Source organism: Canis aureus, chromosome 16 (assembly GCF_053574225.1).
Source record: "Canis aureus isolate CA01 chromosome 16, VMU_Caureus_v.1.0, whole genome shotgun sequence".
NCBI lineage: Eukaryota > Metazoa > Chordata > Mammalia > Carnivora > Canidae > Canis > Canis aureus.
In genome coordinates, this window is record NC_135626.1 from 43,673,118 (window position 1) to 43,745,206 (window position 72,089).

Consider the following 72,089-nt stretch of genomic DNA (forward strand, 5'->3'; position numbering starts at 1 on the left):
AAAACCCAGAATGCTGATAGTATCAAATGCTATGAGGATGTGAAGCAACAGGAACTCTCATGCTTTGCTGGTAAAAGTAGAAAAACAGTTCAGACACTTTGAAAACACTTCAGAGATTTCTTACAAAACAATCATGCTCTTACCATATGATCCAACAATCCCACTTCCTGGTATTTACCCAAAGGAGTTGAAAACTTATGTGCACAAAAACCTTTTACATGGATGTCTGTAGTAGCTTTATTCATAGTTGCCCAAACTTGGAAGCAATAAATGCATTCTTCAATAGGTGAGCGAATACATCAACAGTGATACATTCAGAGAATAGAATATTATTCAGTGCTAAAAGCAAATGAGCTATGAAGCCATGAAAAGATACGGAAAAACTTTAAATACATAAGTGAATGGAGCCAATCTGAGAAGGCTGCATGCTGTATGATTTTAACTGTAGGATGCTCTGGAAAAGACAAAACTGTAGAGAGAACAAGAAAACCCATGGTTGGGGCACCTGGGTGGCTCAGTGATTGAGCATCTGCCTTTGGCTCAGGTTGTGATTGCAGGGTCCTGGGATCAAGCTCCACATCAGGCTCCCGGCAGGGAGCCTGTTTTTCCCTCTGCCTGTGTCTCTGCCTCTCTCTCTGGGTCTCTCATGAATGAATAAATAAAATCTTGAAATTAAAGAAAATAAAACCATGGTTGCTGGGGTGAGAGTGGAGGGAGGAATGAAAAGACAGAGCACAAGGAATTTCTAGAGCAGTGAAAATACTCTGTATAGTATTATAATGATGGATAGATGTTATTTTTCCCAAACCCATAAAACGTACACCACCACGAGTGACCCCTAAGTTAAACTACAGACTTTGGGTAATTGTAATGTGTCAAGTGTAGGTTTGTCCTTGGTGAAAAAAAATGTCCTATTTTGGTAAGTGATGTTCATAATGGGGAAGGCTGTGTGGGGGCAAAGGATATTTGTAATCTTTGTGTCTTTCTCTCTGTTTTGTCGTAAATCTAAAACTCCCTAAAAAATCAAGTCTTTGAAAAAAAATAATAGCATTAGTAATTCTTATCTTAGATCTACCAAGATAACAATTATTTGAGGTCACTAGCACAGTACATATTTATACATAAATATATAAATTAACTGCCTCACTCGCTGCCAGCCTAAAAATCTGTTTGAAAAACAATAGTCAGGGAATTATGCTAGAAGGATTCCAAACTGTGGATTACAAATGTTTTTCCTAGTTGGATATCCTTTTAAAAAGACAAGTGATAAAACTTCTATTTTCAGACAGGTTCCAAGGGGTAGTTCTGAGATGACTCCTGAGTTGGTTTATGTTAAAATTGACTGTTTTAAACAATCCTTCCTTTATAGAGAAAGCAAGTAATAAATATAGTCCCAGGGGCTTCTTCTTCTTTTTTTTTTTTCTGTTTACTTAATGCACAATCTTTTTTTTTATTAAACATTTTAAATCCCCAAAATGGACAATCCAACAATTGTATTTTCTCCTTAAATAATATAATTAGAAGATAGATTTGAACCAAAGATTATCATAACACTTTCTTTTTCTTCAAGCTGATATTGGCACTTATGCATTAATACATTTTCACAGAAATACAGAGCTCCTCTATGTCTGAGTTTTCATCAGATAAAAAATTTCCTGAATTCATCTTTTCTTTAATCAATTCATGAGATCTGATATCTTTTTTTAAAGATCTACTTATTTATTTTGGGGAGAGCAAGAGAGAGAGAGTGAGAGAGAGAATGAGAGAGAGAGAGGAGGGACAAAGAGAGAGGAAGAGAAATCTTCACACAGACTCTGGGCTCAGCATGGAGCCCAACGCGGGGCTAACTGAGATCATGACCTGAGCCGAAACCAAGAGTCAGACCCTCAACTGACTGAGCCACCCAGGAGCCCCAAGACGTCTGATATCTTAACTACTAAGTATCCTCAAGAAAAACAATGGATGGAGTATAAAAGGTGTTTCTTTTTTTTAATAAATTTATTTTTTATTGGTGTTCAATTTGCCAACATATAGAATAACACCCAGTGCTCATCCCGTCAAGTGCCCCCCTAAGGTGTTTCAATCACCAAAGGACTTTCAGAAAACTTCATCATCTATAACAGCTTGTTTCTCTGAATGTGTCTATTTTATTCTGATTTACCAGTTATCCTTATCACATATATCTCCTCTCCTCTGGTGATATCCTCTTCCAAATGAGTTAATACCATATGTAGCAAAATTACACAAAAATGTCGAGAAAAATAATTCCTATTACATACCCACAAAGCAAGCATATTACATATGTTATATAAGCCTTACAAAAAAAGGAAAAAAGAGAAATAAGAAAAAGAAAAAGAAAGAAAGAAAGAAAGAAAGAAGAAGAAAAAAAGAAGGAAAGAAAGAAAGAAAGAAAGAAAGAAAGAAAGAAAGAAAGAGAAAGAAAGAAAGAAAGAAAAAATCTTTTTGCATGGTAAGTTGTATATACACTGTTAACTTTTAAGGAAATTGAAGCAAAGTTTTAAGAGATTAAGTGATTTTCCCAAAAAATATTCAACAAAAGAGTGATGAAACCAGAATTTGAATCTATGTTTGCTGACCTACAAAGACTAAACTTTTCAATAATCTTAAATGGTCTTCCACATTTGTAAAATAAGTATAATATTTCCCTTGGATAGTTGTTGAGATAATTAATTAAGATGTTTACGGAGTGCCTGGAAGATGGTAGCCATGATTCAACAAATGCTATGTCAGTGACCTGGAAGTGGGGTGAGGCTGTATGTAAGAAATACCTAAAAATGTAGAAATCACTTTCAGATTGGGTAAGAGGCGACAGCTGGAAGAATAGGGAAGAGCATAGTAGGAAAATACAAAAAAAACAAACTTCTGTTATTTTAGAAAATTCTAAGATCAACATAAACAGATCATTGGCAAAAATATGGGCATTCAAGATACTGCTGGTGAACACTCAGAAGGAAATTAGAAGAGCAATAGAGAAAACCTATCTCTTTCTAGACAATAACTACCCCATCACAGGAATAATTTTAGTAGAAATACATGTGTTAAATCATTGCTATTCAGGTTCAGAAGGCAATGAGGACAAAATTTTTGGAAACTGGAGGGAAGAAGACCCCTGTTATCTGGTAACAGAAGACTTAGCTGGATTTTGTCCTGAGATGAGGTAGAAAGCAAGATTTGCAAAGAATGAATTTGTATATTTATCTGAGGAAATTTCCAAGCAAAGCGTTGAAGGTGCAACCTGATTTCTTCTTGCTGCTTATAGTAAAATATGAGAGGAAAGAAAAAAGTTGAAAAAAGAACCATAAAGCCCAAAGGAATCAGAACTTACTGGCTTGGGAAATTCTTAGCTTATCCAGATTTCAGAATATGTTAAAATTAAGAGATTCATGGCCAGCATAGTGCTCTGGAAAGAAAGCCAAGGATGTGGCTGGATGACGTTCTGTTGGTGCCTGGCAGGGACCAAAAGGTCAGAATGTTCAATCACATAGAAGGCTCTTAGAAGATATTAGGTGTACGAATGATGAATTTCATCAGACAGCTCAGTAGAGGCCAGGAATAGAGATATGTTTATCCAGGGAAGATTTGTGAAGGAGCCTCATGTGTAATGAAGTAAATTCCCCAGACACAAATGGGAGACCCACAAGGCTTTTAGAATGTTATATCAATGGAAACACCATAAGTTTGGACTCAAAAGCACAATGACAAGTTAAAATAAAGGAAGGCTATCTTATCCCCCAAATCCTACAGTCAGGAAACAGGCTGATGAAACCACTTACCTCTTAGAAGATATTAGGTGTACGAATGATGAATTTCATCCTACCACTATCCTTCAAGAAACAGGAGGGACAAGTCTGAGGGCAGAGCCACAGGTCCAGAGGATAGATACTCAATTCATGAGCCTTGAATTCTAATTTGCCCTGCTGAATTTGTGAAATTCCTTGGGACCTGTGATTATGTCTTTCCTTCTGTTTTATCCCTTTGGATCAGGGATTTCTATCACTATCAACTCTTGTCCTATACCAGTCTCACCAGTGTATCTTGGGAGCAGATGACTTATTTTTTACTTTCACAGGCCCAACAGATGGAGAGGGATTTTGCTCCATGATGGATTAGACCCAGAGCCTCATCTATGCCTAATTTAGATGATTTAGATGATGAGATTTGGGACTTTGGAGCTGATAAGACTTAGATGAGATTTGGGATTTGAGCTGATGCTCTAATGGGTTGACAGTTGGGGGGATCCTGTGGTGAGATGAATATATTGTGCGTGTGAAATGGACGTGAATCTTTGGGAACCAGGTGGCAAACTGTGCAGCTGAATAGGGCTTCCTGAGGATGCCATACCCTATTCTCTGGAACTGGCGAATATATTACCTTACAAGGAAAAGGAACTTTGCAGATGGGATTAAGTCAGGATCTTGAGACAGGATGATTATCCTAGATTATCCAGATGACCTGGATGTAAGAGGCAGGTTCTAGAGTCAGAGTAAGAGAAGGTGATATGGTGACAGAAGCAGATTGAAGTGATTTCCTTTGGCTATGGATCATGAACCAGGAAATGCAGGGGACTTCTAGAAGCTGGAAGAGTTAAGGAAACATATTCTCCCCTAGAGTCTCTAGAAGGAATGCAGCTTGCAGCTACCTTGATGTTAGCCTATAAAGCCCATTTAGGACTTCTGATCTCCAGAAACATAAGATTATCAAATTTATATTGTTTTGAGCCACTAAATTTTTGGTGATCTGTTACACCAGTAATGGAAAACTATTACAGTATCATAATAAAAACTATTAATATTGTGCCTTTTCATTTATATATTTAGCCATGGTGATAGATATCTTTCTTATATGCATTGTTCAAATCAATTCCTTAAACAGAAAATACTAAGCAAAGGAGGACATTTCATTACAAAGAAGTCTTCTCATTTTGCCTAATGCCTGATGTATCATGTTATAATGAAGAGAAATAAATATTAACTGGACCCAAATGGACTATTTTAAAGATTTAATATTTGCTATTTATAACGGGTTTTTACAGTATCTTGATCTGTATCAGTTCAAATGTCTAGACAATATTATTTTGCCTCCAGAAGTCCCTTTTCCCTTATAAATTGCAACCCTACCCTACAATTCGCAATCTATAATCTACGGTCTTCAGCTACTACAATAGCAGATTTTCTAACAATTTTTCTAGAGTGTGCGATAGAATTGAATTTCACTTGGAGATTTTTATTTGGCTTAACAAAATTGATAAAAATGTGCTGAAATAAATTTTTGAAAGAAATTTATATATATATATTTTTTGGTTGGTCTGAATCTGGGGACCATATGGCTTAATAGTTTGAGCATTCTTTTCCAAACTTTTTAGATTGCACATTCCTATCATTACATATTTTAAGCACAACCCACAGTATATGTAAATTTTCGTATTTATATACTATATAAGCTTACTATATTATTCATATTGTATATCCTATACAAAAACGATTTTTAAAGAACAAACAAAAATTGAAATGAACCTCTTTCAGATTTTCTGCTTATACCCCAGCAGGTCATTTTATATGTCCACAGAGATGTGCACAGCCAGTTTGGAAACTGCTGATGGCAAAGCTTGAGTGGTAGAGGCAACCCGACTTTGTTGGAGGACCAGCTCCTCTTCAGGCATTGTAATCTCTGACAAATTAAATTGGTTTGTTGAGTGAACTAATTCACTTAAGCACATCGGATAGGTAGCCTTTTTCCTGGAAATTAGAAAGAGCTTAACCAAAAATTGTGGTTATTATTAGTATATGATAGTATTATTATATTATATACCTTCTATATATTATTATATTATAGTATTATTATATTATAGTATTCTTATAGTGTTTATAATACTTGCTGAAATATCGTATCAGACTTTTTGCTTGTGTTTCTTCTGGGTTTCAGGTTTGCTTGGGGGAAAAAAAAGTGACTTTTTGATAAGCAAAGAGTTGTCCTTCTTGAGAAATGAACTTGTTTTTAACTTCCACAGTCTCTCTCTACCTACGGTGCTTATCTCAGTGGCATTGTGTTCTGATCGCTCTGCTTTGCACCAGCCTTTGAGCTTTTACTGGACTGGTTGGCCCTTGTCGATTTGGTAATGCATGTTTTATGTTTACATGTGTTCTGATATGACAGACTTCTGTAGAACAGAAAAACATTTTCTAGTCTATGTACCTTTAGTCCCATGCCTTATATTAGCTGGAAAATAAATGCTTTCTTAATCACAATTTTTATTATAAAGAGCATTCCTTAAGGTGATAGGATACCTTCGGTTCGGTGAGGGGCACAGCCTCTCATTTAGAGGAAACAGGCTTTATAGGGAAAAGGCAGTCTCATGTTTTCTTCTCCATGTCTCGCCTCCTAGGTTCTTCTCAGCAAGCAGGATGAATGAGTCTTGTACTTATTGATGAATATTACATTCCCTTATTTTTAATTAACCAACCCTTCTATAACAGTTTGCGATCTATTAAGTGCTTTTCTAATTGTGGAGAGAGTCCCGTAAGTTGGTTTAATTGCAGCAGAATGATTTCGTGGGAAGAGAAACGTTGGCTTTTTATACTTGAGTCTAAGAGATTTGTATTCCTTTGTGTTTTTAAACTACCATTTCCTCCTCTGACCCCCTCCCCATCCTGCACACACCCCTACTCAGGGCAGTCAGGTGTAAAATTAGAAGGGAAAGAAATAATGCAAGCATGGAAAATATGAGATAACATTTCTAAAAATAATTCTGGTAACAGAAGCAGTCCACTTTGAAACCAATAAGAGGGTGTTAAGTCCTCTCCAGACTGTATTTCTCAATCGTTCTTCATTGGTGCTGCCTTCCGCAGCAGGCTAGGACCTCACATTTCTCAATCGTTTTCCTGGGTCACTTACCTATGATTTTAGAAGATTGCCCAACGTTTGATGCCAAGTTTCTTTTTATAACCCAGAGAAGTGCGTGTTCCCACCACACTTCCTCCATCGCTTATTTCCTCCTCTTACTGTCTTGTTTACTTCTGCCCACTATGGGGGGCCAGCCTTTGGTTAAGTTGTGAAATTTGTAGAATGTTCTATAGGCTTCTCCAACACCTCTCTGCAGCAAGCTGATGAGATGTCTTGGAGAATTATTAAGCCCAGTCTCTTTACCTCCTAACAATTAAAACTAGGACAGGTTGGAGAGAAGTTATAAGAAAATATTTCAAACTACAATGAGGAAAACTTGCTTAAGAACAAAAGCTGTTGAAGAATAAGATGACTGACTTGGGATAGGATACAAAATCTTATATATATATAACATATATGTTATATATATATAAAACAAAAGTAATACATTCTCATAAGAAGTAAAATAAATCAATCAGAGATGTAGAAAGAAGGAAAAAAACATGAATTTACCTTTTTCGGTACCCTTAAGTCCTACTGTAAAGAATTTAGCATGTATTATCCCATCCTTTTTCTTTTTTTCCTTTTTAAGATTTTATTTATTTATTCATGAGAGACACAGAGAGGCAGAGACATAGGCAGAGGGAGAAGCAGGCTCCCTGTGGGGAACCTGATGTGGAACTCGATCCCAGGACCTTGGGATCAAGACCTGAGCCAAAAGCAGATGCTCAACCACTGAGCAACCCAGGTACTCCCATCCCATCCTTTTTCTATGTCCTTTTTCTTAGCTTTTTTGGGAAGAGTTCCTACGAATATGTCTTATTATGGCAGAGGGAGGGAGCTATTAAACATAGTTCACCACTCCAGTGCTTAAAACCTTCCAATGAATCTTCACATCATGCAGAGTAGAAGGTGAAATCCTGGATGAGTGACCTCCCCACCTCAGCTTTGACTTCCTCTCCTGCCACTCCTGATTTCCTCTGCACTAGCCACCCTGTTCCTGTTCCCCGAGCTCGTCCTTGAACACACAAGGCTCCCTCCAGCCATAGAGCCTCCTGGAAGTGTCTTTTCTCTGCCTGGATTACACTTTTCTCTGATACTCATGTAACTAATTCCTTCATGTTCTTTATGTTTTTGCTCAGATATCATTTTCTCAATAACTTAGTAGTCTTGCTACCATTGCTGCTCTGCTTATTTATAGAAAGGGATTCAGGCCTGGTTAGTACTTGGATTGGAGAAAGAGATTCAAGGAGATGAAAACCCTACATCACTACTGTAGCATTCTTCCGGAAACCTACTGCATGTTTGCTTTTAATTCAACAAATAGAAGTTATGCTTGTATAATTTCTGTTCTTTTTTTAAGATTTTATTTATTTATTCATAAGAGACACAGAGAGAGAGAGAGAGACAGAGACCCAGGCAGAAGGAGAAGCAGGCTCCATGTAGGAAGCCTGACGTGGGACTCGATCTCAGGACTCCAGGATCACATGCTGGGCTGAAGGTGGTGCTAAACCTCTGAGCCACCTGGGCTGCCCATAATTTCTGTTCTTAAGTCCTCTCTCACAGTATACCCTTTTAAAATTATTTTTAACCTTGAGATTTTATCACTGACTCTTTCACTTAAGAGATCTCTTCTTTCCCCTTTGTTACTGGGATTCTTAAGTTGTCATTTTTGCTACCCAGAAACCTCGAACTGTGTGTCCCTCTCTAGCCTGGCTCATTCAGGATTATGCCTTACTCTCCTCTCATGTCTTAGCAAAATCTATTTGGTTTTGTGGAAACTTCTCCTAAAAGGCACATTCACTGAGGGGAGGAGGGGAAGAAGCTGGAAAATCCATGTATTTCCTTAATAACCCAAAGGCGTGCATTTCAAATGGTGGGATCCAGACATTAAACATAAGCAGGTCTCTTGCTTTCTGTAAGATATGTCCTGTACCTAACCGCCAAGGATTAGAAATCTTCGGTCTTGGAGAATATTTCTGTTTTTCATGACAGTCCAGGGGAATTAAAAAGAATTTAGAATCTATCATGATAAAACAAATTTTATCACTTATAGTACATGCTGCATCTAGATAGGGAAGATCGACAAGAAAGATGGCTTTCCAGCCCTTGGCTCTTTTGGAGTACTGACTTTTTCATCCAGTTCCTGAAAGCAAGAAACTAGAGAGTAAAAAACAGTATGCGCTCCTGACAGCTGCAATGCCAAGATAACTGCCATTTCCCAGGAAGGGAAATGTCATAAGAACTGGGACACTGATTGGAATTAAATGAGATAATCTTGATATTGATGATATCTACTTAGAGTTACATATTGCTGAATTCCTTGTGTGTTCTCTCTGTTTTTAACTAATTGAGTTAGTACTTTTTCTTTGCCTTTGCTAGCTCAAAAATAAGGAGGGCAGAGTTTTCTTTGACTCCTAGCATCTTTTTCATTGTTCTTTCTGTTAATGTTTGTGTTGGCCTCCATCACACACCTATAAATGGACAAGTGAAATAAAAGATCTAATAATATTGGATTAATATCGGTGATATTGCTAAAGAGAAGCAGTATTATGGGTGGAGAGTAGTTAAAAATTATGCAATTTATAACTTTTTTTAAATTAAGCAATAACATTTAAGATTACTTTTCCAATAAAAACATAAAGCTAATAGCCTGATTTCCTATTATCAAATCCACTGTTTTTTTAAATGCATCTAAATGTTCCTGATGTGTTAGTTCAAAGTGAATATTCACTTGTTTCATTGTCACGGGATTCTCTAAACATTCTCTCACTATTTGTTTCACTAATATAATAAGTGTTGACGTCAATACTCTTTCCTTGCTTCCAACTTTATTCACTCCATGATGGTATCAAATAGTTTCCTGGATGAAAGAGAGTATCATAAATATTTTATTATGATACAATCATTATGTCAAATACTTCCTGATCTTCTCTTTGAACTGTTTATTTTTTGCTTTTAATGGGACATGGTTTGAATGACAGTTTTGGATGTTGACGTTATACATGTTATTTGGAATATTTGACATGTGAATTTAACCATACTTTGACTTTGACATACTTAACCACTATAGATATGTATGCATGGTTAGAAGTATATTACTTCTATTACAAAGCAAATATTTACTAGTATTAATAGTTGTGAATTTCACTTTTATTCTACATCTACCCTAAAGTCCACTGAGCTGACAATTATTTTAGAAGTACTATATGCAGAGGTCTGTGCTACCTAAAAAGATCCCGTCCTCCAGATGTTTATCATTCAGACATGCTATCTCATTCCAAGAAATTTTGGAGCAAAAAAGGCTTCCAATATCTTGGAATCTTCTTAATGAGTTGTTCAGTGTAATGAATATACTAGCTTTAACATTTTAAGTCAGTTTGCAATAATTTATAATGATTCAGGAAGAGACAACTTAAAATGCAAATGTTAAACACTAGTCAGCATTTATCCCAAATTAATTCTACCGTTAGACTCCAACGTGAAAGTCCAAGCAGCCAAAGTGGATTAAAAATGCTTGCACAAAAAAAAAAAAAATGCTTGCACAATATTCATCATACAGTTAGTAGCAAAACCTCCAAATTTATTTTGTAATCCCCCCTTTATTTTCAAATAACACAATAAGCAGAATTGAGAGCTTTGTTTGAAAGGGGGTACAGTCTTGGAATCATAGTAGTGGCTTATTCTACGGGAACCACAGTTCAAACAATGTCCACATGTCCAAGAAATAAATTGGATTTATGTATTTTATCTGGTTTTCACTTTATTGATATAAACTTTCAAATTTGATAATTTAATTAAATTAACCTATTGACAGAAACTCTGCTTGTTAGGAACTATATCTAAATTAGTGATGTCCTGTTTGACAGAAAACTGGGCTTTTTACTGTTTAAAAGCAGAATCTAAGTATTTCAAGGTTATGCTCCCAGGGATTCTGAGATATCAGTATTATGATATAGCTGTAAGTCAAAGATCCAAGCTCCAATCCACAAAGCTCCAGGGCCCCACAAAGCAACTTTAGAGGTTCTTTAAATAACAAGTGCTAAATCCTACTTTCATAATACTGGCAAGAATCGAAGTTCATGAAAAATAAATTGTAAATCTGGTGTTCTGGTCCACTAGCATTACTCTCTGCCTTTCCAGATTTATTCTCAGGCTTGCTTTCCATCAAGGGAGCTTCACTGTAGGAACTACAAAGCCTAGGATCTTTCTTCTGGCCTCTGGCTGTGCTCTTCCAGTGAGAGTTATCATCAGAGGCACAGAAAGTGGGCATGTAGCCTTCTGTCACTTTCTTGTGGGGCTGTCACTTTTCCACTATGACTTTTGCAGGGTGACTCCTCGTCAACATCTGCAACTCTCTCTGGGTTCTAGTAACCCAATTTTCTCCTTCTCTCTTCCAGGTTTAGAGGATTTATGTCTGGACTGGTGAGCCTCAGAAGGTAGTTCTGGGCACGGTGCCATCCCTTTATGATTCTGTTAATCCTGCCCTACCTCAGCAAATATTCCCTTCATTGAACTCTCTCCAATTAACCATTTGAATTAATTGTGTTTTCAGTTCCCTGCCAGAGCGCTGCTGATACGCGTGGTTTCATCTTCCTCCTTGCCATGAACCTATCAACAGGTCTCTCCACTCAGCACCACTCTTTCTCATCAGGAGTATGGTAACCACTGCCACCACAGACAAATATTAGTAGCTTACTACATGCCAGAGTGAATGCTCAACGCATGCTGGAAACCCTAGCAGGTATTTTATCTGTATCATTACCTCAATTGTAGACTCACAATAGTCCATGAAGTAGCTGCAATTATTTCTATTTTACAGATGAAGTTAAGGAACCTGGCTGAAATCTGTCAGCCACAAAGTTGTGAAGCAGACCAATGCAGGAACATTCGCTATGGAAACCCTACTTTCAACCACTTGAGTTTATTTCCTTTCTGTAGATAGCTGCCTAATTCGTTGGCATGAGTGCCCAAACAAGGAGATTTTTATCTTAAAAAACCTAAATGCTTCCTTTACTTTATCTGAGTCTGAGATACCTACCTTGAAAATCTAAACCTCAAAGACTATATATTATATCCAAAATACTAACACTGAAAGAAGCAGCATGTGTACCATGCATGAGATGTGTTGCCTATGGGTGGTTTGCAACTGGGAAGCACAGAGTGACCGGCATAAAGTCTGAAGATTTACATGCCGTTGGACAAATGGGATGCCTTAGGAAATGGGTATCTCTCACCTCAACACTGGTGGCAGCAAGAGGACTCAGACTAGGCAATGTAACTAACAGACCCCAAACTGGGTTAGGAGTTTAGTGGGAAGAGGGAGGACAGACCAAGAGAGGACCCACCAGCAGTAAATCTTCAGCATTTGCTAGCTGGGTTCTGAAGAGACACATCACCTGTTTCACATGCTTGACTAAGGCCTGGCTTTCTCCTTTAAGCTTCCATTTCATCTCCCCAAATACGATTCACAACAGTATTTTAAGCTTAATGAAATGCCAAAGCACCTCACCCCTCCCCCGCCCCCAGAGTAATGGTCCTGTGAGATTTGGATTATTATCTTCAAAAATAACTCTCTGCCTAAGAGTTTTAGAAGATACAATCAAAATAACCAATCCACTCCTTGGGTTATCTTACTATCCTCTTTTTAATGGGCACTGCACAATTCTCTAGTTTGAATGTAAACTTTCCTTATTCATTTTATTCTTTCAATTTCCATTTCTTTTTCTTTCTTTTTTTTTTTTTTCTTTTCCTAACTCACTTATCCTTTCCTTTGTAGGATTTTCTTTCTCTGAACTTCATCTATTATTACTTTTAGGAATCAGGGCCCCTACCAGTTGAACTCTTCACCTGGAATAAGAATAATCAGGCAGCGAGCACCTGGAAGGCAGGTACTCCAAGGTGAGTCATGCTATCTCCTCATTGTGTTCTGAGGCTTTCATGCCCTCCTCTCAGGAAACAATGTCTCTCATTCAATTTTAAAAGTCAACAGATTAGAATGGAGTCAGACAAAAGCAAAGCTGTGCAATTGTCCAGTTCTAACCAAGGTTTTATGATGAAGCCTTTGTACCCCTAGACAAGAGTGTATCTCATGTTTGAGAAACACACAGTGCCTGTACTAATACCATCTCCGACTGATGTAAACAGGCATCGTTCCCCAAAACAGCACTTTCCTTTAAAATAAATATTAGCCTGATATATGTAAGGATTTTTTTCTACCTTTACTATTTAGAACACAAAACAAAGAGTTGCCTCGATAGTCAGAAAACAGTGAAGCATCTGTTCTTACCAGTGAAACCATCTATTTTCCTCCTAGTGCATATAAAACAAAATTAAAGACTTTTTGATCCCTTTTCATTTCAACCTGATAAGGTTTAAGGCTTGGAAAGAAAAATGCCCAGGACAATTTTTAGGACACATTGTCACAAATGTTCAAATGAATAAAAACAAACCTCAGAGTACTGTGTTGAGGAAAGTCGAATGAGATTATAGACCAGAATGAGGGGAATCACAATCACGCCTTTAACGTCATGTTTTGTTGAAAATATGTTGATGGAATCCTGATGGAAGGAAAGAACTGGCAGCTAATGGAGAGGAGAGGAAAACTATTTGTCCTGAATAGTTCCAGGGGCCACCCCATTCTCACTTACCACCATGGGGGAAAATGCAGACTAATAGACACTCATCTAAGCTGCTTTAGCTGGAACTCGATGATGGAAATTTCATAGAAGTGTTCTTTTATGAATATTACCTGTCTTTTCATTTACAGAAGAGGCCAGACATTCTGCTAAATAGTCTCTCCCTGGAATTTTAGAGTTTGGATGCTTGTCCTGGAAGCAGGAAACATCAAGCCTGATTAAAGTGAAAAAAAAAAATCTGAACATATATTAACCAAATTTTGACTTTTATGTCTTACCCAGATAGTTCATTTTAATCCATCCCATTCAAAAGCTAAAGAATCCTAAAAGATTTTATTTTATTTATTGGCCTGAGGGGAGTCCAATTTTCATTGTCTATTTTAGATGACATGAGAAATAGTCCCAAGAAGTAAAATGTGTTTAAATTTATTTTTAAAAGGTACTTACACTTCCAGAATTACTTCCAAAAATGCATCAGGCTTCTTTCATTTAGCATTTTAAAAGATAGTATGATATTTTAATTTGTGATCTGTGACTACCAGAGCTTTTTAGAAAAACAAACACAAGTCATGCCAGCATTTTTATCAACACGGCTCTTCATTTCAACAATCATTGATTTTTCAAACTTTAAAATTTCCCAACACATCCATAAAATACACTCTCTCTGGCATGAATCATGTTATTACTGTGATTCAGGAAGTTCTTTGCAGGACTAGCTAATGACACCCAACTTATGAAATGATATGCTACCTTCAACAATTGGTGTTAGGAAAAGAGAACACGATAAGTTTGTCATATGTAAACAGTAGTCTCAAAACATAGGTGACCATTATTTGGAGAGAGTAATCATTCCAAGAACTATAAAGATGGATGAGAACTAAAACCTTTCTGTCCATCCTTGGACAATCATTTTCCTAAATCCTTGAGAAAATTAGATGTTGAATGCTAAGAGGAGATTAATGTTTTAAAGGAATACCTAACTTTGGATCCGAAAGTGATCTTAGAATTTTTTCACATGAGTCTGTAACTGTCCTGTACTTTTAAAAATTCAGCTACTAAAAGCTGGAGCGCCGGGGATCCCTGGGTGGCGCAGCGGTTTGGCGCCTGCCTTTGGCCCAGGGCGCAATCCTGGAGACCCGGGATCGAATCCCACGTTGGGCTCCCGGTGCATGGAGCCTGCTTCTCCCTCAGCCTGTGTCTCTGCTTCTCTCTCTCTCTCTCTCTGTGACTATCATAAATAAACAAAAATAAAAAAAAAAAGAAAATCTTTAAAAAAAATAAATAAAAAATAAAATAAAAGCTGGAGCACCTGGGTGGCTCAGTAGGTTAAGTATGCGCCTTTGGCTGAGGTCACACTCACAGGATCCTGGGATCAAGTCCCACATTGGGCTTCTATTCCTAGTTTGAGATCATAATTTAAAAAAATGTATTTTCTAAAAGAAAAAACAAAACAAAATAAACAAACAAAAAAGTAAACAAACAAAAATGTATTTTCTAATGCAAATCATCCACTTATTCTTGGGATAAACCCCAGTTGGTTTGATGTATACCTTTTTCTTTTCTTTTCTTTTCTTTTCTTTTCTTTTCTTTTCTTTTCTTTTCTTTTCTTTCTTTTCTTTTCTTTTCTTTTCTTTTCTTTTCTTTTCTTTTCTTTTCTTTTCCTTTTCTTTTTTAAGATTTTATTATTTATCCATGAGAGACACACAGAGAGAGAGGCAGAGACACAGGCAGAGAGAGAAGCAGGCTCCATGCAGGGAGCCTGACGTGGGACTCGATCCCAGGACTCCAGGATCACGCCCCGGGCTGAAGGCGGCACTAAACAGCTGAGCCACCTGGGCTGCCCAGATGTATACCTTTTTCATCTAATGTTACATTATAAGTTAATTTTTTTTAAATTTTGAATTTGTGTTTATGTATATGAATAACCTTTCTGCCAGATACATGTTTCTTTTCTCATTTTGCTTGTGTACTATTTAATGCAAAATAGTTTACATTTTATGATTATAAATCTATTAATATGATTCTTTTTGAGATTTGTTTTCAATGTAATGCTTATAATAAAGTCCTCAAATCCAGGGTTATGCATCCTAATATGTTATTTTTAAATACTTTGATGGTTTCATATTTCTTCTCAAGATTCACATCTGTGTTATGTATATTCGTTTTTAATAAGATATGATTATTGGATAGCCTCTCCATTCACATGAAAGTGCAAGCCATATGATTATTTATCCTTATATATCTGGGTGTATTAGTTACCTATTACTTTATAATAAATTACTTCAAAACTTAATGGCTCAAAACAATGATAAATCTTTGCTGTCCCAGAGTTTCTATTGGTCAAGAATTTGAGTGCAGCTAACCTGAGTGATTCTGGCTTGGAGTCTTTAAAGAGGTTTACAGAGGTTACAGTCAACATGTTACCAGAGCTATCATCATCTCCAGGCTTGAACTGAGGTTGGAAGATTTACTTCCAAGATGGTTCATACAAATTGCTTGTAAGTAGCTTCTGACTGTTTCAAGAAGCCTCAGTTCTTTGTAATATGGACTTTTCCTTTGGGGTTTCTTGTATACCCTCAGAACATAGTAGTTGACTTCTCCCAAAGCAGGTGATGCAAAAGGGAATAAGACAAAAGGCACACTGCCTTTCATCAAAAGCCAAGTATATTTATTTCTACAATATCCTATTGTAGGGTAGGTCAGCACTATTCAATGTTTGAAGGGAAGAATAAGGACATGAATGAATATCAGGAGACAAGAAGTATCTGGGGGCTATCTTGGAGGCTGGCTACAATGTTGGATCTATTAATGAACTACCCATTCTTTACCATTAAATCGAATATCCCTTTGGGTTCCAAATGTACAGTAGTTTCTTATTTATTTATTTTTTAAAAATATCTTATTTATTTATTCATGAGAAATACAGAGAGAGCAAGGCAGAGACACAGGTAGAGGGAGAAGCAGGCTCCACGCAGGGAGCCCGACGTGGGACTCGATCCGGGCTCTCCAGGATCACGCCCTGGGCTGAAGGCGGCGCTAAACCACTACGCCACTAAGGCTGCCCTGCAGTTTCTTATTTAATAGGATAATGCATCTCAATTTATTCCTCTGTTGTATTTTTTCAAATATTTATTTTCATAGGTGAATTTCAGAATTATTCTATCAATTTGAAAACAGATGAGGAGAATTTTTTATAAAGGCATAATTTATATATAATAAAATTCACATATCTTAAATAGATAGGGTTATTTAGTGGTATGACTGATGTATATTAAAATATAGAGAACTGTTTTCCAATCTATAATCAGAGTATGCCTTTCTATCTTTTTTCATTGTGTTCTGTCTTGTTCCTCAGTAGATATTTTTTCATTTGTTAAATTGAAATTTGTTACATTTATTCCTATTTTATACCTTGCTCCCATTGTGAGTGAGATTTTGTTCCCATTATTTTTCCAAATAATAATATTTATTATTATTCTGCAGAAAAGCTATGATAACTTTTAAAAAATGTGTTAGTGTTTATGATCGTTGAAGATTTGTGCCTCTTGGGTTTTCAAAATAGACAACTCTATCATTTGCAAATTATGATAATCTCATTACCAGTGTTTTATTTTTAACTTTTGAGTAAATGTTAAGTTCTAATAAATTGATTAGTACGTTAGGAACAGTATTAAATACAAATGTTTACCATCAGCAACTACCTTGAGTTGTTTAATTAAGAGGGGACGATAATAATAGCAAACACTTATAGAGCACTTACTTTCCCACCAGGCATTTCTGTAAGTACTTTGCATATGTTAACACATTATTCCTGAGCCTAGCTTTATGAGATGATCACTCCCACCCCTACAGTGGAGATTCCGAGAAATGCAGTAATTTACCAAGGGTATGGATAGCCGAAACAGGAATTCAACCTTCATAATCTCATTCCTTTCTTGATTCCCTTAGCTCCTAGCTATTTCACCTTTAAAGAGTCTATCTCTGAAATCTTTAGAAGGGCACACAATTCTGGAATTAGAACTGAGTAGATGTGGTGTAAAGAAGTGAGAACTTACCCCAGCTTCATTACAGAGTTGATCCTCATCTCTAAGACAGCATCTTAGATCAAAAACTAAAGCTGGAGAGGACCACTGAGGCCAACCAGTCCCACCCTCTGTAGGTTACAGAGGAGGGAAAACAAGAAATCTACAGAAAACTCCTCTTCTGATGTTACCCAGGTACCTAATAGAAGCTACCAACCTATTAAAAACCGAGTAAAAGAAGATGGAATTATATAATTCATGCCTTTCTGCTGACATGTCATTAGATACTCCTCCCTTCTATTCACAGTGATAAATGACCAACAGGAATAGGTTGCAGAAGGAGAAATGTTTGAATCAATGTTCCTTGGATTCTTAGACTGGGCAGCACTGATACTCTTTGATGTTAAAATGGTGGCATACTCCATTTGTGTGAAAAGTAGGGGTGTTTTTCAAAGTTTGTCAATGTTTATTGTATTGTAAGCAACAGATACAAATGGAAACAAAACAAAACAAACAAACAAAAACCAGATCAACAAACACAAAACCTTAAATGCATCTGAAAAAAGGGCCTGGATTCGTTTAGATTTTTCAAACAGAACTAAGCCTGGTATTCCAGTTTTCAGGGGGTTCGGTGTCGGTTGTTTTCCTTTTAAACATATTTTCAAAAATTTTTCCTCTTTTTAAAAAGTGTTGTTGTTATCCTTTTATTTTATTTAATATTTTTGAGGAGGGGGACTTTTACCAGTCCTACTGGCAAGAACATGTTGTTCTTTCATAGACACATGGAAATTCTTATTTTCACTAACTTACTTTTTCTTTCCATGGAAGACTCTTTGGAAACGTAGCATCTCATTTGGAATAGCAGCGAGTGGTGAAAATCCGTTTTTAGCATTTTGCCCATCATTTCTGCAAGGCCAATATTCTACTCTGGAAAGATGGCACTAGCTATGTCCTCAAAAAGCAGTCCATATTCCTTAAAATAGTTCTAGGTTACCAGTCTCAAGTTACTCTTTATTCTTACAAGATGGAAAGGGTTAATGATTTGTCTCTGTTTTCCTGGAGAGTCTTTCCAATTCCATTTCCAGGTGTCCATAACTGGCCCTTCACAAACAAAATACTGCAACAGCTACTGGTCTTCCATAATCTGTTTCTCTCTTTACTTGTAATTTGGATTATAAATTCAGTAAGAAATCTATCACTAATCTCATTAGCAACAAATGGAAAATGGTCAGATGACGCACAGTTTTGAGAGCTTCGGTGCATAAATTAGATCTAGTACGTCAATTGATTGGAATATTCTGACCTTTTCCCCTTTAAAAAAGTATATTAGGGAAAAATAGGTTTGGATGACATTCTATGTTTAAAATATTCTGCATTAACAATTTAGGCAACTTCTTTGGTAAAAAGAATGGAAAGTTGGCAGCGAACACCAATGCATATACTACAAACCATGGCAAAATATCCAAGGTCTATTTTACACATTGTCTACATATGGACATGCAGTATGTTACCGAGATGGTTTCACGAAATGCCCAACAGGAGAGGAAATGTATGTTTTTTTAAGTGACAAGTAATAAGTCATTCTCTGCATATATTATGAAAAAGAACCTTAGAAGCTGGATACTGTTGTTTTTGTGTGTGTAAAAGTCTGTTTGATCATATAGAACTGCGGTACATACTCATGCATTTTTTTTATTGTTGTTAAAAGTTTACTTCCAAATGAACAAAAGTAAACCACAGAATTGAAAATTAACGGGAAAATTAGAATTATGTAGGCAATTGATCCCGTCTTTCAAGTGTAAAAATCTTTTGAACCACATCGTATAGTCTTTTAAAAATACGCACATAGTGTCTGCATGTGTGTGTAGATTTTAGCTAACATCTTCATATTTTCAAAAGTAGGGACTTATCTTTGACTTGGAAAGAATCTGTTAAGCAACAAATACAATTAGACAATGCGTCGTCTTAAATCCGTTATAAATGCACAATTATAAATGCGCGTGTATTTAATCTATTTGAGACTTTGTTGGTATGTCAAACCCTTAATAATATTCACTTTGTTTCAATTACTTGTTAGGAGTCCTATATTTTCTGAAAAAGATAGCCCTTTGTTAATATTTAGTTGAAGATGTGATGAAGAGTCTCTCTATGGGCCAACTGCAGACCCTTCGTATAATGATCCCTTTTGCTAGACAGTGTGACACAGCAAAACAAATACTTCCAGTGTTACATATAAATGTATATTTCATTTTCCATTGAAGTTAATATGCATGTAGCTGTTATCCCTAGTCTGAAATAATCTGTAACACACCCTCATACAGAGTACTTACAGGAGTACAGAGTGCAAAAGAAATATGGAGACACATGAATGGAGGTACAGTGAAAATAATGCCCTTTTCCTATGCTTTGGAGGATGGCTGACAAACAAACAAAATGCTATCAGTGTCCCTAATTCTATAAACATAACTGGCAAGATGCAAGTGCTAACCTCAGAAGTGGCATCCAGTTTATAGGGGATGGGAATAGTGAAAAAGTTCTTAACTTCCTAACATAGCATCAATAAATTAGAAAAATCAAGTAAATCAAGTAGCAAATTCAATCTTCTACCTATACAAAATTTTATTTTATATTCCAAGATGCTTTTACATATGTTGGTTATTTTGTATCTGCTTTCTTAGATAGGTAATATGGGTATGATCAACATCCCAGGTATGAGGTAGTGTAAGGGATAGAGACATAAAGTAGAAAAATGTAACAATAGCAAGCTGACTATTCTAACAACCCTGTGGCATTGACAGGGCAGGTAATATTTCTGGTCTTAGGAGAAGAAAATGGAGGTGGTGTGTACATCCACGTTTCATGGCAATAGGTGGCCAGGCTACGATGTAGTCTTCTTGGGGCCAACTGAATTTCCATTCTTCCAGGGCTTACCCAAATTCCATTCCATGTTTTTCTAAAAGTGTGGAATTTATGTTAACCAGAGATAAATTGGTTTTTCCTCAGGATCTTTCAGAATCTCAATGTGCTTAAGAATCTCCAAGAGGGGCGCCTGGGTGGCTCAGTCAGTTAAGTGTCTGCCTTCAGCTGAGGTTATGATCTTAGGGTCCTGGGATGAAGCCCAGGCTCAGTGGGCAGTCTGCCTCTCCCTTTTCCACTGCTCTCCCCCCACCACCCCACCCATGCTTTATCTTTCTCTCCCAAATAAATAAATACAATATTTTTTTAAAAATTCTACAAAAGAAGTACTTATCATGAAATATTTTCAAAGTTTTGGGATCCTGAAATTTTTCCCTTTCCATTTTCACCTTCCTATTAAAATCTTCTGGAACCATTGTTTAGCAAAATATGGTTTGAGAAACATACATAGCACTCTACTTTTGTAAGTAAAAATAGAATATTTTTCCTTTAAAGTATTTGGTTAAGGTTTAGGAAAAGTAGTACCTGATGTGCTGAAAGCAAAGAATGATACCCCAATGGCACTGTTCCCACTTGTTCCTGGGCAGTGGTTCCCTGGGGAATCATGAGGGTCCTTTGGAGTTACCCAAGGCTTAGCAGACCAACTCTAAAGTCCAGAGAAACTCCTCTCTTGTCGAGATGATGATATGATGATGGTCGCATTTCTGTATTAGTTTCCTAGCACGGCCAAGACAAAGAACCATAAACATGGTGATTTAAAACAACAGCAGTTTATTCACTCAACTTCCAGCATCTAGAGGTCTGAAATCAAGGTGTAGGCAGTCCATGGCTCTAGAAAGGAATCCTCCTTGCCTTTTCCTAGCTTATGGTAGCTCCTGGGAATTCTTGGCATTCCTTCGTGTGTAGCTATATCCCTCCGTTCTCTGCCTATATCTTCACATGGTCTTCTTTCTCTCTGTATCCTCTCTTCTTCTTCTAAAAACATTAGTCACTGGATTGAGGACCAGTTCTAATCAAGTACAAGTCATCTGAACCTAATCACACCTGCCAAGACCCTGTTTTCAAACGAGGTTACATTCTGAAGTTCTGAGCAGACATACATCTCGAGGGGACACTGCTTAACCCATCACGCCTGCCAAAGCTTTTAATTGGAAGGAAAGTTTCATCTACTAAAAAATAAAGCTTAAAAATTTTAGGTTTGAAAAAAAAAGTAAAAAAAAAATAAATAAAAAATAAAAAAATTTTAGGTTTGGAAAGAGGAGCAGTAGTAACCTCTTACATTATCATGCAGCAGAATGAAAACAAAGATTCAAAGAACCAGATAAAGAAATAGAAGAGACATCATTGATTATAATTTGATCCCTATTTTGCATAAAAGTGCACAGAGAAATGTAAATGCATATGCTTTTTGTTTTTATATAGTTGGATTATTATAACATACATACCTCTATTTTTACCTTGAATTTCTCACTCAAATATTATGACAACTTTACCGTGACAATTGATATAAATCTACAAAATTTGCTTAGCTTCATTTTTAAATTTATTTATTTCAAAATGTTCTTAAGGTTTTTTTTGAGGGTAAAAGGAGCAGGGGGAGAGGGAGAGAGAGAATATTAAGCAGGCTCCAAGCCCACTGTGGGGTCCATTGTGGGGCTGGATCTCACCCCCCTTGACTTCATGACCTGAGCCAAAATTGAGAGTTAGACGCTTCACCAACTAAGTCAACACAGGTGTCCCAAAGTATTCTTAATTTAATAGAAGTGCCATGATCTTTATTTTTATGTAGCTATTATTCACCTCATTTTTACTAGTGTTGTATAGAAGCAATCTGTATCCAAGTGAGGGCTTGCAAAAAACGAAGGATGTCTCCCTTCTCTCTCACCTCCTTCCTGACCATTTGCTTCAGTCTCTCATCCTCTGTAGAAGCAACCACAGTGAAAGATTCTTTTTCTTTTTCTCTTTTTAAAAATATCTTGGTGATTATCCCATGACTTTAGGTGGTATACCTTTATTTCATGATTTTGTGGAATTTTAGCCAGCCAATGTTGGCTTCATTTAATAATCTCTTCTGAATGGCAAGATAAAGGTCATCTTAGTCCACTGGAGAAAAGCTGCTAATTCCAAACAAAATAAGCTGCATACATCACCATGTCAAATGAGACAAAATCCTTTTTTTTTTTTTTGAGACAAAATCCTCTTTGAAAGGTACATTTCTAATGTAGAAAGAAACAAATCAACCTTACTTTTAACCACCCAAGCAGTTAAAAGGAAGGATAAGCTGTGAATTATACATTAAATGTTGTTGATAAACTTTCTAGATGGGTTTATGCACAGGACTCGTGTGAATGAGAGGAAACAGAATCAAGCTTTTAAAAAACACGATACAAGTGCCATTCTCAGATTGTGTTTGGCTTCCAGAACCTGGATAACAATTACACTGTGGCAGACTATAAGTGCTATGAATCTCAACTCTATTTCAAGTTTAAACTTTCAGCCAAACATGGCAAAGCATAAATGTAATTGCTTTCCAAGCCTTAAACCTTATCGGGTTGAAATGAGAAAGGGGACAAAAAGTCTTTAATTTTGTTTTATATACACTAGGAGGAAAATAGAAATCTTTCATCTGAAATCATTCTGACATTTTGACAATGTATAAAGTGAGGTCTTCAGATGCATGATTGGAGTCCTTTTCAGTAAATTGAAGGTTTACACATGTTCAAATGGCCGAGAGTCTCAGCAATTCTCTTGGTCACTTGGATTTTCATTGTACTCTGATGACCAGAAACCAAGCTTTCCACTATGCTTAAAGAACTTAGGCAGCTGAATTTCCTTGAAATTTCTAGATGTCTTTTCTTTTTCTTTTCTTTTCTTTTCTTTTCTTTTTTTCTTTTTTCTTTTCTTTTCTTTTCTTTCTTTTTTCTTTTCTTTTCTTTCTTTTCTTTTCCTTTCCTTTTCTTTTCTTTTTTTCTTTTCTTTTTTCTTTTCTTTTCTTTTTCTTTTTTTCTTTTCTTTTCTTTTTTCTTTTTTAACACCAACTACAACAGAAGCTTTTCACAGCCATTCTAACCTCTTTATTTGGATCTGCCTGGGGGAGAAGCTTTACATCTTGAGAATGTCTAGTCTGGGTTTGAGCAAGAAGGAAGAAAAAGATAAATCAGAACAGGATGCTACCCATTACTTAGGTGAAGAAGACTCTCAGATTTAAAAAATAACAACAGCAATAACAACTTAATATTGCAGACCATGGGGCATCTGGGTGGCTCAGTGGTTGAGCATCTGCCTCTAGCTCAGGTCCTGGGATCGAGTCCTGCATTGGGCTCCTCACAGGGAGCCCACTCCCCCTTCTGCCTATGTCTCTGCTTCTCTCTCTGTGTGTCTCTCATGAATAAATAAATAGCATCTTCAAAAAAAATTTGCAGAACACAATAGTTTAAAGCCAATATTTTAAATAAAGCTTTTTCATTATATTTATTTTCCTGCCCTACAACATTGTATAGCTGTTGTATAGCCATGTTTTTTGTTTTCATTTTGTTTCTTCCTATGATTTCTTCCTCTACTTTAATTGTTAAGAATTTCCATGTCAGGGAAAACCACCCAGGCCTTGGAAATAGGTGAGTAGTTTTCACTGATTTGCCATTGAATTTGGCTATATCACAACTTTGAACTTTGAATGTAAATGTTTCCTGTTCGCTGCAATGTAAATTATTTTTGTTTATTTGAGAATATACATTTCTGTGGGTCAAATTCTCATTGGAACTACTTGTAACATCTTACTGGATTCCTCATTAATTAATAAGTTGAATAAAATATTTGATATGTGTTTACTGAATGTAAGTCACAGTTCTGAGTTTTGGAAAACATTTGTACTTTGACAGTTGTCACTCATGGAGGCTCCGTATGTCTCGAAGATTAGAAGTTATTTTATAAGCAGTCCATTCCAAGACATATAAATCATACAAAATTGAACTTCTTACTCATAGTTGGGACTCAGAAATTCTAGTCCTTCAAGAAAATAGTAGTCTAACAGAGGTTATATTTGGAAGCCATGCAAATCTCAATTTCACGTCTCTAGGGAAAATGCAAAAGGGAAGGGAATGCCTTCCTAATGCACAGCTAGACTTAAATACCATCTATTTTTCTTTTTTTTTTTTAAGATTTTTTTCACCCATTCATTTGAGAGAGAAAGAAAAAAACACAAGTGGGGGGTGGGGAGAGGCAAAGGGAAAGGGAAAAACAGACTCCCTGCTGAGCAGGGAGCCTGATGCAAGGCTCTATCCCAGGACCCCAGGATCATGATCTGAGCCAAAGGCAGACACTTAAATGACTGAGCCACCCAGGTGCCCCTCTTCTATTTTTCTATGTCTGCTACAAGAGTAAGATATCTGCCCCGTATTCCAGAATGGGGACCCCTGCTAATATACTCAATACTAAGAATGTATGGAAGTTGCAAGAAACCACCACTGATTCCTCCTCACCATGGATCAATATGCATGCTGCCGAGAACACCAAGTCCCATCATACCTGCGAAAGGCATTGTGTCCTGGAATTTGCATTGAGACTTCCCACTGGGAATGGTGAGTTACTTTGTACCTCTAGATGAGAGGGAACTACTCAATCTCCACTGGGACCCCATTGTCCTGCCACAAGCTGGACCTATTGAAATGCACTATATCAGGAATAGAACATGCACCATTGAAAGAGAAGAGAAGGTAGAAGGGTTCTGGACTGAATATCTGGCTCCAAGTCCATCTCCTCACATCTGACATTGCTGCTTCCTGCAGCCAACATGCAACATGTATGGTATTTACAACCCAGTCAAGTTCCTAGAGTTGCCAACCACCCTCTCCTTGAGACTAGATGGGCATATTCTCTTTTCTTCTGCTAAGGTTGCTGCTGTCTTTATTCCTTCCATTGACTTGGTGGACATTATAGCACACATAGAAGCCATTACCAAATTCACCCAACAAGTCTTAAATAATAGTTGACAAAGTCTGTCCTTACTGAACTCTGAAATATCTCTAATGGGAAAAGTTGTCCTTCAAAGTAGAAGAGCCTTGGACATTATTGCTTCTCAAAAAGTTACCTGTGCCAGTATCCAATGGTGTATATTCATACCTGATAAGTTCACTACTGTATCATCTTTAGTAAATCACATGAGGTTGCGAGTGAATGCCCTGAGGGATCTGACCCCCAGCCTAGGGGGCTTAATAAATCAGTGGTTTGGATTATGGAGCTCTTGGAGGAAAAAAAAATTGGTACTTATTTTGAATCATTACGAGAATCATTCTCGTAAGCCGTGTTTTCTTTTGTATGTGTCTCTAATGTTACTGTGGCGTCTGCTGCAATGCAGCCAGACGGCCACCAAATGAGCCACCTCCATGCTGACAAAACTGCTTGCTGATTGCTCAGGGCACATTGTGGAAATGGGATGCTGCATAAGAGATTCTAGGAGCCAGTCACCAGGAGTGTTGAAGGAGGTCATGGAGAGGACATGACCACATGTGACCCAGGAGCTGGGCTTGGGCCACTGGAGGTTCCTCACCCCTCCCTGTCCTTGAAATGTACAATGTATATTCCACCCTCTGGGATGACAGTGGGAACCGGTTCCAAGGACACAGCCTTGAGAAAGATGGTATACATGATGGAGCCTCTTTAAGGCCTTTGTAGAAACACTGAAGATTATGGTGTTGGGTGTGGAGATCTACTCCTTTGGCAGCACCAGAGACAAGTCTCATAAGTTAACTCCCCTTTGCTTCTTGAACCCACCACCTGCCCACCTGGAGTGGCCTGTCTGTGTTTCCCATCTCTCCTGGCTCTCCGTGTGTGGGGCCAGTTTGTGAATCAACACTATGTCTTCTTGCCTCTTCCTCTTTCTTCTTCTCCTCTTCCTCCTCCTCCTCCTTCTCTGGGTTCAAGCCTGAGGAATGGTAGCCGGACAGTTTAGAATTCAAGAACCAGATCCAGGATCCCACGTTCTAGGCCCAACTCGCAAACTTAGAAGCTGTGAGCCTTTAAAAAAGCTGCTTCATCATCCTCTGCCTCAGTTTCCTCTTTGGTAAAAAGGGGATTGTCATCATCATCATAATCGTTGTCCTGTCAGGAGGATTTAATCAGCTGATAAACCTAAGTGCACTTTGATTGTGCACTTGATCTATTGAATTTTGAGGGGGAGCTATGGCTTAAGGCCCTTCTACTAATAAGAACAGATGGGAATATATTTTTTTAGAGATTTTTATTTATTTATTTGGCAGAGAGAAAGGGAGAGAAGCACAAGCTGAGGGAGTGGCAGGCAGAGGAAGAGGGAGAAGCTGATGTGGGGCTTGATCCCAAGACCCCAGGATCATGACCCAAGCCAAAGGCAGATGCTTCACCCACTGAGCCACACAGACACCCCTGGACAGGAATATATTTATTTAAATTACCTTCTAATGTTAAATCTCTGAATATCTGACTTTATGAGGCATCTTCCACATTCATCAATATTATTACTGACTCCAGAATAAAATTTTGGAAGATTTTCTCCTTATCTTTGGCTCTTCTTGAGTCTTGCACTCTGGCTTTGGTTCTTTAATTTATATTTAAAATAAAGTTTTAGTCATGTTAGTCCCTCTCATTTCAAATGTTCACTATTAACTTCTCTGGGAGTACTTTGCTATTTTTCCACTCTTTTCACTGTGCTCCCAGAAACCTTTGCACTTTCTTGACTCAAGCAGATATCACCTTTGTTACCATTGTTTTGCTGCATCCTCAATACATTTTATCCTTGTTTGCTAGGGTGGGGACTTTGGTTGCTCATCTTTTTGTCCTTGTGAGGCCTTAACAAAAATATCTGGCATGTTGCGTGTACTAAATACACGTTAGCAGATTGGATACATAGAGGAAAAAGTGGATAAAAGTGTTGTTGAATCAGTATGATTTCTGTTCTTTATCGCCTATGAAAATTCCAACCTGGGTTACCTGAGTGGCTCAGTGGTTTAGCACCACCTTCAGCCCAGGGCATGATCCTGGACACCTGGGATCAAGTCCCACATCCGGCTTCCTAAGTGGAGCCTGCTTCTCTCTCTGCCTATGTCTCTGCCTCTCTCTCTGTATTTTTTCATGAATGAATAAATAAGATCTGAAAGAAGAAAGAAAGAAAGAAAGAAAGAAAGAAAGAAAGAAAGAAAGAAAGAAAGAAAGAAAGAAAGAAAAAGAAAAGAAAAGGAAGTTCCACTCTTTCTATCCTCTCTTTGATGTCTTGTTAGAGTTTCACCTGGTGAATGAAGCCCTCCTTGATTATCCCAGACTTGGGAATATTTTTTTTTTCCCTAAAAATTGCTCCAGGATTAGAATCCTACTACTACTACTGCTGCTGCTACTACTACTACTACTACTACTACTACTACCACTACTACTTACTCCCCTTCTCCTCCTTCTTCCTCTCTTCATCTTTTATTATTGTTATTATAATTATTATTTAATAATTATCTTTTTTGAATTGCTACAAAGTCTTGGGGTAAGGACAATATAATACAATCTGGTATCACCTTCAGGTCCTCACACAGCATTAGATTCATGTTAGATGCCTAGTACATTCAAGATTAGTGAAGGCTGCTATGCTTTTCCCAAAAATTCACTGGGGGCAAGGAGCCCCCCTGAAACTGAGAAGGCAAGAACCCAAAGACCCTCCAGGGAGTCTGTGGTTGAATGAACCTGTTTGGGCTTCAGAACAGACAAATGAGCGGCTGGCCAGCTCTACTCCCATTCTGAGTTTCCAAGTTGTATGCAACAAGGACTATAAATAACTAAATTCTTAGAAAAGACAGAGGAAGAGGGACAGGAAAACACTGCCGAAGCAGGGGAAGCAGGGACATACAGGCGCTGAGAGCAGCTCAAAACAGAGCCTTGAGACATAACGCAGGTGCCTTGAAACAAGTGACTGTGGATGGAAACAGATGTGTACCAAGCCTCGCTGAGTAAGAAAGAGAAAGTGCCCTTGGGCTGTAGTAACTCTTGTTTTGCAGGATTGTCGCACTTTTGAAAAGCCTTTGAACAAGTATACCTAAATGGCGTAAAAACAAAATGACACCCAGGGATAAAGGTTGGGAAGCATCTGGCAGCAGCTTCAAGTTCTGCTAGCCGGGCCTCTTTTCCTTCCTTGGGTTTTGATTGTTTTGCTTTCAACCAAGGAATAAGAAAGAATAGCAGGCAAGTTTCCAGGGTTTGGAAAATTGTAGGACACCCCCATTACTATTAATTGCAATATACTTTCTACATTCCTTTTTTAAGAGAAGTGTTGGATTAGGAAATGTACAGGCTCATCAACCAAAGACAGAATGCTGGCTACTATTCGGACCTCACAGGAGATTTTTGGAAAAAAAAAACCTGGAATGGTGAATGGAAAAAGGACAATCTAAGAGCAAGGCCCACCATTGAAAAGCAATCCGCAGGCACGTTTGATTCTGAAATCCCATCTCAGGTCTTTAAACTTGGAAAAAAATGTGTTTTCTTTAACTCTTGGACTGTGTCAATCATTTGTAAGACATCAGAAATTAATTAACCTTTATATTTTCAAATTTTTCTGAAATTATGAGAAGAGAACTGAATAAAATAACAACAGTCCTGATATCTGGCAGAGGATAAAACGTGGCTTTAAGAACCTTAAGATCCTTTTAAAAAAAATGCCGACATTAAAACAAAAGCTAGATGAGGGTCGAGACACGATCTCTCAGAGATAAACAATTTCATGGATTTGATTGCTCTACTGTTCATCATTTTCTGGAGTTGTGCTTATAATGTAATGATACCATGATAGCGTAAAACCATGTCAGCTTTGCAACAAGATATGATTTTAAGTTAAAAATGAAATTGTTTCATGTTTTGGTTCTTCATTTGGCACAAATGGTACCTAAATTCAAAGGACTGATTTCATGTTTCAGTATATTTATCACTCAGTACCCATTGGTGCTACTGTTATGTAATTGGAGTAGACTTGTAGACAAGCATTCCTTCCAACCATTATAAGATTTCTTATGCAATGATGCTGAGTTGGTTAGAAATGTAAAGTTTCAACATCATCACCATCACGATTATAATTACTTTCTTTCAAAAGTTAAGAGCAGCTCAATATGAAAAGAACATTCATGAAATAACTCTGAGAAAGCTGAAGTCGTTGCTTTGGGTCCCACTTTGGATGTTTCTTATTTGAGATGCTGGCTGTAAAGGTATATTTTTCGGTTGTTATTATTTCTGTTTATTCCTTTGCAATTTCATATACAGGAAGGCTGAGGTCCAGTGACCTCTTCACCTACTCTTAAAATAGCTTCTTTATATTGCTTTCAAAGTAAGAAGTAATAAGACTAACATAATGGGAAAAAGGATGTGCTGTGGGGCCAGACAAACCTGGAAGCAAAGCCTAGCTCTGTCTTTTAACAACTGTATCACCTCTCTGAACCCTTTGTTTGTTCATCCATGAAATTAAGATATTAGGACTGACCCTGCCTCTGATGTTTCAAGGATTTAAAACAATGTAGGTAGGTCTTTAGTAAATATTGGCTAGTGTGAAACAGTATCTCATTTGTTTTGCTCTAACAGTTGACAGATTAGGTAGGTCTACTGTCCCAGATGACTCCTTTATGACTATGCCCTATTTAGAGCCTCCTTGCAGATAAAGTCATGAAACATTATTTTCTTACAGATGGATTTCCTCTAGAGATGTATGGATATGCCTTCCTACACACTGGTACCTTCAACTGCTGATGGAAGGAAAGGTCAGTCTCATTTTATTAAAACAATAAAAATAATGTAATTTAGAAACAATTTGTGCTTTCTTCCACCTCTCTCTCCCCAGAAGAGATGAAAACTTTGCTAAACTGGTGGTATCATTCACAAATCATGATTGTGGGATGGAGAGAGCTCTCCAGAAGACATTTTCCAAACAGTGGAATTGCTTGTATTATTTTCAAAATGAAACACAAGATCTGCACTATTCTAGCAAATTTATTTTTGGATAGAAATATTTAACCCATTAATTGAATGGATAGTATTGACCTTTGCATAAACCTGATGAAAAATTATGCTGCGTGCTTGAATTCTCATGTAGAAAATGAGGCAAAGGGATCATTTAAATCTAACCTTGCATTGTACGTGAGCAAACTTCAGTAAGAAGAACTATGTGTATCTAAAGTAATACAATGTAATGCATTTTATAGCATATACTATGTGGATCTTAAAAAATGAAAGTATTGAGAATTGCCCAACAACTATAAATACCTGTAGGATTATCTCAAAGAAATAGCAACATTCCCCCCTGCCTCAATTTAACGATAAGAAGTTAATTGGCGGCAGATGTCACCCTCAACAAGCATAACTGATTTGTCTTTTTTTTATTTGACTTTTAATGATTCAAATAAGAATGAAAGTACAATTGTCTCTCTTTAATTCACATTGCTCTGAAATGTTCATAGACAGGTATATTGCCATTGTAACGCAGTTAATTCAAGTGTTTGTTTTTTGTTCTATTACCATACTGTTTTGATTACTATAGTTTTATACTGTATCTTGAAATCTGGCATTGTGATAACTCCAGCTTTGTTCTTCTTTCTCAAGATTGCTTTGGCTAATAGGGGTCTTTTGTGGTTCCATACAAGTTTCAGTATTATATGCTCTCATTCTGTGAAAAATGCTATTGACATTTTGATAGGGATTGTTTCTAACCTGTAGATCGCTTTGGGCAGTATGAACACTTAACAATATTAATTCTTCCATTTCACGAGCATGGGATAGCTTACTATTTGTGCTGCTTTCAATTTCTTTTATCAATGTTTTATAATTTCAAGAGTAAGTATTTCAGCTCCTTGGTGAAGTCTGTTCCTAGATATTTTATTCTTTTTGGTGCATTTGTGAATGGAATTGTTTTAGTAATTTCTCACTCTGCTACTTTGCTATTAGTGTATAGAAACATAACTGATTTCTGAGTATTAACTTTTTATCCTCCAACTTTACTGAATTCACTTGGAACTTCTAATTTTTTGGTTGAGTCTGTGGGGTTTTCTATGTATAGTATCATGCCTTCTGCACATAAGTGACAGTGTAATTCTTAGAACTGGTATAGCCTATTGAATGCCCCCCACAAACTAAGATCACAGCTGGAAAAAATTAGAAGCAACTTAATTGCAGGGAGATGCCTGGAAATACTTGAAGTGAAATGGGTTCATAAACAAAAGAGGTAAATTATTTTATTGGGTAAACAAAAAGTGTCTTTGAAACCTATGTTGCCAAAAAACCATAAGTTCGTTTACCTATTCATTTTGCTTAACATAGGTTTTTTTTTTTTTTTAATGATAAGTAATTTGAAGGCCTGAAGCAGACATGCTATTTAACTATTTTTTAAATGTGGTCCAGAAAAGGAGAAGTCAAATGATGATTGTATCATGGTTAAATGAAAAACATGCATAAAAGAAAGGTAGTGGAGGAGAAGAGTAAGTTCACTAGAGCATACAATTTATTTGAATATGTCTTTCTGAGTTTATGACTTTATGAATGGTGCAAATGGGAAAGATTACCATTTGAAGTGTCCATGCTAGTTCTCAGTATAAAGGAACCTGTTCCATAAGAGACTCTTCTCTTGTATACAGATTTGTATGTTCTTTCTTATTAGGTCACAATATGTTGTGCTTTAGTATGGCTGATGCTCTTACTGTGTGTACAAAATACACGGTACAAAAATCTAAACCTTCACTTTGAACCTGATTCTCTCTGTTGTCTCAGGTTTAGCATTAAGACTCCTTGGCATAAATCTTCAAAATGGAAATAATCATGTATCCATAAGACCTAGGGCTTATTCAAAAGAAAAATGATACTCTTTAGTGCCACAGACCAGGACCATCACTGAGAAAGCAATCCCCGTCACTGCTTCAAATGTTTCCTTTTTTAATAAGTTATGTTTTTCCTTCATAACATTTGGATGTGTTTTTCATTTTGCTCTATGGACACTAATATTTTATAAGTTTTTTCCCACTTCTAAATTCTGGACACATGATCATCATTCTTCTTGACTACTGAGGACATTTTCTTGAAGCCATTTATAGATACAAACACTTCCTCCCAGACTTCATATAGACTTCACTCCATGATAATAATGTCTTTTGAGCAATTGAATGCAAGGACTCCTAGATGTAATGTGGAAGGCAGAAAGGAAATTCACCGTGGATGGAAAAGAAAATGAACCACCAGAGACAAGATAAATGCATACAATAAATATAATATTGTACCCCAGGGGATGAGAGAGTCACTGTACCTAATGGCTACAGAATATGGTTAAGCCATAAAGATAACATAAAATAAAATAGTACACTATTCCCAGTTGCCACTCTTCCAAATGTTGCCATAAACCTAGCAGTACCACCGGAAAAATTAACAGACATTTCCATGATGCATGGACCACCAACGAGGCTCAAAGAGATATGACTCAATTGTAGTTTTCTGGTTTATCTTTTAAAAGCAGTTTGCATAGGAATGTAAAGTAAAGACCAGCTTCAATTTCCAAAAGAAACCTAAACTGTACATAATTTATAAATTCACATAAAGGGGTATGTATATACCACTATTAAGGCCCAGGTTGGCATTATTAAGGAATTATACAATTATGAAGAAATAATTATAAGTAATGAGTAATTATTGAGGCTGTTATTAAGGAATAATGACAAAATTCATGAATTTTAGGGATAATTACCTATTTTAAAGAAATTATAGTTTCCAAATATAATGTATATATTATTTTTTAAACTTTTAGAATTATGAAATACAATGAACAAATAGTGCATAAACATAAAATAGTGTCTTATTCAGCTGAATGAAGTGTAATAAAAAAAACACCTGGGTTTTTTATGCCTAAGTCAAGAAACAGAATGTTGATACATCCCAGAAGCTCTTCTCTATCATAGACTGCTCCCTTTCCCCTAGTGACAACTACTTTTCCAAATTTTTTATAGCTTTATGGAGGTATAATTGTCTGCACATATTTAAAGTCTGCAATGTGATAAATTTTGCTTTATTTAGATGCTTGTAAATCAGTTATCATAATAGAGTCACTGAGCATATGTGTTAGCCCCTCAAATTTTCCTGTACCCCTTTACAATTCTTCTTTACATTTTCTATTGCACGCCCATCCCTAGGTATCCAATCTTTTTTTTTTCTGTTCCTATATTTTAGTTTGAATTTTCCTATAATTTTCCAGAGATGGAATCATACAGTTGTATTCTTTGTCTTTCTGCTTTTCCTCTGCACATTTGTTTTGAGACTCAGCCATCTTGTGATGTTTATTAATAACTCATTGTTTTGTATTACTAATAGCCCATGATATATATAATGTTAAGATATAATAGTATGTAATTATATAATATAGAAATAATAATATAATTACTTATATTGTATATATTATTTTATAACAATATATTATAATAGAACATTATGTATAGAAAACAATTATTTTATCCACTTTCCTGTTGATGGACAAATACATTTTTGTCAGTCTGGTATCCTTTCACATACAGGAGCATCAACCTTCTGTGAACATTCCTGTACATGTTTTTATATGGGTACATGCTTTCCCTTAAAATACCAAGGAGTAGAATGGCTGGGTTATACTGTAGATTTATTTTTAAATGTTTAGATAACTGCCAAATGATTTTTCCAAAGTGGTTCTATCTGTTTACATTCCCACCAGCAGTACATGAGAGTTTCAATTATTCCACATCTTTGTCAAAACTACGTATGGTCTGTCTTTGAATTTTAGCAATTCTATTTAGTAGGAAGTGATATTCCATTGTGTTTTTAAAATTCATTTTCTAAATGACTAATAATGTTGAGCCAATTTTCATGTGTCTATTCCTCATCTGTGTATCTTCTTTGGTAAGTTGCTTGCTAAGTTCTTTATTCTTAAAAAAAAAATCCATTGTTTGCTTTTGCATTTTCAAGTTCTAAAAATTCTTTATATACAAGTCTCTTATCAGATATATTATTTGCAAAAATCTTCTGCTAATCTATGGTCATGCTATCCCCTTCACAATGTCTTATGAAGAACAGAGATTTTTAATTTTGATAAAATATGATTTATCAATTTTTGTGGTTCATGCTTTCTGGGTTGAGTCTAAGGAATTTTTACACAGCCAATTTTAACAAGCCATTTTTCCCCTTAAGTATTCTTTAAGAAATGCTATAGCTTTACATTTTACATTTAGGTCCATGATCCACTTTCTGTTTATTTTTGTATATGGCACAAGCATGGCTCAAAGTTCCTTTTTTTTCCATATAGGTATCCAATTGTTCCAACAGTATTTATAGAGAATTTTAAATAGCCTTCGCTCAATAACTTCTAAAATAACTAGAGAGACAATTAGTAAACATATAGAGAATATGTAGATAATATACTTTAAATCAAAATAAAATAGTGTGGGTGACAGAGAATTGTGATTTTTAGCATTTTAGAAGTGAAAAAGAGATAGACTAGGAAATTTTATTCTTTGTTTCCTTTCCAACAGCTCTGGGCCCATTGGAAATCTGTCTTCCTCCCTAGTGTAATGCCTAGGAAATTATTCTGTCTCAATATCCTGAGTGCCCAATTGCCTATTATCAGTATGATGAAGGTTTTGGATTCTTGGAAACAGTCAAATGCAATATTTCACTATGTAATTAATTTCTGGTGGGAGTTTTCCACCAGATGTTGACAATGTTTCTATTATGCATTCAGAATATTTGGGATAAAAATGAAAATTTTCTCCCAATCAAGAAAAATTATATATATATATATATAGAAAGAGAGAATTATGAATTTTATATATATAATAAATTTATATATATATACATTATATATATATATATATATATATATATATATATATATAATGATGAACATCATAGATTATGAGGACCAGTAGTTTAGCTGGGAACAAATACTGTATCAGGCAAAATTCAGATTCTAGGCTATTTATGATGATCCAAGATGCCAATGATGACATTAATAAATTACCTTTGGAAGAGTATCATTAATAACTATTTTAAGCCTTTATGTGTCAAGAACTGTAATTTTTTTATGTTTCAAATGCTTCATCTAGAAAGCAGTGAGGTTAAAATTGAATATAATGTGCAAGGAAAGAGAAGTAGAAAATGTGGCTGTTATCTAACCCTGAAATTCTTTAACCACATTAGGCTAAATAGTTACTTTCCCCTCTTTGAAAATCACATGTTGTTATGTAACAGAAAAGTGTAGGTTTATATCCACTACTTTAGCTTTCCTGAGAGATAAAACTGAAGCCAGAATTGTCAAATACACACATAAACACACACACACACACACACACACACACACTTAATAAAATAGGTTATAACACAGGCACATTGAAAAGGTAAATCTCTATCTCTTGTTCAACAAGTTCAAAAACTAGGATATAACTGCAAGACATTCACCTTGAAAACCCTGAGAATATAAAGTGTAATCCATGTTGGATGCCATCTCCTATCCAATTAATACTTGTTCCCTATCCTGTTACCATGAAAGCTTCATAACTAGTTCACAAGACGTACCCTTGGGACATCTGGACTTTAAAGGTGATGGTTAGCTCCTGTGAAATACAACCCACTATTTATGACCTCACTGATGTTACTGTGTAAATTAACTGGAATATAAATGGCTTGGATTTACCTAATCAAGAAACTTCAAAGGGCTTTTCCAACTTTTGCCATTCACGATTGACTGTAATAAAAATCATACTCAAACAAATTCATTTCTTAAAAACATAAAAGGTGAGGGGCACCTGGGCTCAGTGATTGAGTGTCTGCCTTTGGCTCAGGTCATGATCCCGGGGTCCTAGGATGGAGTTCCACATTGGGCTCCCTGTGGGGAGCCTGCTTCTCCCTCTGTCTGTGTCTCCACCTCTCTCTTTGTGTCTCCCATGAATAAATAAATAAAATCAAAAAAAAAAAAAAAAAGAAAAACACAAAAGGTGAAACATTTCCTCTAACACTTAATATTGTATCTGTTATATGCATTCAGTGGCTTGAACATCTCATGCTAAGGAATGATACTCCGTAAGAAAATAGTTTTAGAAATAATAACATGTAGAGAAACTAAACTGTTCACTTCCAAACAGAATGTAAATGACTAAGAAGCAATTACGATCTCCTCAGCTTCAAAAAAACTGAAATAGAATATTAATAATGAAAAGAAGTAGAGCTAGGATAAGAGGTTCATTGTTTAATGAGATTGTACTCGCAGTGCTCTGAACAGGGTCCTCAGCATCTCTACTTCCAGATCCAAGCTCTCATTCCTGGCACTCACTCTAGACGCTGGGAGTATCTCCTGCTGACACAGCTGAGTCCCTCTCTAGGATTGTCCTTGGCTGAAGAGAATTTATGTCTCCTCCTTGGGGATGGTCTATGTTCAGTGATTTGTCTCTGCATCAGGTCTCACTCCTTTGCCTTGACTTGAGGCATCTTGAAAGGACCATTCCAGTTGCAGAACTTCCCTCTGGATTGGCTAAACCCCGTGATGCATCTGCTTCTCCTTCAGTCCTTCTCTCCTTGCTCCTTATAGGTGATGGGCTTAAGACCTCTCCCAAGGAAATCTTTTGTACATACATCTCCATGTAGGGGTCTGTTTTTGGTGGGGAGCCTGACTTACAGAGAGTCAGTTTCTCTCTCTGAGCAGAGAAAACAGCACTTTTCTCATGAATAAACTTGGCTCACTTTCCTTCCAGGATCACCAGGAGCATTTTTGTCACACAACATTAGTCTTAATTAGTACACAAAAATTCTATTTGCAATCATTTTCTACATCATACTTCCATTCAGCTTTTAGAATCATGAGGAATTTCATGAGCACAAGTGAAACCAGGAGACTCAGTAAATCACATTGGTTAATAGTGGAAAGAGAAAGTAGAGAAATTAGAACTGGTGATTTCGGTGTTTGTGTAATTATAGAATTACTGTTTTGTTATTGGGCTACATTCAAAACACTTTCTCTTATTTTTCTTCTTACTAATCTTTCATGGATCTGAATTTTATATAAACTACAAATAATGTGGAGATGGTATCTATCAATTTTAAAAGGGCATACTTCCCTAATATAATTTTCTAGAGATTAGAAAAAGGTGTATATTGATGCTTTTGAGTTAGAGAAATCACTAAGAAAAAAAGAAGCAAATTTTAATTTTCCAAGTTTAATTTTGATCATTTCCATTAGCACCAACAATATATGTAGCAACATTAAATCATCAAAGCAATCCTAGTATTTTTTTGCATAAAATCAGTAATATTTTAAACATTTCAAATCACCACCAGAGGAAAAAAAAAGTAAGTCATCCATTGGCACAAGATCTATGCAAATGTTATATATACTCATGTTTTTAAATTGAACATATACTTATTTAAATTAAAGCATCTGAGAATCATAGGGCCTGAAATATGAAATATACTGGTTAAATACAGTGGTATATTGGAGCTGACTTGCACTGGCTCATGAGAACCAATTGTGAGCATCTCTTTCCAACTTCGCCTTCAGTGATAGCACGTTTGTAGCTTAAAATGGACCATTGTGATAGTATTTACGTATAAGAAATCTGTAAAAAAATACACATTAGGGCTTTAATTATATTTTTTCTGGTTGTTAAACTCTTACCAGGACTCCACAATCTGTAGACCAGATGATGGGCTCCAAATTAAAATATCCAAAAATAAAAATGGAAAATACTTCAAATAATTTATAAGTATTAATTAAAGAAGAAAGTAGGAGATCAGGGGTTTTCCAATGAATTCTTATTTGATTTCTATATTCTGGGGAAAAGATCTGTAGAGTGCCTAATTACTACACTCTCTCTATTTTTTTTTAACACATGCGGCAAATCATCATTAAAATGTTATAATTAAGGGGCAGCCCCGGGGGCTCAGTGGTTTAGTGCCGCCTTCAGCCCAGGGCCTGATCCTGGGGACCCGAGATCGAGTCCCACGTCGGGCTCCCTGCATGGAGCCTGCTTCTCCCTCTGCCTATCTCTGCCTCTCTCTCTCTCTCTCTCTCTCTCTGTCTCTTATGAATAAATAAAATCTTTTTAAAAAATGTTATAATTAAGAACTTTTTTATTAATTCAATATTTCAAAGAGTATTTTTTCTCAGAAAAACACATGAGTTTTCTCTAAAGATGAGAAACAGAAGTGCAAGTTTTTGTGAAGATTCAACAGAAAAAAAGGAAGGATTTTACTTTCTGTCTTTACTTGTGATTAGCCAATCCTCCACCAGTTTATGCTTTATTGGAGGTAAGTTTGACAAGTAGTGTTCAGAGGAGATTATAGCAATGCTTATAATACATTTGACATATGTTATCACAAGGTAACATTTAAAAATACCTCCTTCAGGAATGTCTAGCAAAACTCATTTCATTTATCCTAACATTTCTTTCAGCTCTTGACTATCAGATTAAAAATTACAATTTCGTTGTATGTTTATTTGGCATTAAAAGATCACAAAGCTTTGAAAAGATTTTTGAATTAGGTCTCTATTATGACAAAATGAAAATGATTGAACTAGCACTGGTCCTCAAATCAGGAAGAAGTAATAAGGGAAAAAAACATTTATTTTTCTGCCCTTACAAAGAAGTTATAGTACCTAGATAACAGATGATCAAAAGTAATTGAGCATCAAAAGGATATCTGAAAATAAAAAGGATCTGACATGTTTTATAGGAACCTGAATTCTAATTTTCTTTCCTTTTCCTCTTTCTCTTTCTTTCTTTCTTTCTTTCTTTCTTTCTTTCTTTCTTTCTTTCTTTCTTTCTTCTTTCTTTCTTTCTTTCTTCGTCTGAATTGCCTCTGTTTTCTCTGGATACCTTTAATTTGTTTGTTTGGTGTCTTCAGATTGGAAATTCTTATTCAAAATTCTGGTGATCCTCTGGTGTAACTCTAGAAAAACCTTTGGAATTCCATAACATACATATAATGTACAAGATGCATATTAGTTAATGGGTTTGCATGTGGGGTGATCAGACTGCAGCTGGCCATTTAGTTAGAAGTCCCTCTGGCAAGTAAATCACACCTCTTAGGTTTTAAAGCAAACAATTCTTTAATCTTCTTGAGATGGGGTTCTACTCCTAGTTGCTAAAATTCCAGGTGGAGGATATGGGAAGGAGTTTGAGAGACTGTATTGGTTTTTGATGCTGCATAGCAAGTTACCATAAACCCAGGGGCTTAAAACACATTTATGATCTCTAAGTTTCTGTAAGTCAGGTGCTGGCATGACTCATCTGGGTCTTCTACTCCAGGTTCTCTTTTGACAGACTGAAATCCAAGGCTGTGGTCTTATCAGAGGCTCCAGTGAGATAGATCTACTCCCAGGATCCCTCACATTGTTGAGAGATTTCTTTTCCTTGTTGTTTCAGAACTGAGGCTCCCATTTCTTTCAACTACTTTGTGTATACTCAGCACTCCACTTTACCTCACCTCTGGGTAGTAGCCATAGTCTGGAGTCTAACTCTTATGAGATTTTTAGGGCCAGTCAAACTCTTAGGTTGCAAATTCTTCCTATCTGCCAAGTCTTTTCCTTTCCTGAATCTGCAGTTTTCTTAAAGTCTGTTGAAATTTCTGAATTGTATTTGAGTTCTCTCTATTTTTTTTTTGTTTTTGTAGAGTTTCTCCTTTTATTTTTTTTTATTTTTTTTTCTCCTTCTTTTAATGTTAATTTTATTGTTATTTTAATGAGGCTGGGGAGGAGAAGAAATCTGCCATATTTAACTTGCTGTTTCTCCTTAAGATTTTGGATTTTTCCTTTCCTTTTTTTTAAAAAAAAAAATCTGTTTATTCATGAAAGACACAGAGAGAGAGGCAGAGACATAGGCACAGAGGGAAGCAGGCTCCCCACAGGGAACCCCATCCAGGCCCTGTGATCAGGGCCTGAGCTAAAGGCAGATGCTCAACCACTGAGCCATCCAGGTGCCCTGGATTTTGCTTTTCCCAATGCTATGCCTGCTCTCTCATATCCACAGTATCTCATGGGAGGATAAAACCAGAGCAGTGTCTCTGTTTTCCCAAATCACATGAAGCATCTTTTCAGAGTTCTTGCATCAGAAAATATAGAAGGAAAATAAAATAGAAAGATTAGCTAATGACAACAGTTAGATACAGGAACTCTTAGGTCCTGGAATAGTCATGGTCAGAGCAGGTATCCCCAGAAAAGATCTGATGGGGAGCCCCAAAGCCTGGAGTGCCCATGGGCCTCAGAGAAACCCACTTTTTAGCCAGAGAAGTAGCCTTGCCCTCTGGCATCCCTTAGGCCACTCATTAATTAGTACACAAGAGGAAGTACCTTGGCATATTTCACAAAGATAGGCTACACAGTCTTTGCAAGTGCAGTACATGCGACAGCAGCAATGTGTGGAACTGTAGCCATTGCAGTTCATTCTGTGTCACCCAGTAGGAGAGGAAGGTCAGGATTGCATTTTCATTGTGTCCATGTGTCTCTCCTTCAAATCACTAAGGACCAAATACATTACCTCCTAGTGACACATTTTCGCCCCTCAATAAGGCATTAGAATTTGATAAAGGGAATGCAAAATCAAACAAGAGCAAAGAAGAATGCTGTGCAGACTTAGATCTGTTAAGTATAACCAATTTAAAATACTAGAAAATCTGCATCAGGTGTCGGAACGCCCTCCCCCTCCCAAATCAAACCCAGGTCCTAATATTAACTTCTATAACTAAAATCCTGTTGAAGTGGTTATTCCACAGTGAAAAAGTAAGCTACCCCTGAATTTATTCACATTTCCATTCTTTGGGATGGAGATACTGCTTACAGGTTTGTTATGTGAGTATTTCCTAGTTGCTAGCCTTAAGAATTTCCTAATATACAGGGACGCATTCTCATTTTTTGTCTTGAGTTAATTCTAATAGATGCGGCATATGGAAAGTATGCATGTAACGGTGGGAGTGTATGTGTTTCAAGGAAAGTTTTTGAAAATTATCCTAAAAATTTTAATTTTAAAATTAAAATAATTTAATTATTAATTGCTGAATATGCCCGACAACAAGTATGGATGTTTTGGGGGAGGACAAATGAAAGACCTCAAGAACATAATTTGACCAAATTGTTGCTACTGTGATTCAGTTCTCTCCCCTAAACACTAAATATTCCTGACTGTCTCACATAGTTTGGTGACACGGAGCTAAAAAGAACACTATTCTTCTTTTGTAATTAACATGGAGTGGTAGGGACCATACATTATTCTCTTATCACCCAGTGAGTAAATGATACTGGGCCCTTCCAGTGGACCCTGTTTATCCACCTGCAGCAGAAGCTCAAACTGAAATAAGCAATTTGGGCCTCACATTCTCTTCTCTGTTAACTTGACAATGTCCTGTTTTGTATTTGCTGCAAGCCACACCCCGAGACTTCAGAATGCACTTAAAAATAAAAAATAAAACACTTGCCACATCCTTATTCAGCAATTTAGAAATCCTCTAATTATTAATATTATTTTTTCCTATAGAGGGGTATTGGCTTCATACAGTGAGCACTAATCTTTGTTTTAGAAAAAAATGCAAGTCTTAGCATTTCTTTAATCTATGTCTTTTAAGGGTAAGCTGTTGAAACTTAGAAAGGAGAGAAAAAAAAAAAAAAAGGACTGTATCCAGCGATTATTTGGAAAAAAAAAGAATGACCTCAAAAATTTGAACTTAGATGCATGAAAGGAAATACATCATATATATTTTTTTCCTATGGGTGATGACAGGGCTTAAGATGCAAAATGCTATGCTTGCCTGGAAAAGCTACCTATTTTAAAAAAAAATTAGAGTTTAAATGATCTCCTGGGTACTACTATGTTACTCAGGACTGTCGACACAGAGAAATGAGGCATTCCAGTTACTGAAATGTTGAGAAATGGCCCAAACACTGCCAAGTGCATGTCCCCTACCGTGAGCCATTTCTACTTTCCCTGGACACTAGCCCAATTATGGAGTGATAGTCATTCCAATGCCAAATATGGAGACTCAGGATGCCAGGCCAGAAATGTCCCTTGATGTTTTCCCCTGTACTCATTCAAGAGAATGAACATATAATTGTTAACTGTGATAAGATAATACTTCGCTCACTCTTGTAAAAGTGTCTAAAAAAGTCTTCAGATTTTCCAGCAACATTTGGATAGTGATATGTAGTATATGGTGTGTGCCAAACTCAAAGTTACAAAGCCTTATTCTTGGCAACAACTACAAACAATTTCCATTTTACTATGAAAACTAAAAGAACACACAAAGTTACAGTCTTCTTCTCTGGGGTATTTCCAACGTGTTATCCTAGAGTAAGTATGTTCTTCTTTTGAATCATTTTTCCACCAGAATCACAAGTAATGTAAAAGGACAATTAAAATGATTATTCTAGAACATAAAACCCTCACAAAAGAATATTAAAATGTTACTTATTTTCTTTTGGCTGATTATAAAAAATCATTTAGAATGGTACATTTAGAAAGTAAAGTAAAAATATGATAAAATGTCACCCGTAGTTCCTATATCCAGAATATCAAGTAATGTCATTGTTTTTGTGCATGTATTTCCGGGTAGATATGTATGCACATGTATTTTGTGTCTATGCTTTTGCATGTTTATTTTATCATGATTTGTGATCGTACTGTGTAAGTTACTATTTAAGTTTTCCCTTATCATGAACATTTTTAAGGTATCTGAAATCATGAGTGCAGATAAATTTTACAAAATGCTTTGGTCAGAAAATATTTATGTGTCATCATAAGCAATGGCTACCATAAGCAATATAATTGTAGAGTGACATATCTGGAATGGTTTTTAAAAGTCTTTAAATCTTAAAACAATCTATCCATAAAGGAATATTGGATTTACTCTATAGAAGTTTGGACCTTCATTTACCTGCTTTTGTAAGAGAAATGCCATAGGCTCGGACTATCATAATTTTTTTTCTTATGCTGTAATCTGGTTTCCATTTTGACTTATTTTTCCTCTTTGAAAGAAGTGGCAACCTGGTTTTCTTGAGTATTCCATTGAGTCACTTGAGTATTTCTTGAGTATTCCATTGAGTCACTTCATGTATTTTTTTGGTACAATTTATGTTCCCTGTTTAGAACTGTGTTACACAGGATAAATATTTTGAATAAAAATATACTATGTACATCAGTTTATATATTCCTATTGATTTTATTTTTGAAATGAATTTTAAGTTCACTTATGAATCAGGTGTCACTTCAGGTATTAAATTCCTTTGTCCAAAGTGTGGCCACCGCCTTGGCTATGCTAGGAATGTAATCCTCTCTGGACTAGATAGTTTCTATTTGTTCCTCCAGATTCACTCTGCCCTTCCTTTTTTCCTGTGCTCTGTCTTAGGAAGCTGGTCTTTTGGGGTTCAGACACTGGGAAGTTTGTGTCGAAGTCAGGCGGTGGGAGAAAAGTGAGGCCAGATGCCTCATCCACAGGCTCCCTCACTGTGGGGGTCCCTCACTCTCTCTCTCCTCTACTTGTGAAATCTTATCTGCTTTGTCCAAATCCCTGTCTTCTGGTCTGCCCAGAAGCTGGCTCTGTTCTTCTGTGTTTTATTTGGTAGAGAGGAGTAGACTTAGAGTCACAAGATTTAGGGGAAAAAAAAAAAAAGCAAGAGAACATGGCCTATTTATACTAAAACATTTATAACATTTATTTGTTATTTACTTGAAATATAAATTTAATGGAGCACCTTATATTTTATCTGCTGATCCTAGGAGTGATATAATCATTTTGCTGCCCTCTCATGCCGTTTATCTTTGTGCTTTCCTTACCAGACCCCCACATGGGTCCTTTGTCAACCAGATGTTCTCAGGTTTTCCTTGTTTGATTATTCCATTTGTTTCCTATTAGGAACCTCACTGACACACTGTCTCATCAACTTTTCCATCATCAAGCTAAGTTTAAGATAAACCAATTTTAGGTGTCTTTACTTGGTGTATCTTGATTTGTACCTGTGTTAAAAGGAAAGGATGTCTGTCCCATCTCAATGTAAAAACAAATAGTCATGAGCTCTTTTAGGTTATAGAATGCAATACATTATGTCAAAAATGACAGAGAAAATAGCATCTATAGTGACCCTATGTCAGAAATCCCAACTATGCCGGGTTAGATCTGGAGTATATATGACCCAACTTAATTATTCATACAGTTCTCTTTCCATCCAGGTTAGATCTAATGTATTACAGGATCAGCCCAAACATCATGGTGAAAAGCTAAGGAAAGTATACATTGTGTTCTTGGCATATTCACTATATAACTGTGTGTCCTTCAGAAAGGTAGCTAGCTTCCAGGGGCACCTGGGTGGCTCAGTTGGTTGAGCCTCCAACTCTTGATTTCAAATCAGGTCATGGTCTTGGGGTCATGAGACTGAGCTCAGCATTTGGCTCCACATTCAGTTGGGAGTCTGCTTGAGATTCAATCTCTCCCTCTCCCTCTGCTCCTCCCTCCACTTTCTCTCTAATATAAATAAACAAATCTTTAAAAAAAAAAAAAAAAGCAAGGTAGCTAGTTTCCAGAGTTCATAATTTACCTATGAGTAATGTAATTATAATAGTGTGAATGCCTTAGATATTCTTTTTTTTTTTTTCAAAGTAAAGGATATTTTTACTATCAAAATCTTTGGGTTCTGTTTCCTCATCTTTAAAACAAAGAGAAGGAAATGATTTGGTATGGGCAGAGCACACAGAGGATGTTCTAGTTGTTCGTAGCCATTGCACACATAAAATAATGTGTTACTTGATTACCAAATCTGAGTGTGAGATGCTACTTTGACTAGATTTAGGAGTAAAATAGCCATATGATTTATTATCCAAAGCAGGCAATTAAAAAAAAAACCCACCCTGCTTTATTATTATACAATTTACTTATACTCAAGTGCACCCATTTTAAGTGTATCCAATGAGTTTTGACAAATACACACACTTATGCAATCACCACCCCTATCAAGATATAGAATATCTCCATCATTCCAAATGGTTCCCTTATGTCTCTTTGCACAGTTTCTACCCACAATTAGCCCAAGGCAATTCTAGGCTATTTTCTGTCATTGTTGATTAGCTTTGCAAAGGACTTGTGAAATACAGTTTATTTTATAAATAGTCCCAGATGGACCTCTAGTCAAGAAAGAATTTCAGTTACAATAAGAAGTCACTCTGGAAATTAAATCATAAATGTAAAGAGGAACATCAAATTCCTTTTTTGTCCTTCCCTACTTCAGAGATTAGCCATTGCAGAAAATTGCCATTTTATGAATAAGGGACAAAAATGTACATTTTTACTTTTTTTTGTTACTTTTTAACATTTTTTTGCATATTACATTTTTATATTTTTGCTATTGTCATACTTGTAGCTTCATTTAATAATTAATGGTGACCCAATGCATTATTCTAATACTCTACAGAGAACATATGCTCTTTGTTTCTTCTCAGTAAGTTGGATTTTGAAATTTGATTTAGTAATTTTAATTATTATATTAGGCAATGGTAGGAAGGCATGTTTTGCTTCTGGCTTGTTTAAGTCGAGAGAATTTATTTTATCTTCAGCCTATACATTCCTCAGCCTACAGACACACACACACACACACACACACACACACACACACATATACACAATTCCCTAAAATAGGAAGCAAACCCTTCATCAGTGAAAAAAAGTTTGTTAGTTTATAGTGCAGGAAAAGGGAAAATAGGAATCCTATTTACATTTTGATTAGAGAATTGTTTTTTGGGGTAGGGGTGGCCCGTTCTTTGTAATTCAGCATGTTTACCAGCAGGCCTGACCTCTACCCACTAGATGTCAGTAGTAAACCCCCTCCAGCCAGGCTAATCAAAACTCTCCAGACCTTGCCAAAGGTACCCTGAGGGACAAAATCACCCTTTGGAGAATCACTTTTGGGAGTATTGGGATGTATAACATTTTTTACTCTCCTATTAAGATAGCAATCAACTAGAAGTTGACCTATAAGATTCTCCTGCGGCTTAAATCATTGTTTGGCATTAATATTGCTACATATTAATGTTATGCATTGACATTTTTGCCCACTAACATTACGCCCATAAAAACGACGTCAATATGTACTGTGGGATGATAGGTAAAGCAGGAATCATGGCATTTATTATTTTTTTAAATTAATTAATTTTTTTTTAATTAGGGCAGGATGCAATGGACAGATTTACAATTAATTAGGAAAAACTTCCAAGGGGTGGAAGATTTCTTTCTTTTTTTTTTTTTTTTGAAGCAATAACATGCAATAAAACTATCATAGGTTACATTAAATTTTAATTTGTATGTAAATTAGCTAGTTTGCCTGAAACATCGAAATCATTAATCCACTGTTGTTCTTCCTCAGTAGAGGAGCAGTGAGAGCGGATTTCCCCAATTGGCTCGCTTTGTACAAAGGTAACAGATCCAAGATCTGCAGTGCAAAGAATTTGGAGAAACAAACAAGTGAGCAAGCCATCAAAATGTGAGAAGTAGGAAAAGCCCTCATTTGGATCACGAAAGCATGTATCAGCCGTTTATATTTAGTAAATTGTTCAGAACACAGCTCGTGGCTTCCTATCAGTACGAATTAGAGATAACCTTTCACTATAATAAAAAAAAAAACAATTAGATTGTTGCACTCGCTGAAATGCACACATGTGACTAAGATGAGTTCCCAGGTTAATTCCTCTAATTCATCTCTCTTTCTCCATGGACTCTCAGAATCCAGATTATTTAACCCTGAGAGGAAGTATGTCAAGACGGTTCTCACCCTTGTGCTTGAGAACTAACGTATTCTGAGATCCCACAGAGGACAGTTTCCTTGTGATTTACCAAGTGAATGAGCAGCGTGGCTGAGAAAAGTACTTTACCCTTCTACTTGGATGGCCACACGTCTTGGCCCTCAGCTCTTTGCAATTTATTTAGAATTTACTTATAACCTGTGTTCCTGCAATAGTGGCCATCTCTACATACATGGAGAGGAGAGGTATCCACAGCATGGATTTACCAGAGCAGCTTTTTAAATGAGTTCCCAATTTAAGTCTCCATCATCTTCCTAACCTGCCATTTGTGAATGAGTTCAATTTCCTAACTTTATTTTTCTTTAAAATAGTATTCTGATAGTATTCTATTTATAAAAATAATTTTAAGAGCATTTCAAACTTCCACCTCCAGCCACACACACACACACACACACACACACACACACACACTTCAGAATTCAGTTCAATAGCCTGTTTTCCTTGCTCAATGCTTTTTCTTATTTATACTACTTTTCAGTATTAAATTCATAAAGTATAGAAGGTATGCCTTAATAGATCTATTAATTATTCACTCTTTTATGAGCAATTAAGAGCATTGGTTTTGCTCTTAAAAGTATGTACCCCTACATATAATGCATTTATATCAAATATCCTGAGACAGATTTTCCACAGATTACAAACTCATTTTGCATATCTCAATTTATAAACTTTGTTAAAAGATACCTTTCTCTTAAAATATGGAATTTTTATAGTAATTTTCATTTTTTGCTACTACTGTTGACACTGGGGTCTCCCAGCTTATAGTTAGGTGCAGAATGCCTCTAGATAAACATCTAGCTTTAATAAGCCCAGGTGGGGAAAAATGGTTATTTCAAATTATCTTAATCGCATCTTCCTTGAGCAGACTTACAAAGGGACTTCTGTTGCAGCCTAAAAAGCCAGTTAAGAATGTGTGTGAGAGAGAGAGAGTGTGTGTGTTTGTGTGTGTGCGTATGTGTGTGTATGGGGAAGGTCAGAGGTTGGGCAACAAGGAGAAATTTGTGTCAGGTTATGAGTATGTAAATTCAACACATTTTCAATAGTTTTTTAGAGAGTTGTCCCCATAAAGGATATTCTGGGAGATTTGGTGTGCTGTGCATTCAATACATTGTAGCGTCTTACTCTCAGGAGCTATGTAGATTCACACAATTGAAAAAGAATACTTCTAAAATCAAGGGTATTCAAGTAGTTGGAAGACCCTAGTTGTTGAAAGGAGCATACCAGTGTAACTGTGAACTCTCCACTGGAGGGGAATAAACTTTTCATTACTAAGTAATTCCAAAGATGAATATTCCCTCTTCTTTTTGACATGCTTTTCTTTCTTTCTTTCTTTCTTTCTTTCTTTCTTTCTTTCTTTCTTTCTTTCTTTCTTTCTTCTTTCTTTCTTTCTTTCTTTCTTTCTTTCTTTCTTTTCTTTTCTTTCTTTTCTTTTCTTTTCTCTTTTTTCTGTTTTCTTTTAGTATCAGTTTGGGACTTTTGATGCTTTAACCTTACAAAACTCCTTGAGTCTCCAAGCCCAGTGGGTTCCTCTTTCCATGTCATGCAGCAGTTATTTTTGTTTTTTCTTTTGGTGATGCCACATATTCACTTTAGGCTCTCATAGTTCCCTTCAGTGCTCCATCAACAGTCCCCATCTCCTTTCCTTCAGTCTCTTCCTTATCAAATTAACTAAATCTGCAACAAGCTAAGTCTTTTGAATGTGACACTTTAATTCTGGTTTTAAAACTCAGTTTCTTAAAAAAAAAAAAAAAAAAAAACTCAGTTTCTTTCATTTCCTCAAGGGTAAACCCTTAAATTCTTAGCATGCTATTCAGACCTTCTACTGTCCAACAATCCATCTTCCCTTTTAGTCTTTTGTTTTGTTTTGTTTTTCATCTTTCTTTTTAATCTTGTCTGCTCTTTGCTGCTAGCTAGTCAATCCAACAATCCCTGCATTATCTTACTTCCTTTCCTTTCTTCATACTTACCTCTCTTGCCTAAAATGCATTTGCTCCCATTTCAAACAATTCTTCTAGGCCCAGAGAAAAAGTCCCCTCTTCTATGCAGTTGTCTCAGTTCATTCATGATGAATGTAACCTCTCTCTCCTGTGAAACTACATGAGCCATTGTCCTCACCAATGGAACATACCTTGTCTTGTGGCACTGTATACATATATCTTCAATTATTATTTAACTAACCTATGTGGATAGCTTGTTTGCCCAATATGATGTCATGCTTTATTTTTTAGCTTAATTGTCCATTTATTTATTTTTTATTTATATTCAAGAAATGATAATGGATTATGAAGAAAAGAAGGATCTAATTAAAGGAGAGAAAAAGAAAATTAATCCTACAGATTTCATGTATGTTCAGTAGAATTAGGAGCTATTTAAGACCTAATCAAAAGAAGACTGGCTCTGTAAGACAAACATAAGTGTTTTTCAAAGCTTACTTGGGTGATGGCAAAGGACAGAAGATATTGTTATTGTAATATCTGTACTTTGAGGAATCATTCTATTAGTTTACCAAATTAGATAAATGAGAGATGAATTAGAAATTATAATAGACTAAAAATATCTACCAAAGAGGAACCATTCATTAATAAATGTTTATTTCTCCTTGTACCACTAAATGCCAAGCATGAATCCTATTATGATAAATCAAGTATGGGAAGAAGTAGCTGTTGCCTTGAACTTTGAGAAAAGTTTTGTTGAGGTCTTATGTGAGCCTTGAAGGATCACAGAGATTACAAATCATGGAGAAAGGGAGTCAGGAAGTTTTGGAAAGTGGCAGGCAAGAAGGGGAGAATAAAGCAACACAGAACTTCACAGGATTCTAAGAAAACTGCTCTAAGAAGATATTAAACTAGAATTTAGTACTTGGCTTATGTCATAACCTGTTCATGATAAGAGGAAATCTTTTTAAAATTAAATCTTCTAAGGATAGGCCTTGCAGATGTGGAAAAATGTTAACAAGATGATATTTTAAATTTCCTCTTGGTTAAACTTGCCTACTTGTAGCCAGTATTAAAGGAAGAGGAAAGAAAGAAAGAAGAAAGAAAGAAAGAAAGAAAGAAAGAAAGAAAGAAAGAAAGATCTCTTTCTCTCTAGATCTAGCCCATTGTTCTCTCTTCCAACAAGTGGTGACCCAGAAGTATAAAAAGCTACCCCCTAGTGTAACATGTTTTGCATCATTTTGGTACATATATAAAATGAAAAAGGAAGTCTGTGGCCTAGTGACTAATGTTTATACCAATATGGATTTTATGATACCACATGCATTAATGTTAAAATGACAATAGAACTCTACCCATATAAAGATTTCTACCCCAGTCTCCTGAAACAGACAGAAATTTGTCCCAATTCAATGGACTTTGTTATTAAGACATTACATTTTTGAATTAGATGTTTATATTAATAACTGGGAAATTGAATTCAAAATAAATCACTTTTGAAATAGAAAAACATTTTAACAAGGACCTATATTAGTTTCCACTACGTAATGTCATCTACAAACAGTGGAAAATAGGTTGCCGGACTTGAATTTAAATTAACTCTTTTTATATGCAAGTAACTAGTCAAGAGAGACCAATGCCATACAGGCCAGGAGTTAAAACAAGGGAAATTATTCTTCTGGAAAATTTAACACCTGGGAAATAGATCCTATTAAATAAAAGACATTTTATAGGAGAAATAAAAGCCTAACCAACGTTGTGATGATTCCGATTGGAGAAAGGATAATATGTTGTCTTTCTACACATTCTGAGAGCAAGAAATTTCAGAGAATATTGGTTGAGAGGGAAAAAACTCGGAACTTTTCACACTAAGTAGACACAAACCAGATTAATGTTAAAATATTTCCCCAAAGCAGTTTGTGATTTGTATGCCAATTAAACTGTGGCTTTTTCAAGATACCCTACTCACATATATTGTTAAAAAATTTTACCCTTAAATGAGTAAAAAAGATTCAAGAATTATTCAATAATCACTATCTGCAATGTGTCAATAAAAACTGTAGTATGTTCTTTAGAATTTCTATTTCTCAGAATTGTCATCACATTGTTACATTTCATTTTCATTTCTAAAATTAGGTATAGTTAGGTTAAAGTAGTTATTATATTCTATAGTTACCTGTATGAGACAGGAATTTGGGGGTATAACCATTCAAATCAATTTTTGTTCATTTAAGTATCAGAAAAGAAGCTTATTAATAGTGAGCAATGTCTCTAGAAATCAGGGTTAGAAAGTAGGTAACAACTGGAATGAAGAAATGGAGACTTTAAGGAGCCCAGGTTGAGATGTTTGTAATCTCTCTGGACATATCCGTCATACCTTTTCATGGAATGGCATTATTTGCCAATAGTGAATTCAGGTGAAATGATTGTGCTAACCTCGGAAACTTTCTCTCTCTCAAGCTGATGAGAACCACTTAGCCATTCTGTCCAGCTTTTAGGGGAGAGGATCTTATTGGTCCCATTCCTTTCAAGTGCTTACCCTTGTTCAATCAACTATGTTCAATTTTGGCTGCCGGAGACACATTCCATTGGGTGTTGTGGGCAAGAGAAAAAAGTCATTTTGAGCTAAGCAAACATCACCTCTGGGTATCAAGCTGAAAAAAAAATAGTAAGATTCAAGCATTTGCATGATTAAGATCCCCATAGTCAGTGGTAGAGTTAATTTTAATCTAATTAACCTTTCTCACATAACTTCAGCTGCAAGATCTCTATCGATGAAAGAAATATTCAAGATTGTACCTGACTTAGGATCAGTTATCATTCCTATTTTCTTTTGTCCAAAGGGTTGATATTTTAATACTATAAGTGTTGACTTATTATGTGAGGTGTTTTAGTGGCTTTTTCCCCCCTCCTTGTCTTACTCCTTTTTGTGTATGTGTATATGCTCTGTGGTTGTGGAAGAGGGACATGGTAGTACTGGCAGAGATTTATCACTGAAATTATATTTACCATGGCATTACTAACAGATGACCAGGTAGGGGTGTTATTACCACTATGTAATTCAATTTCCTTTTAATTTTAATATGAATCTGGACTTTGTATCCTCAAAATGGTATTTCAAAACATGTTTGTATAGCTCACTACTTATAAAAAAAGAAAACTCTTTGGCAGCACAATTTACGTTTCCAAATCCTAAAGATGTGATCCTGAAGCTCCCTCCTGAAGACAAGATTTTCAGAAGGATTTTAGAGTATTTAGTAAATCCTCTCTGCTTTCTCAAATGAAGCATGATTCCATATTTCTTATAGCAATTCTGCTTCTATGTAAAGTGCAGTTCTAAGAATGAAAACATAGGAACAGGGATTAAGTACAGTTTTTAAATCTCCAGATCATGAAAGATAATTGTGAAAGATTATTCTGTCCATTAGCAAGTACTTCTGAAATGACACAGCAGACAGGAGATAATTCATTTGGAAAGTCATTCATTTATCCTTTCCCCTTAGGTCACAAGGTGTTTAAATAATTTTGTAGAGGAAGTAGGAAACAGCTGTGGTAAAATTGTGGATTTTATGTCTTTCACTCTTGGGTGTGTAGCTGCCAAAATTAAACCATTAATAAGATGGAGACTAGATGAGGTTGAAATGTACAAACCTGAGCCCCTTCTTTGGGTGAGGCCTATAATGTGCTACTTTTCTATTCCATTGTTCTCACAGAACACTGAAGGTACATGAGTTAAGGATTTTTTTTTTTTTTTTTTTTTTTTTAGCTTAACTCTTTGCTGGAGTCACAATGGAGCTAAGCAAATAGAAGAATTCTGAACAGGGTCTGGCCAGTAGTTTATGTTCCCCATGCCTCTTCTCACCACCAGATGTAAATTGAACACTTGAAGATATTTTCAAAGCTTTTAGGTAGATGGGATATAATAATTTAGTGCACTGAAAGAAGAGATTGTTCTAAATAAAGAAATAAATCTTAAGGTACTCTAGGGCTTAAGAACAGGACTAAAGAGATCCTATTCTGGAATGTTCTCAAATCATATTCTTAAATGTCCCGATCTAGAAATTGATATAAATATAGATATAATATAGATTCACAAATATAAGATGAATTAGTGGGGAAGTTCATGGTACAATAAACTGATTATTAATGTGAGGCCATAACCAAATGAGGTCCCAATCTCAAAAGAGATTAGTCTAGCTGCCTGGAAACTTTAAATCGTATCTCTGAAAATAACATCCAACACCTAATGGAACAAATATACCAGAGAACCTTAGGTATAATCAGGCAGACAGCAAATAGCAGGATTTATTTTATAAAATATTTAAAGACATCATAGATAAAATTCAGACCAATGTAAGAGGATTGCAGAGTCATAGCATTTTATCAGCAATAGGAAACTTCGGGATTAAATAATCTCATTACTGAATAGAAGGGAAGCAAAATTCAGAGAAGTTGATTTACTTAACCAAGATCATACAATGAGGGCAGGACAGAGAAAACTTTGTGTTCCATTTCCACTTCAATTCCAGTGTTGTTTCTACAAAGCCAGGTTGATCTTTGATGTCTGATACTCTCTCCTATGAGAGAGGTAATAATTCAAGGGGAAAATAAATCATGTCTCTTACTATTAAGAGTTAATAGTCATGGAGAAAAGCAGATTCATTTTTCAAAATTACGGTATAGGTTTGTCAAACTCACAATGTATTTAGGCATACACATAAAATGAAATGTATATAAGCAAGATGCAGGAAAATGGATATATTCTCTGAATGAGACTATAACCTTTGTTATTACAAAGGTTTTTTCTTTGCTTCACTTCCTAGTCGTGACCAGTACTTAGAATTGAAATACTAGTCTAGTAACTAGTTGTGGTTGAGTGAATTTGTTCAGAGAAGAAACACTGAGAGTGCTGTAATGATATTAATGCTATATGTAATGATATTATAACTGACCAAGAGAAAGATTGGGGGGAAAAAAAGGGAAGTTCCACTAGAATCAGTTGGTTTGGAATTTATCCCACAAAAACTAACATGCATTTTATCCCCTTCATTCCTTCTTCCTTGTAACACTTAGAAAATACTGCAAAAAATATATATACAATGGTTATCTAAAGCAAGACACTGGGAATATAGCCTAAGAAAACTACCAAAAGTACATTTGCAAACATAAATCAACATAAGGCTTGTAAAAACACAAGAATAGGGCTGCATTCTTGGGCATCAAACCAGAGGGGTGTTGGTTGCTTCAGAAACCATTTCTCCATTGTGTCTCTTGAATTACCAATAATTCTAGCTATGTACTCTTTAAACATCAATAACCAAATACACGATCTAATGCAGTTTTTAAACACCAAACATAAAATCAGGCAGTTACACATAGCATATGCTTATGGAAAGCAAAGAGAAGGGGTATAATAAAGAAAACGAGCATTCATGAAGTACACATTATAGCCAAGGCATTTTGTCTTTACAAAAACCCAGCTAAGATTCCTGTTTTACACAGGAGGCTCAAAGAGTTTGAGTGTTTTTTTCCAGAGTACATATAGTAGGAAGTTATAATTCCAAGATTCAAAGCAAGGTTCATTTGAGTTGAAAGGGCAAGATCTTTTTGCTGAAGTGTTGTGAAGTGATACATTTTCTGGATCACTGATCTCTCTCTCTCTCTTTTTCTCTCTGTCTCTCTCTCATCCTCTGTGTGTGTCTCTTTTTGCACAGGCTTGGAATGGTAAAGGGATATGTTGAAAAGGAGTTATATACTCTAGATAAATTTATAGTTAATAAAATCTCCTTCCCAGCATAATGGGATTAGGAAGCCAACTATCTTCTAACCGAAAGGAACCATAAAACTGGGCAAAACTGTCAAACACAATCATTTCAGATTGCTAAAAATCTAGAAATCACCCAACATCGAACATCAGTGTAAACAGCATCTATTCATGAATACTATGAAACTTTGGGTAAGAACAGCATGAGCCTATGGTGTTCTTGCCTAGGATGGATCCCATGACCTCACTGGCTCTGCCCATGATAATTCAGCCAGGGAGAGGCAGGCTGTCACTGTCACTGCTAGTAAGATTACACAGAATTTAGAACACTATTATTAAAGTGTTGTGATGATTAATTTCATGGGTCAGCTTGAGTGGGTCACAGGATGTCCAGATATTTGGTTAAATATTATTTCTGGGTGTGTCTGTGAGAATGTTTCAGGCAGATATTAGTATCTGGACCCATAGAGTAAGTACAGCAGATTGTCCTCCCCAAGTAGGGAATCTGCCAACCTGTTGAAAGCCTAAATAAAATGGAGGAAGACAGAAGAAGAGAGAATTCTCTTTCTCTGACTTACTGCTTGAGCTGGAGGTTGGCTTTTTGCTATCAGACTAGAAGTTACATCATGGACACTCCTGGTTCTCAAGGCTTTGGACTCAGATTAGAACTAACCACTGGCTTTCCTGGGTCTCAGATGCCTTGCAGATACCTGATTATGGACTTCCTAGTTTCCATAAACACATGATTAAATGTAAATATGCAAAAATACACATGTATTTTCATATATATGTGTGTATGTGTGTTTGTAGGTGTATTTGATTTGTTCTGTTTCTCTGGAGAACCCTAACTAATACAAGGGCAATCCTGATGCAAGTGAAAAGAGAGGCTAGGAGCTCTATTTGCTTAAATTTGCATAGCTAGTGATTAAACAAGAGTTCCAGTAAATGAGCACACATAGGGGGTTTGATAAGCTTTCTACACATCTGGGATTGGCCAGAAGCAATGTGGGTATACAGCAGAGATCACAACGGATTTAAGCTGCTTGTACATCTCTGGCCTTTGGTGCCAGGGCACACGCTCAAAGGAGACACAAGAAAGTTCTATGGATAGTAAAAAAAAAAAAAAAGAAAGAAAAAGAAAAAAAAAGAAAGAAAAAAGGATAAATCTAAAGCAGCCTGTTTGAATCTGTTCCTTAACTTGCATACAGATTGTCAGCAGAGAGTAGAAAGACTCATAAGTTTGAGGTGTTTGAAAATAATCTTTAATCCTGTACTGAACAGTAAGCTATTCCTAGGAAATACACATAGGAAAGCAAACTTGAAAATAAAAATAAAATAACAAAAACAACTCAGCAGAAACATCCAAAGCCACACATTTAGAGGGAGACATACATCACAGATTTAATGAAGAAAAACAAAACAAAGCAACAACAATAACAACAACAACAAAACAAAAGCCAAAACAATTCTCAGGAGAAAAAAAGCCAATATTGTCTGAAATATGCAATATTCCACAGAAAAATATGTGAAGCAATAGGAAAATGTGCCTCAAACTCAGAAAAAAGAGGGGTAATCAATAGAAACTGTGTGTGTATGTCCCCCCAGCCCTGGTTTTAGATTCAAAGGAATCCAAATAGCTAAAGAATGCCATACTGAAAGAGTAAAAGGAAAGTATGATGACAATGATTCAATGAACAGAAACTTGTATTAACTCGTATTAAGGAGATGGCAGTTGTAGAAAAAAAAATGAGGATTTGGGATTTGGAAAGTAAAATAATTAAAATGAAAAGTTCACTTGACAGTTACAACAGAAGAGTCATATGGGCAGGAAAAAGAAAATAAAAAAGAATCGATGAAGTTGAAGATAGATCAATGGGAAAATTAACAAAACTTCAGAGATCTCTGAAACACTACCAAGCATACATGTGTGTGTAATGAGTGTGCCACAAGGAGAGAAGAGAGTGAAAGGGGGGAACTAGTGGAAGAAATAATGGCCAAAAACGTCGCAAATTTAATGAAAGCCAATAATCTATAGATCCAAGAAGCTCCGTATACCCAAACGTCTTTTTCTTTCATTCTTGAATTTTAAATTCCAAATAGTAAAATAAGCCATTCAGGCATATACGTCAGGGTTGTAATTGCTTTTAAAAATATGTATGTAGAAAAAAATACGTATGTAGATATATTGAATTGGATACTTAAAGTGAAAGAAGCAGGATCATGGTACATGCACTTGACTGTTTTCACTGGACATCACCGCCAGCTCCTTCTCAGGTTTTCCTGTAAGTGCAGAGAAGGAACTGAGAGCTACAGTTTCCAGAATGTGCTCATGTATCTGATTCAGGGTTAACAAGTAAGAAAGGCAGGTATTGGAGTCCAACTGGGAAGTCTGGACAGAAGGATGAATGGCCTTGACAGGATGTCTGAAGCAGAATGTGTGTTCACTGAACTTTTGATAATTATCCACATAGGAACTTCAGACTGATATAAATCATTAGGAGACTCCCAGGGGTTCTTATTCTTCTTTTAATCTCAGGGATTCTTGAGATTTGGAGACACTGTAAGCAAGATCCTGAGAATCCGTTCTAGTGCTGAAGCTCCCACTTGGGAGCTGGTTTCCCTGACCTTCACTTCCCTACTAGCCCTTCGCTATAAACCTCTAATCCCAAATATTAAAACCATTCATAATTTGAGAAAAATGTAATGATGCTTCAGTATTAACATGATGCTGAATTTTACATTCTGTGATTCTAGTTTCTTAAATATCTTTGCCACCATTAGGAGAATAACCACTACCATACCCCCCAAATAACTGGTCTGATTCTTCTAGCTAGCTGTGTAAATTTTGGTCAGAGGGGGTTTTATTTTTTTAATTCTTTATTTAAATTTCAGTTAGTTAACATCTAGTGTATTATCAGTTTCAGGGGTAGAATTTAGTAATTCATCAGTTTCATACAACACCCAGTGCACATTACTTTGAGTGCCCTCTTTCATGCTCATCACCCAGTTACCCCATCACTCCACCTACTTCCCCTCCAGCAACCCTCAGTTTGTTTCTTATAGTAAAGAGTCTCTTATGGTTTGCCTCCCTCTCCCTTTCCATTTTCATCTTATTTTGTTTTTCCTTCCTTCCCTTCTCCTATGTTCATCTGTTTTGTTTCTTAAATTCTATATATGAGTGAGATCATATCATATTTGTCTTTCTCTGACTGACTTATTTCACTTAACATAATACCCTCTAGTTCTGTCCACATCATTGCAAATGGCAAGGTTTGATGACTGCCAACGGCAAGATTTCATTCTTTTTGATGGCTGAATAATATTCCCTAAGAAGTATATACCACATCTTCTAATCCATTCATCTGTTGATGGACATCTGGACTCTTTCTGTAGTTTGACTACTGTGGATATTGCTGCTGTAAAGATTGGGGTGCATGTGCCCCCTCAAATCACTATGTTTGTATCCTTTGGATAAATACCTAGTAGTGCAATTGCTGGGTCGCAGGGTAGCTCTATGTTGAACTTTTTGAGGAATCTCTATTCTGCTTTCCAGAGTGGTTGCATCAGCTTGCATTCCCACCCAACAGTGTGAGAGAGTTCGTCTTTCTCTGCATCCTCACCAACATCTGTTGTTTCCTACATTATTAATTTCAGCCATTTGGTCAGAGGAGTTTTAAGAAACACTTGAATTGACCCAGAGTTGTTAATTTTCAACATGGCTGGGCTAGATATCAGCAGTAGAAAATGCGAAAATTCCAGTTCCACAGATGGGACAGGTCTTACCACAAAACCTAGAGTGAACATTCAAGTTTGCTTTCTGGAATATTTAAAAATACTTTTGAATCTCTAATGTTCCAATCTACAATCTCTTTTTCACTGCTAACTCTTTATTAGAATGCAAATGAGGAAAAGGCGGAAAATAACCACATCTGTGCCAGAGAGATGGATAAACGATAGCCAGAATAAAGCCTCCAAAATGCACAGAGCACATTGCCTAGTTCCCTTAAGAGAAATGCCGCTATTGTATTTTGTTGTTTAATAGTTTTGAATTAATAATGATTTATAATGATTCCTTCATCGTTAAAGCTAGTCCTTTATTTTTTCAACACAATATGGCACAGATTGAGGAAATAAAAGAGATTTTTAATGGACTCAAGGACAATGCCGAAGGATAAATGTGTTTAAAGCACTTGGATTTAGAGAAACTGGTCGTTTTCTTTTAAGAGCTATATTGACAGAGAAGCCAACATTCTCCTGTACTGCTACCTTCTATGAGCATATTTTGAAAGTGATTTCCCCCTCTTTTTAAATAGGATTTATTATTATTATTTTTTTTTGGTGCAGCTTTAGGTTCACAGCAGAATTAAATGAAAAGTATCATGAATTCCTACATAATGTGCCACAGCATCCTTTACTATCTACAACCCACCCCACTACCCAGAATAGAACCTATATTCCTATATCTTTATCAGTCGAAGTCCATAGTTTATATTAAGGTTCACTCTTGGTATGGTACATTTTATGGGTTTTACTTTTTAGCAAATGTAAATGTCACATATCCACCATTATAGCATCATACAGAATAGCTTCACTGTCCTAAAAATCCTCTGTGCTTATTCTCATCATCCCTCCAATCCTCAGCCTTCCCCTGTAACCACTGATCTTTTTACTGTCTCCCTAGTTTTGCCTCCTCCAGGATGTCATAGTTGGAGTCGTACAGTATGTAGCCTCCATATTCCATACAAATGACTGATTGTCTTCTTTTACTGAGAAATGTGGACTTAAGATTCCTCTGTGTCTTTTAATGGCTCCATAGCTCTTCTGTTTTGTTTTGCTGTTGTTTTTAAATGCCAAATAATATTCCATTGTTCGGATAGATCAAAGTTTATTTATTCATTCACCTCCTGAAGGACATCGTGGTTGCTTCCACGTTTTGGCAATTAAGAATAAATCTGCTATAAACAAACCATCTGTGTGCAGTTTTGTGTGGATGTAAGTTTTCAACTCCTTTGGATAAACACCAAGCCACATGATTGCTTGATTATTTGCTATGAAGATGTTTAATTTTGTAAAAGACCATCTTTCAAAGTGGCTCACCTGCTGCTCTATAGCCTCACAGGTGTTTAGTGTTGTTAGTGTTTTGGATTCTGGCCATTCTAATAGGTGTGTGTATCTCACAGTTTTTTTTTTTTTTTAAGATTTTATTTATTCATGATACACACAGAGAGAGAGAAAGGCAGAGATGCAGGCAGAGGAAGAAGCATGCTCCATGCAGGGAGCCTGATGTGGGACTTGATCCCGGGTCTCCAGGATCACGCCCTGGGCTGAAGGTGGTGCTAAACCGCTGAGCCACCCAGGGATCCCTCACAGTTGTTTTGATTTATCTTTCCCTAATGACATATGATGTGGAGGATCTTTTCATATGCATATTTTCCATGTGTATAACTTCTTTACTGAGGTGGCCATTCAGATCTTTTGCCCTTTCTTTGAGTTATTTTATTTTTGTTTTAAGAATTACTTTTATATTTCGGAGTGAATGCTTTTGACATAACTCTCAAGGATGTGGTCTGGGGCATAAGGAAATGCAGAAGGGTCACTGATAATGATTTTGGTGAGGGGTCTCCCCACAAATACCAATACACGAGACATTAATTCCTTCCAGGGAGAAGAGTACCACTGCCATGCTAATGACATTGGCTTTTCCAAATGAAATATTATTGGAATAGGAGAAGTTGAGAAATAATCATTACTTAGGTTTAAACACACATGAAGCATGAAAAATGAATTCTAAAAGCTGCCAAAGTCTGCCACTTTTCTATTTTTTTAGCAGAGAATATGTTCAATTATAGAATTATACTGTTCTCAATCATAGTTATATATAACTAATAGATGATCATAGATAAGTAGGTAGAGTATTATAGGAAATGCATTCCTTCCCCCAGGAATCCAGAAAGCCAAGTTACGGTGGTTTGGTTATTTGGAATTTAAAACCAGTTTGCTGGGATCCCTGGGTGGCGCAGCGGTTTGGCGCCTGCCTTTGGCCCAGGGCTCGATCCTGGAGACCCGAGATCGAATCCCACGTCGGGCTCCTGGTGCATGGAGCCTGCTTCTCCCTTCTCCCTCTGCCTGTGTCTCTGCCCACCCCCTCTCTCTCTCTCTCTGTGACTATCATAAATAAATAAAAATTAAAAAAAAAATAAAACCAGTTTGCTTTGTATCCTTGGTGATAGATGACTGAAAACCTTCAAATTCTAAAATGTTTACATGAAGAACAGGAGCTTCAACATAAAAAAAAAAAAAAAAAAAAAAAAAAAACTAGTCCACAAATGATTTAACAAAACAATAATGATAAGCATAACAATGGCTGTTCTGAATTAGTCTGCAATTCACTTAAGGTGTCAGCATCTTATCTTCCCAATCATAAATAGCTCATCCTGCAGGAAAGTAATATTAAGTTAATACCAGTTTAAAACAAGAAAGGGAAATACAAGAGAATCTACCTAAATTCTTTCAAAAAAAAAAAAACAAAAAAAAGCTTGAAAAATATACTACAAAGATATCAGAAACTAGCTGGCATTTTGACCACTTCACCCAGAAATAGCATGGCCATGTATTTTAGAGGTCCTTTTAGAAACATATTTGTACAGCCATGAAAAATGCAGATTTTGGGATGGGGGTGGGTGGGGGTGGGGTGGGCAATAACTTCATTCTTCTTCTTTTCCTAAAGTTCCTGATTTGAAAACGCTACAGAAAGTTAATTTTTTCTTCTTTTGCCTCTAGTTACCACCATTATTATGCTATTTGCTGTTACTTCTATAACTTTTCTTTTACCTATAAACAAGGTTATGATAATTCACCATTAGCATGATAGTGTCACTTTGGATGTGGCCATAAAGACAGGCTTTCTCAGGAGCACCTGGCTGGCTCAGTCAGTTAAGCGTCTGACTTAGGCTCAGATTATGATCCCAGGGTCCTGGGATAGAGTCCCACATCAGGCTCCCTGCTGAGCAGGAAGTCTGCTTCTCCCTTTCTTTCTCCCCCTGCTCATACCCTCTCTCTCTTTGAGACAAATCAAATCTTTAAACAACAACACCACTGAGGCTTTCTGTAGGCATAGCTGAGATACAGAAAGAAGCATGTGGCTGCTCAAGACACTTACAAATCTTTATTTATTAAGACTTAAAAGGAAAAGAAAAATCTCACACCATAGAATTTTGATAAGTATAGAATTATGTCCTAAAATTCTCAAGGCTGAGCTGAAAATCTTGCTTCCTCAATGTATTTTTTTCTTTTCTTTCTTTCTTCCTTTCTTTCTTTCTTTCTTTCTTTCTTTCTTTCTTTCTTTCTTTCTTTTTCTTCTTCTTTCTTTCTTTCTTTCTTTCTTTCTTTCTTCTTTCTTTCTTTTTCTTCTTTCTTTCTTTCTTTCTTTCTTTCTTTCTTTCTTTCTTTCTTTCTTTCTTCTTTTTCTTTCTTTCTTCTTTCTCTTTCCTTTTTGTTTTTTTTTGGTTTGGATGGTGGACTTGGAGAGGTGGAGAGAACATGAAGCAAGTCATTTAAACTAACCTTCAGTTTCTGCTATTGTAGAACAGAGCTAATAAAACTCCCTCCACACAAACTTGTTGTGAGAGCCAGTAAACCAATAGTCATGAACACAATGTCTAATCCAAGAAAAAATGCCATTTGTGTTACTCATCGTGACATGCAGTTGGAAAACAGAGAGAACCAACACTCTGTACCTCGCTGACCATGCTCTTCTTAAACAGCTCCAAGGCTATCAGGCAAGTCCAAGGCAATATTTTTAAGCATAATAGGTTCCCTAGTTGGTATTCAGCAGACACTTTCCCAATGTTTGGTCACTACTGATGTACATGAAGGGGCAGGTATGCCCTCTGCATTTCTGCAGGTCTCTCTGTCTGCTGACAGCGACATGCACACATCTGGTTGCTTCCTGTTCATTTCACAGATTCATCTGTATTTGTGCCTTAGAATATGCCTTCAAACGTGAAAGTCCTACGAGGTCTCTCTTCCCTCATTCATAAAGTTCATTATGTGGTATTTGCCAATGTGTAACCCACCCACCCCCAATCCCCATCTTGGTGTTTCCTCAATCAGAGAGGATGCCTTTACTTTTCATCCAAATTCACCTCTAATTTGCTTTGAATGTCAATTATAAGAACCCCTGCAAAATGTTTTATTTTTCAGAATTCTTTTTTTTTTTATTAATAAAATCTGTTCCTGCGTATCCATTAAAAATGAACAGAAGAAGGTTTTGGAAACATTTAAGTTGATTACAACATCTTTTACAAAGTACATAAAATTGTTTAAGTGTCCCTAATAATATGTATGAAACAATTGATTCCCCTCACCCCCCACTCCAATCTAGCTAGCTGATCTCCTTAGTCAACTGCCAATAGATTTCATTTTGGTAGCAGCAGAAAGGAACACATAGTTCTAATTATTTAACAATTACTTGAGTGAAGAGTTTATTTTTATGCTACAGGAAGCCAAGCATATCTATGAATATTGAGCACAGATACTCTTAAAATATTTTTCAAACATGCAAACTGTTCCCATTTTATGGATATTTGGCTGATATTTTTACTTAAGACATGGGTCCTCCTACTCAAGGGAAATGATGGAGACACAGCCATGACAGGGGGGTGTTATATGATTTTTGTCCCATTTAGTGCCTGTGGCCCTCCGTCATGCCACTTGGAAGAATGAGGAGGTAGATCAAATGAAGAGTGGTGGGCAGCAAAGCAAAGTTTATTAAGCAAGAGTACAGAGTTACTGGAGAGGCAACCCAACCTAAGTGGGTTGCCCCCAGAGTTTCTAAGTATTGGGATTTTTATGAACTCTTTGCAGAACTATCTTAAGCTATCAGGGTGTGCTGAGTTGTGCCAATCAGGGCTTTGGTCATATAACTTATTAGGTTAATGCCCACATGCTGATGGTGTTCTTTTGCTGACATCTGGGGTTGTAGGTTTTAACTGCCTCTTGCCTATGATATTGACAAATGCTTTGCGGTTGTCTTATTTTAGGACATTTTTCAGAAGTCATTTATGCAAAGGCTGCAAAGCAGAGTATCAGTGCTGTTTTATCTTAGCTGTCCTGACTCCATATTTTCTTGTTGGGGATCCTGGCCCCAACTCCCTAACTGTCCAATTAACTCCTAACAAGAGGACCAGCTTGGATGGTGACCCATGGAGCACTGCATTTGCACTGAGGACTGGAGAGCCTTCTTTAGCATAATATATTTCCTTAGTTTTCTTTGGTGAAGGGAGATAGACCAGTAACAATTGAGATTGAATATCCTATCACTCATTCAAGGTGAATTTTAGCTTTATTTAGAACCTTTTTTTAAAACATTTTATTTATTTTGAGCGAGAGAGAGCAAGCACACAGGGGCGGGGCACAGGGAGAAGGAGAGGGAATCTCAAGCAGATTCCATGCTGAGCTTGAATCCCTACGCGGGGACCCATCTCACAACCCTGAGATCATGACCTGAGCCGAAATCAAGAGTCAGATGCTTAACTGGCTGAGCGACCGAGGAACCCCCTAGATCCTTTCTTATTCATGTGTGGCAGTGGTGAATTCAATTCAGTATATATAGAAACTTAGGAATTGCAAAGCATCCTTACATACCAGCCTCTAATTCCAATCAATAAGCTATGAACGATTCTGTTGTGTGAAAATACACTTGTCTCTCAGAAGTCACTCCAGATTGGAGGGATACTAGTAGATGCTGATCAAATTAAGATGGAAAGAATGATGGTTAATGCTTTGAAATCTCCAGACAGATTCAGAGTGGTCTACAGTCAGATCAGTAAAGAACTAAAGTAGTAGTAGACTTGCTAGAACTTGCTGAAGAGATGAATTTCTCTGATAATCCCAAGAGTTGTCATTTTATCGGTAGACTATACATTCAAAATATTTCAGTATAAACAATGATATGTGTACGTATACCAGTTAACTGCAATGTATTCTTTAGGGGTCTTAATTGTCATTTGAGGAATACTAATAATATATCCTGGGTGATACAAATGATCTTCAAAGGAAATATTTATAATATTTGATCTCACTTTACATGATAATTTTAGATCAAATGCACTGTATTTTCATATAGTACCTTTTAATACATTGCTATCACAAATATATATTACATATAATTATATATGTAATATATATTACATATAATTATATATATATATTACATATAATTTATTTCATATAATATATACATACATCAATACTTTGTTGCCTCCAACTTCTGAATATTTACTTACATATTTATGTAACTATAAGTTATATTATTTTTCTACTTGGTTGATTGATTGATTGATTGATTGATTTGTATTTGTTTAATGTCAGGTAGCTGTTTTGGTTTATTCTGTGTCACCCATAATCCCTACTTAGGTTTCAATATCTGATCTTGCCTTAGAATGTGAAGCACTTTCTTGATTACTACCTTGAAGAGCTCCCACTTAGTTTTTACTTTTTCTTTTTCTTTTTTTCTTTATTTTTATTTTTATTTTTATTTTTATTATTTATTTTTATTTTTATTTTTTTGTTAAAGTGTCCAGTTGGGAACCCTGATATCACTCTTTTATAATTATTACTGGTATAAGAAGAAGCATAGCCTAATGGATACAAATGTAGACTCCAGAGTTAGTCTAACACAGTCTGAATCATGATTTCAATCATTTATTGGCTATGTGACCTTGGGGATGTTATTTAACTTCCCTGCCTAGCATTATTTTACACCTGTAAAACTGAATACTAATAGTACCCTGTTCTTGGGAATTACACGAGATCCTAAATACCTGAAACACACAGTATAAATGTATAGTAAGTGCTCAAAATTTATCATCATTGGCAATAGTCATTTTAAAAGCATAGCCTTATTTTTTTTCTCTTTATAGTTGGTAGTAATATTGTATTTCTTGCTAAGTAATATGTTAAGAGTTTTACTTAAATTCTAACTCAGTCTTCTTGGAAACTCTGAAGAATGTACTATAATTGTCAACATTTTGAGAGAGAGAGTTTGATACATGATGTGCCCAAGGTAATATGGAGAGTAAGTGGCTGAAGGGAAATGGGGATCCTTTCTTTATCAAAACAAAGCTAGAAAAATCACACAAAATGTAGATGTTGAAGGGCAAAGGTTATTAACTCTGAAATATAAAAAGAAAAAAAAACAGAATCAAAACATGTTAGAAAAAAATGGAGTAATTATTAAATTATGCAAAACTCTGGGAAGCTAATAATAAATTTTGTTTCTTATTTCTTTCTCGTAGCTTACGTTAGTATAAATTAAGAAATAGTTTGGTGCCATCATGGGTATAAATATCTGATTTGTGGCCTGTAATTCACTGTTGTATCAGTTGTATTCTTGACTAGTTCATACCATACAATTTTGTCAGAAATAACCATAAAAGTGTACGATGTACTTGTTTACCTCCTGGCTAATACAGAACTAATAGTACCAAGCAAATCAAGTCTTTAAAAGCGCTGGAACCGCATAATGTTTAAGAGATTGGTTGGGTGATTGGAAATTGTATAATACCTCTAAATATCTTTCATAGGAATCTAACCAACTTTTGAATCTTGGAATTAAAAACTCTTCAGTAGACTTAAAGAATGGGAGATCTGTTATCTGCATAAGAAATCCCAGGAACATAAAGGTTAGTAGGTTGTGAAGGAGAATGATGAAGCTGGGTGTGACATAAAGTTCTGCATGCTAGAGATAATCCACAGAGCTCACAGATAAGCTTCCAGACCCTGATTGATTATTCTTTAGAAAGTGAACATTTTGACAGTTTCCAAGTAGGTAAATCAGAGATTCTGCTGTTATCCTGTGCTTATAAACAACGAGGGAAAATTGATCTGGACATTTAGTGCCCTTAGAATATATTCTTTATCATCAAAGTTAAGACGTGCTGCAGAATTCCAAAAACAATTATTTTAACTCCCTAACTTATCCTGCTGGGATACTAAAAAACAAACAAACAAAAAAGCGCTCTGAAAAACAAAACAAACAAAAAGTGCCTTAAGTGGCATGTGTGAAGTGGTTCTCTATCCACCTAGACACAACTTGTTTTATATAATTCCCTGTGTCCTCTCTGCTCTTCAATCTCTTGAAAAGCAGTAAAAGATCTCAATCCTTTGCCCCAAAAAAACTTTCCCATCCTTAATGTCCCCCCCTTTTTTTTTCTTAATGTCCCCTTGACAGTGATATTGAGGTTCAACTGTGAGGGAGTGTTCCTAGTCTATCTTTAATTGCCTAGAATTACTGTGCTCATTTATGTGAAGTCCTGGAGTAGACCTTGAACAGAGCTCACAGAACATCTTGTTCTGTCTAAAAGACTTCAATTAAATGCTGGCAATGTCAGAGCAATCACCTGGTTCCCTTCGGCATGGAAGTACACATGGCTGTGTGGCTGGGCCAGCTGTTTGCTGGTACATAATGCTGTGCTTGCAACAATACAATTCCCAGGGTTCTAAGGATTGATTTAATACAAGACTGCTTTCATGAATTTGTCAAAAGATGAACATCTCAAATTTTCTGTTATTTTAGGAATATCCAAAATTTAGTCTTAATAGGGGGAAAATTAAGTTCAATAAACTCAATTAAATTCAGCATAGGTCTTGAGGTATAAGCCTATCTAATATAATATTGGGAGAAAGAGAGAAAGTGTTTGGGAGTCAAATAAAATTGATTACAATATGGACTCCAGCAGGTTGACCTCGTTTACCAGGGATTGAGTGTCTTGGCAAAGACCTAAGCAAAGCAGGTCAAGCTGTTGACTCTATTTCTACCACTTCCTTGGGCAAATCATTTCACCCCTCTAGTTGCAACTAGGACCTCATTTATTATATATATTATATATATGAAGATAAGGTATGTTTTCCCTAAGGCAATTCTGAGGATTTTATGGGATCACATAGCTATTTATTAAGTGCGATGTGCCCGATCTTGTAGTAAGTATATCATGTACCTGATTTTATCGAATCCTTGATGTTCAATAAAGTGGCTAAGAGTACTCTCTCTGCCTGAATTTGAGTTGTGGCTATATGACCTTTAATCTCTGAAACAAGTTTCTCAGCTTTAATATGGTAATAGTTTCAACTTCCAAGAGGTACCATTAGGACAATGTCTAGAACAGAGTAAGCAGATATGGCCTCTACTTTTATAGCCCTTGCTTTTTCATGGCGATAGGGGGAATAAACCAGAAAAATTTTTTAAAAGACCACTAAATAGGTGGTTTTGGAATTCACAAGTACCTTGATAATAGGGTGTTTTGTAATAGAAAACTATTTCTAAAGATGGGGCCAGGTCTAGTTTATAGGGAGTTATGCAGAGAGAGTCTATCTGGGGAAATAATATTTGGACTGAACTTGAAAATGAGGAAGGAACCAGCCATGGGAAGAGCCACCAGATCATTCCTGATGGGAGAAATGGCAAGTGCAAAAGGCCTAAAGAAAGAATAATTTTACTGGTGCAGAGGAATGGAAAGGAGGTTGGTAAGGTTGATCAAAGAAGGGGATGTCATGGCACCTAGGGTTGTATGGTTTGGCAAACAAAAGGAGCACTGGTATTTAATGATACAAACCAAAAGCAACATGAATTCTCTTCTGATCTCTCCCAGGCAGTGAAAAGACTTTCATAAAATCTCTGTAGCCAAGTGTTAGCAAAATCTACTAGAAAATGACCCAGAACATATCTTCAGAAATCATTATCTGAGCATTTGGGGGAGGAGAGTGGATGGAGTGAGTGGTGAGGGTCCAGGAGTTCTGAGAACCCTCTCCTCTCCCTCATTTAATACATTTCTCCCTTATACTATCCAGCAAAATAAGCACTAACTACTTTTGAAGGAATAAAAATAAACTATTTTTTTTTGTTTTACTTTCTGAGAAATGTTTCTGATTTTATAAACTGTAGAGTTTAGTGTTTCAAGATCCATTTTTTTCTGAAAGAAAATGCCATCCTATTGCTGTTCTGTCTTGCTGGAGGAAAAACAAATCAATTTTCAACAAAAAAGAAGCAATGTGAGCTTTTTTATTATGCATATGTGTCTTCTTGGGGCTAATCGGAAATAATTATCCCTCTCTTCAGAAATCCACATCAGCCAAATATTATGACAACCTGATATTCTACTATTAGTAATTGCCTTAGGCTAACACCAGATTCTCCACGAAAGTGTGCTACTATGAAGATAACACCTAAATTCCATTTTCAGTTTTTATTTTAGTGAGTTAGTCTCTGATGACAATATAACAATGGATAATAAGTTCCAAAGAAGTTGAGGAAATATAAGAAGCATCTTAGATAGTTTAGAGGAAGAGTTGCATGAAACACGCTTCAGGAAGTAAAGGTAGAGAGTGAAGTTAGATGTTGCTTAAAATGAGGACAGTATATGGGCGATTAGAGGAAAACTGAGCAATTGTTATTATTTAATTATTCTTGTGAGATATTGTATTGGCCAAAGGTTCTCCAAGGCCCCTGCCAAATGTAGAGCTTCTGATGCTGTGATTATGTAAATTATACATCTGCATTTCCCAAAATCTTCACTAGGCTTTACCAATGATGCTCCTGTCCTGCAGGAACCATTAGCAATAGACATGATCCCGCCATATGCAAATCACATCCAAAACTGCAGACAATAGTTTTATTTTATTTTATTTTATTTGACAATAGTTTTAAATATACGATTATATACATATCCTCAATATCCATCATTCTAACACCTGTTTTGACTCTTCCATGTTGTTTTAAAATTTTTATCCAAATTTTGAATACCAAGTTTTTAGTTAGCCATAGATCTGAGAAATCATAGTATAGATTCATTCTTCAAGGTTCTAAATTTTGATCTAATTTTAGAGTTACGGAAAAGTTACAAAAGTAACACAAAGATCCCCTTAACACACTCAGCATCCCCCAACATTAGCATCTTATAAGACGTACTAAAATGATCAAACTAGGAATTAACATTAGCAAAATACTATAACTATAGACCTTATTTGCATTTTGCCAGTTCTTCTACATATATCCTGTTTATATTGCAGAATCTGATTAAGGATCTCATATCATACTTAGTTTTTATATCTGTTGAGTTGCCTCCAATCTGTAACAATGCCTCAATCTTTCCCTGTCTTCTAGATTTTGACAATTTTGATGACTACCGGTCGGCTGTTTTGTAGAAAGTCAATTTACGGTTGTCCATACTTTTCTTTCTTCCTTAGACTGAAGCTCTATATTTTGGGCAAAAACATCATAGAAGTAACGTTGTGTTCTCTTCAGTGCATCTTATCATGGCACTCATGATACTGTGTGTTACTACTTGATCTCTTGATTTAGGTGAATTTATACACTGCAAAATTATCATTTTTCCTTGTGTATCCAGGAGAATGTAATAAATATCCTGAGGAAGATACTTTGAGGCTGTGTGAATATAGTATTCTTCTCAAAATTACATAATTTTAATAATTTTAGTGTTCATTGGTAGATGTTGCCTGCAACAACTATTACCGTGATGTTTACCTGCAGGTGATATTCCGTTCCCTTCTTTTTTCCTAATTGTATTGATAGAAATTTAATGGGGGCACCTGGGTGGTTCAGTGGTTAAGCCTCTGGCTCTTGATTTTGGCTCAGGTCATGATCTCAGGGTTATGAGATTGAGCCCAGCATAGAGCTTCATGCTCACATGGAGCTGGCTTGAGGATTCTTTCTCTCTCTCTCTCTCTCTCTCTGTCTACTACCATCCGCCTCTCCCCCTGCTTCTGCTCTATAACTAATTAAAAAAAATAGAAATCCTATGTAAGAAGGAACTGTCCCTTCTGAGACATTCATTTTTCATTCAATTGCTCAGTTTTGTGTGGGCTCATGGATGATTATTTTGTTCCATGAGTGATAGTCCAATGCAATTATTATCATTATTTTGCTCAGATTATTCTATATTTGGCCATTAGGACCCCCTTCAGTTTGGATGCTGTGACCTTTCACTATGCTTCATCCTTTTCTGAACACACTCTTATTTTTGGTATTACAAACACTTCAGGCTCATTGTGCATTTTCTCTGCCCTAGACCTGCAATTGACCACTTCCTCAAGGAAGCCTGGTTCCTCTGATTGGAAAATGATGTTTAGGAACCAATGTCTGGGTGCTAGTGGTGCTCATCATTATCAGGGTTTCACTGCTCTCAGGCCCTTCTAGAAGACAGAGCTGGGAAATGTATGCCATATGCTAATGTCGACATATACACAAATCTATGTCTGTGTGTACGTGAGCATGTGATTTCATAGTGATAACTCTGGTTCCAATCCAGTGCCACAGAGTTCATTTTAGCCTTCCTCTTTCATTATTCGTAACTTCTTCCTCCACCAGTGACACATTCAGCTCTCATTACATTTAAAAAGGCTTTTGTTCCTTCAGTATGATACTCACATAAAATTTTTGTTATGTTATGATACTCACAAAGGTGAGAGATAAATTTACTAAATGGAATTAGTATTTATGTATAATTATTTTGATTTATTTTATTTATTTATTTGATAGAGTGAGCAAGAATGGGGGGAGGAGCAGAAGGAGAGGGAGAGAGAGAATCTCAAGCACACTCCAAGCTCAGCACCAAACCCAATACAGGACATGATCCCATGACCCTGAGATCATGACCTGAGCCAAAACCAGGGATTGGATGCTCAACCAACTGAGCTATCTAGGAGCCCTCAGTTTTTTTCATCTTTAGAGTAGAGGATTCAGTCAACAAATTGTTTCCTAAAGTTATTTATGTTACTTATTTCTTTCCCACTCCTCCAATATGGTTTTATAATTTATTTATAATACAGTTAGGTTCATTTGATATAATTTTATTACATTTTGAGGTTTTCCTAGTACATTCTGGTTGATTTTAATATTGCATTAGTTAGGGACGGTGGTTAATTACAATGGCTCTAAAAATCAGAGCTACACAAAAGGATACACACAATGTCATAGCATTTCTGCTCACTCTTACAACCCCATTCCTGTTTACTCCTTCTTTCTACTTCTTTCAACCATCCCTCTGTAAGTGACCCATCTTCTTTAGTCCCTGATCTTTTCTTTA

The 72,089-nt window shown here is 36.2% G+C and overlaps 1 long non-coding RNA gene across 1 annotated transcript; it reads right to left on the reverse strand.

Annotated features, from left to right (window-relative positions):
• Positions 1–21,355: 21,355 nt before the first annotated feature.
• Positions 21,356–52,950, reverse strand: LOC144285368 (uncharacterized). The gene is made up of 4 exons (XR_013353644.1): positions 52,875–52,950; positions 51,763–51,877; positions 26,257–26,396; positions 21,356–21,451 (listed from the first exon to the last, which is right to left on the reverse strand). It is a non-coding gene; the product is annotated as an uncharacterized LOC144285368 (long non-coding RNA).
• Between the last annotated feature and the right edge of the window lie 19,139 nt (positions 52,951–72,089).